Source organism: Engraulis encrasicolus, chromosome 3 (genome assembly GCF_034702125.1).
Source record: "Engraulis encrasicolus isolate BLACKSEA-1 chromosome 3, IST_EnEncr_1.0, whole genome shotgun sequence".
Taxonomy (NCBI): domain Eukaryota; kingdom Metazoa; phylum Chordata; class Actinopteri; order Clupeiformes; family Engraulidae; genus Engraulis; species Engraulis encrasicolus.
In genome coordinates this window covers 47516684-47586457 of record NC_085859.1, presented here as the reverse complement: position 1 = coordinate 47586457, position 69774 = coordinate 47516684, and the positions used below count along the sequence as shown (strand labels likewise).

The 69774-nt window shown below is 41.4% G+C and overlaps 6 protein-coding genes and 2 long non-coding RNA genes across 10 annotated transcripts; 7 read left to right on the top strand and 1 right to left on the bottom strand.

Moving 5' to 3' along the window:
• Positions 1–16318: 16318 nt before the first annotated feature.
• LOC134445118 (C-X-C motif chemokine 11-6-like) lies at positions 16319–17418 on the top strand. Its single transcript, XM_063194203.1, has 4 exons — positions 16319–16442; positions 16652–16775; positions 16891–16980; positions 17118–17418. Exons 1-4 carry the CDS (start codon positions 16382–16384, stop codon positions 17137–17139), a joined length of 297 nt encoding a protein of 98 aa, XP_063050273.1. The 5' UTR covers positions 16319–16381; the 3' UTR covers positions 17140–17418.
• Positions 17419–19199: 1781 nt separating this feature from the next.
• Positions 19200–20293, bottom strand: LOC134445482 (C-X-C motif chemokine 11-6-like). The gene is made up of 4 exons (XM_063194544.1): positions 20163–20293; positions 19823–19946; positions 19618–19707; positions 19200–19480 (listed from the first exon to the last, which is right to left on the bottom strand). Exons 1-4 carry the CDS (start codon positions 20221–20223, stop codon positions 19459–19461), a joined length of 297 nt encoding a protein of 98 aa, XP_063050614.1. The 5' UTR covers positions 20224–20293; the 3' UTR covers positions 19200–19458.
• Positions 20294–26590: 6297 nt separating this feature from the next.
• LOC134445478 (C-X-C motif chemokine 11-6-like) lies at positions 26591–27682 on the top strand. The gene is made up of 4 exons (XM_063194542.1): positions 26591–26719; positions 26938–27061; positions 27177–27266; positions 27399–27682. The coding sequence occupies exons 1-4, from the start codon at positions 26659–26661 to the stop codon at positions 27418–27420; spliced, it is 297 nt and encodes a 98-aa protein (XP_063050612.1). The 5' UTR covers positions 26591–26658; the 3' UTR covers positions 27421–27682.
• A 6512-nt stretch (positions 27683–34194) lies between these two features.
• On the top strand, positions 34195–35072 carry LOC134445479 (C-X-C motif chemokine 11-6-like). The gene is made up of 4 exons (XM_063194543.1): positions 34195–34310; positions 34537–34660; positions 34766–34849; positions 34982–35072. Exons 1-4 carry the CDS (start codon positions 34250–34252, stop codon positions 35001–35003), a joined length of 291 nt encoding a protein of 96 aa, XP_063050613.1. The 5' UTR covers positions 34195–34249; the 3' UTR covers positions 35004–35072.
• A 14191-nt stretch (positions 35073–49263) lies between these two features.
• LOC134445477 (uncharacterized) lies at positions 49264–51933 on the top strand. Its single transcript, XR_010034275.1, has 3 exons — positions 49264–49597; positions 50900–50989; positions 51097–51933. It is a non-coding gene; the product is annotated as an uncharacterized LOC134445477 (long non-coding RNA).
• Positions 51934–52120: 187 nt separating this feature from the next.
• On the top strand, positions 52121–54521 carry LOC134445476 (uncharacterized). Of its 3 annotated transcripts, none has more exons than XR_010034272.1 (4): positions 52121–52235; positions 52608–52679; positions 53140–53275; positions 53649–54521. It is a non-coding gene; the product is annotated as an uncharacterized LOC134445476 (long non-coding RNA). The 3 variants fall into 3 exon arrangements; XR_010034273.1 differs by having other exon boundaries at positions 52605–52679; XR_010034274.1 differs by having other exon boundaries at positions 52587–52679.
• Positions 54522–61938: 7417 nt separating this feature from the next.
• Positions 61939–63757, top strand: LOC134445475 (C-X-C motif chemokine 11-1-like). Its single transcript, XM_063194541.1, has 4 exons — positions 61939–62117; positions 62423–62543; positions 62938–63026; positions 63295–63757. Exons 1-4 carry the CDS (start codon positions 62060–62062, stop codon positions 63507–63509), a joined length of 483 nt encoding a protein of 160 aa, XP_063050611.1. The 5' UTR covers positions 61939–62059; the 3' UTR covers positions 63510–63757.
• A 3004-nt stretch (positions 63758–66761) lies between these two features.
• On the top strand, positions 66762–68046 carry LOC134445474 (growth-regulated protein homolog gamma-like). Its single transcript, XM_063194540.1, has 3 exons — positions 66762–66854; positions 67182–67305; positions 67688–68046. Exons 1-3 carry the CDS (start codon positions 66797–66799, stop codon positions 67803–67805), a joined length of 300 nt encoding a protein of 99 aa, XP_063050610.1. The 5' UTR covers positions 66762–66796; the 3' UTR covers positions 67806–68046.
• The last annotated feature ends 1728 nt before the right edge of the window (positions 68047–69774 follow it).

The window sequence follows — 69774 nt, the reverse complement described above, 5'->3', positions numbered from 1 at the left end:
AGTTATTTGGTTTAAACACTGTTCTGCCCCATCCTCCTCCATGACTGAGGTACCCTGAGCATGGTACAACTGTCCCACCGCACTGCTCCCTTGGGGCGGCATTTGGGGCTGCCCCCTTGCACAGGTGAGGCATAAATACAATTTCATTGTGTGCAGTGTAGTGAAGACTTGTGTGCTGTGGAGTGTTGTGTCACAATGACAATGGGAGTTGGAGTTTCGCACATGTTTTTGGCTAATAAATTGTTTTCTCAAGACATGTATTATCGGGTTACTGACATTCTAGAGTGATAAGTAGCCAATCACAAGCCTTGAATTCCAGTTTCAAGTCACACACTTGAGTGGGACGCATGCAACCGACAGACTGCATGTAAACAACAATAAACAGTTTACTCCAACAACGTGTTTATTCTATTAACCTGATTATTGTGTTGATTTGAATCATGAATATTCCATATGTTTGATTATTCTCTTGTTACATAATGTAACCGAAACGTCATAAAAATTTTAAATGACATCATCAGAGCATGCTGTGTGTGCCCTGAAAGTTCAGTGCCCTGAATTGTTATTGTCTCAGCCGATTTCCACTCACACTACGCATTTCTCAGAAACACTTTCAAAAGCAGATGTGAAACTGCGGCGTCACGTCTTAGTCGCCACTTAGTAGTCCAGAAAGTCGGTGATGAAATCCAAAGAGTGATATTGATATCCATTGGAAAGTGCATGACGAAAACCAAACCAAGGGTATTATTGATAACAGCAAAAGAATACACCAATACACACATTTGCCAAAAGTCAAAGTCCCCTGTCCACTGACTGAAGCATGTGTAAGATATCTAGCTGTGAATTATGATCAAATACATTTTTTCAATATTATGTAGGCAAATTTTTATAATCAGAGTTATTTATTACATCTAAACACAAATATTACCTTTATTTTCGTTTTTTTATGTTGACCTTCTCTTTTCTAGAGTCCGTTACTGATTGGTAAAGGTAACACTATTCAAACTTTTGTCCTATTTGTATGATTTGCCAACACTGTATCATAACAGTCATGCTAATAAAGGAACAACTTGAATATTAATTTTAATTTTAATTCGGAACGCCAATGAATTTAAATTGCTGAGTAAGGTCAGACGGAGCATCTCTGAACCCTCCATGGAAACGGATTCCTCTTAGCTTGGTCCAGACTGTTTGACGGGGTCAACGATCATCTTTCGCCCAGGCTAACTCTTCTCTACTGTGGAATTATGAATTGGTACCCTGTTGGAACTTTCCTCATTGCCATTATTTTACAGAAGTGGAACCAACATGGTAATGTGGTGGCATCAGAACAGGTCCTGAATGACCTTCTGCAGCATTGGGAGTGGGATATGAAACTTTTCCTTTCACACGTGTTGCCATTTAATTATAACTGTTTCCTCGGAACGGTCATTTCCCTTTCTACAGAAATGAACCAATTCTGCTACATCTACAGTCTCTGGCTGTTGGCCATTTCCAGGTCAATTGTCATTGTCAGATGCTGCATCTTTTGGCTCTGTCCTTTCCGAGATCTGAGCTATTCTAATGGGGGTAGACTTTGTTTACATTAAAAACCTTCTTAAAATAGGCCTACTCCAAATATTTTCCCAAAGGGTATGGCTGGTAGGTGTCTGCTGATGTTGCATAACCTTTTGGATGTTATTGGGAATAAATCAGGATGTTTTTTTGTAGGATGTAAATTCACTCTGCCCCTGAAGGAAAAAAAACATCTCAGGTACTGACAAGTCCAGGGTAGTGTGGGAATTTCAAGTGAATCAGTTCAATAGACGCTTTTGCACACCTCTGTAGTTGGGCAGGTGCGTAGGATGTTATCCCAGCCGGGTTGTCAATGAAGTGAAAAGAAATCCCGCACACTGTCCGTTCCACCAACAAACTTTAATACAACGTTTCGGTCATCCGACCTTCTTCAGGTAAAGTTACCTTTACCTGAAGAAGGTCGGATGACCGAAACGTTGTATTAAAGTTTGTTGGTGGAATGGACAGTGTGCGGGATTTCTTTTCACTTCAATTTCAAGTGCATGTCAGAATTGGCAGGAGTTATCCTTTAAGTACAGGGTATTTGTTACAGTCCCAGGAGCAGTATGGGCTTAGGGCTCAAGGGCACCTCAGCTATGGAGTGAAATAGGAAGTGAAATGGGATGGGATTCGAACCTGCAACCCTCTGATCTGAAGCCCATCTCTTTAACCACTGGGCCATGGCTACCCAAACTCAGAATTCACATGACACGCTCCATCGGATTTCGAGTTCTCAGACATCAACTCTCATCACCGCTGCCAAGAAGGTTGTTCTAGGTCGCGTTGGTTTGTCTGTCTGTCTGTCTGTTTGTTTGTTTGTTTGTTTGTCTGTCAGCAGGATATCTCAAAAAGTTGTGAACGGATTTTGATGAAATTTAGTTGCTGGAGTTGTTGGAAATGACAAAAGGAACAAGTGATTAAATTCTGGTGGCATTTTTTTTTAAAGAGATTCTTCACCGTATGGGATTGCGTGAATTTTGACATTCCAGTTTCTAAGTCTATAAAACAGCTGCCTTGGTGGAGGTCTGTACTCTCTGAGTGCGTTTCTAGTTTTTTCTACTCCAGTCACTGACCTTGCAGTAAGCAGTTGATTCCTTTTACCATGTCTAGTAGGCCTCTTGCTGCATGGGGTTGCCGGCGGGCCTATTCACTATTTGCTTAAAATATTCAACTACATTACATAACAACATTGCTATGACTGTACTGAGAGCCTTAAGTAAACGATTAAGACATATCCATTGCAATGTTGGTGACAGTAAGGTTATAACATGGAGTAGGCTCTGCGCTAAGGGGTCAATCTATGAAAGTCAAGAAGTCACATCTCCTGAGACCTGGTAACACTTTCTATGAAGCTCATATCTATAGCGCATTATGAGTGTATTCATAACAAATTATAATGTGCATTATTACAACGTATTATGACTACACCCATGATGTTTCATGCTTTAAATTAACAGTTACGAATAACCATGAATAGTGTATAATGCTTTATAAATCCAAATGTAACCGGCAGCCTGTTGGCTGCTCGTGGCCACCGTAGTTGCCCCTCTGGTTGACACACCCCCTAGGTAGCAGGTTTGTTGCTTTCCAGTAATTAGCAGTTCATTCATAAAAAGGGCGCTAGCCCGCAGGTTAGACACAAGCCCTGCTGTCACACTGCTGTAGCCTGGTCCTGACCATCCCATAATACTACCATTTCATTTCGTATTTATGGTCTGGCATTTCCTTTCTCTGAAGCGATTGTAGGAAGCAGGAAGTTTGCATTCAGTTATGGTTTAAAATTATTGGACACCTTTCACCCAATCGCTGGCAGTTACTCAACAACAACATAGCGCAGACCAATGGCTCTGGCGCAGATGTGTACGTCATTGTCACGAGCGTCCTCCACCTTTCGCCCCCACGTGGGGGGCGTATTCGATTATTGGCTGTTTTCTGGGGGGGCGTTGCGATCAAAAATCTACTGCTCCAGGCACTCCACAGAGAAGCACGGCCAGACTACAGTAGTGGAGCCAATCTTTTGGCGGAAGTACGTAGGATGGCTCGCGAGGCTAACACTGCTGCCCCGGCCCTCGCTGCTTTAATTTAGAGGCGCTCTGCTTCTGCAGTCACTAAACGCTTTCGGGTAGGAAACTACTAAAGGTTTAGTCTTGAGGTTGCTTTCTGAGGGCATGCAGGTTCAGGGTTGTCATTCTGCTTGGTCCCCGCTGCAATCATTGGAGGGTAGCCTCTGCAGCGCAGCCAAACGCTTCCATGTAGGCTACGGAAGGTTTGGCCCAGAGGACCTGAGAGCACTGCCATTGAGGTTTTAAACGTGCAAGGCATCCACTATGATGGCTAGAGATGCCAGATGTCGTTGTGTGTGCCAGCCTGAATCACACTAAGGGCAACGCCACTGCTGCTTTGCCTAGCATGATTTTTATGTCTGTTTATGAAACCAGTTATTGCCCTATTTCTTTTTGTTTGCTGTTTTTGATGCTGCTGCTGCTGCTGCTGTACACCCCCCCCCCCCTGTTGGCCTTGGGTGGGTATTTGCTGCCACCTGTATCTAAATTGACTAGGCCTATGTAACAGAGTTGGAAATGCTGTTGAGAAATATATAGTTTTTATGAGTTTTGCCATTATTGAGCAGAATATTGTTCGTTGGAGACACCTTGTGGCACTTCGGAGAACTGCAGGTCTGTTGCGTTTTGACCCTCTGGGTCCCCGTAGCCGAGTCAGAAAAGCGATTCCCTGGCTCGGGTAAGTTTACTATTTAATGCGCTCTGTTTTCAATTATTGTTTCCTCTTCGTAAAATGCAATGTAAACTATGTACTTGATGTATCTTATTAATGATGTAATTGTGTACACGCTGTGGGGATATGCAGGAAATGTACTAAGTTGTAAAGAAAGTTATTTACATTTTCTATTAACCACGAGGATCTTTTGGGAGATTAGCATCTTCCTACACCTGCAGTAGATGTGTTAGCATAGTGTTCGTTTTGTGGATGAATTATGCAAGTATGCATGAGAATTCACATCATATTTACCTCTACTATGTATCACTGTTATATGGGACTGTATATGCATGTATTCCGGTGGCATGGTACTTTAGAATTCCGAATGTTTGATCGGTTTTCCGAACCGCAATGATTCCATGCCTGAGCCTTCTGCTTGCCTCTCTCCCTCTCTGGAACTATGACGCTGCATACGGTCCTTCGTGAAACTGAATGTTACTTTTATTTTTATTGTACAGATGCTGCAGTAATGCCCTTTTGCTCTGTCAAGGTATGTCTCCAGTTGTGAATTGTATTTTGTTTCATTGCTGTGTTAAAATGTTTGGAGTCAGAAAAGCGATTCCCTGGCTCGGATGCTGCAGTAATGCCCTTTTGCTCTGTCAAGGAAATAAACTGCCGTCCAAAGAAAGTCCGCCTCCTGTGCCTGCTTGAGTCCGTTTCACTGGTGCCGTGACCTGTCGATCATCTGGATCAGCCTGACGCCGATCACCGTGGATGCTGCCTGGAGTTTCCAGCTCAAGTGTGCGAGATCAAGTTTGGTCAGAGTTGTTTTCATATATCATATTACTGTTTTTTTCCCTCTTTGTTCTTTCTATTTTTTTCTTTCCTCTTCTTCTCTTTTGATTTAAACACAACGCAGATATCAGTATGGCAGAGGGAGCGGATCATAGTGATGAGCCAAATATGTTCAATACTCCTGTTTTGCAAATGGGTAGGGGTGGTTTGGGTCTGTGGCAGCGGAGTGTTAGTGGTGTTGTGGGACATGGGTTGGATAGGAAAGAGGTGGGTTTTTCTCCATTAGTAGCTGACAGCGGTAGGGGAACAGGGTTAAGTTGTAACCTGGGTGGTTCTCCTGTTGGGCAGTTTATGGAGGGGGAGCATCTCACATCCACACCCAACAGCGTTGACACTGCTGCTATAAGCCACCTCACTGACATGGTAGGACAGTTAGGGGCCCAGATAGGTGAATCCATTGTGGCCAAATTACTGTCTGCTGGTGCAGTCACCTTAAACAGTGGAGTCCAGAGCACCACATCGCCCAACACATCAGTCACACACACACAAGCTCTGATTCTCACACTGCTACGCAGACAGACTCACAAGTCACAGTACATGTAAAATCAGACAAAGAGCCTGAGTTCTTCAGAGGTGCCGCTTCTGACAAGTACCCTGTCCAGGACTGGATTGACATAATGAAAGCTTATCTCAGAAAACAAAGATGTCCTGTGGAAGAGCAGGCTGAAGAGATATTGGGGAAGTTAATGGGCAAAGCAAAAGATGTTGTGAGAGTTGCCCTGCGTAGTGATTCGAGCCTAAATGTGAGACAGAAACCTGACCTCATCTATGATATGCTCATGCAGTATTTCAGTGACTCTTCATCATGCCTCCCGCTGGCAGACTTTTACTCCACCTTACCTAAACCCGGGGAGAGTCCAGTCGACTATTGGCTGAGAGTGAACAAGGCCGCTGAGCTGGCTGCTGATGGTCTCCGCAGACAAGGCAGAGGTATGGAGAACCAAAGTGAGGAGGTGGCACGCATGTTTGTCAAGCACTGTTCAGACCCCGAGCTCTCCTCAATCTTTAAGTGTAAGCCTATTCAGGAGTGGAATACAAAAGACATCCAGTTGAGAATTGATGACTATCAGAGAGAGCAGCGATCCTCTGGCAAGATACGTAGTGATGCGCAGGTAAAGAGTCACACCGCCACTCTTGTTGACATGCAGCACGATGCAGCATTATACAGTCAGCCCTTGCCTGGTCAGAGTCATGCTCAGTACTCCACCCCCCACAGTCTCTCTCCCCCACCAGCTGCCGCTGTTGCTAGCCCTACTTATCACATGCCGTGCCCCCCTCCCATCACTGCTCAGAGTCAGATATATCCCCCCAGTCAGACGCACTGCCCACCCATGTGTTCTCCCACATCAGCTGTGTTTCAGAACAGTCAGGCGTCAGAGGATAGTATTCTGAATCGCATGGTGGCCATGATGGAGCAGATGATGAATACAGTACAGAGACGTGGTGGTCCCCCCCGTGGTCGTGGATTCCAAGGTGGCCGTCGTGAGAAGGCCTGCCGTGTCTGCAATGACAGTAAGCACTCAACTGTCACCCACTGCAAGTCAGAAAGACTGTGCTTTAACTGCTTCGCTCCTGGTCATACGAAGGCAGCATGCAACATGCCTGCCCCAGAGCCCCGGCCTGCGGGAAACTAGATGGCCCGTATTCGATGGGAGGCAGTATGGGTCGTAATTCAAACTCCCGCTCTGATGATTACTCTGATGCAGAAAACATTTATGCAGCTTGCAAGCTCTCATGCACTGACTCTAAGAATGTCATCTTTCAGAACACTCAAGTTGTAAATGGCAGTGACAGTCTTTTCTACACTCCTGTGATTGTTAGCAAAACAGTGACGCTGAATGCTATGCTTGACAGTGGCTCCATGGCCTGTACCATCAGCGAAGATGCTGTGACGAGACTTAGAGAAGCAGGGGTGGTAACGTCGAAAGACCATTTCAGCACAGATGTCGTACTGATTGGCTGTGGGGGTCGTCGTGTCAAACCTGAGTCAGCTGTGCATGTGCAGATGGAAGTGTATGGCTGCAAAATTGAGGTACCCACTCTTGTTGTACAAGGCCAGCATGATGACTTGATTCTGGGCACTAATGTCATAAAACACATTCTCCAAAAATACAAGAACTGTGATGCCTACTGGAAGGCTGTGTCGGCACCCTGCCCTGCCGGAGACACAGAGTCTGAGCGCTACCTGTCCATGCTAGCGGGTCTGGACCGTTGGAGAGGTGAGGATGTCCCCTACAGAATAGGCACTGTCAGGAGCAACTCAGCTGTGTGCCTGGAGCCTGGCCGTGAGTACCTGCTATGGGGAAGACTACCCAGGTCTACCGCAGTGTCCCCTGGAAGCACAGTTATGACGGAGTTAACGACATGCCGCTCAGCTCCAAGAGGTGTTCTCGTTGCGAGAATGATCACGTCGCTATGGCAAGACAGATGGGTCCCAATAAAAGTCATCAACACCTCTGACAAGTCCGTCCTAGTCAGACGAAATGCCAAATTGGCTGATGTTTTCCCTTGCATTGCACTGGAGGACATGGACGACACCACCACTGACGTTCCCCTGGCCAGTTGTTCCCTCAGAACTGCCACTGCAAACGTTGAGTGCTCTGCTGACAATAAATTACGATCAGTTGGATTGACTGACATTGACTTAGCCCCCTGTGATGTAACTGAGCAGTGCAAGGACAAGCTGACGGACTTAGTTGTCCGCTATAATGATATCTTCTCACGCCACCATCTCGACTGTGGAGAGGCAACAGGCTTCGTTCATCGCATTCACCTGTCAGATCACCGGCCATTTCGACTCCCATTCAGGCGGGTTCCGCCAAGCCAGTATCAGAAGCTTCGTCAGGTGCTGAATGAAATGGAGGAGAAGGAGATAATTAGGAAATCCACCAGTGAGTACGCATCTCCTCTAGTGCTGGTGTGGAAAAAGAACGGAGATCTCCGTGTCTGCACAGATTTTCGCTGGTTGAACAAGCGCACTTTTAAAGATGCGCACCCCTTGCCTCATCAGGCCGACTGCCTGGGTGCTCTCGGTGGCAATGCACTTTTTAGCACCATGGACCTTACGTCCGGGTTTTACAATATGCCACTTCATGAAGACGACAAGAAATACTCTGCCTTTACCACTCCAATGGGCTTATACGAGTACAATCGCTTACCACAAGGCCTATGCAATAGCCCTGGCAGCTTTATGCGTATGATGACATGCATTTTTGGGGACCAGAATTATTTAAGCTTGCTTTGCTACTTAGATGACCTGCTGGTCTTTGCCCCTGATGAAGCAAGTGCTCTGGAACGCTTGGAGATGGTGTTCAGCAGGCTGCGTAGTCACAATCTCAAGTTAGCCCCCAAAAAGTGCTTTTTCCTGCGAAAATCTGTGAGGTTCCTTGGGCATGTTGTAGATGAGACTGGTGTATCCACTGACCCCAGTAAGATTGAGGGTATCATGAAGATGTCACGTGGGGACCTGATGGAAGCAGATGGAGTGACTCCCTCAGCAAAACGGATCAGATCCTTCCTGGGGATGGTCAATTACTACCAGCACTTCGTGCCAAATTACTCTGCCATTGCCAAGCCCCTCTTCTCTCTCTTGTCTGGGCAGAAGTACAAAAGAGGCAGGAAAACAACGGCAAAAGCCCGAACCCAGAGCAGGAGGTTGAGTGCTGTGGACTGGACTGGGGAAATGGAAGAAGCGTTCCATAGTTTGAAACTGTCACTCGCCGAATCAGTTGTCCTGGCCCACCCTGATTTCAGTCGCCCCCTTATGCTGTCTGTCGATGCTTCCCTGGATGGCATAGGAGCTGTGCTGTCTCAGATAAAGGAGGGAGAGACCAGGGCGAGACCCATTGCCTTTGCCAGTAAATCACTGTCACAGTCACAGAAGAATTACCCAGCACACCGCTTAGAGTTCCTGGCCATGAAGTGGGCTGTCACTGATAAGTTCAGTCATTGGCTAAAAGGTCACAGGTTCACAGTGTGGACAGATAACAATCCGTTGACTCACATCATGACGAAGCCGAAACTGGACTGCTGTGAGCAACGCTGGGTTGCCAAGTTAGCCGGCTACAACTTTGACATTAAATACGTTCCTGGCCCAAAGAATGTGGTGGCTGATGCCTGTAGCCGTCCGCCTTTCGTGAAGGAGAGAATCAGTCGCAGACTACTCCAGGAGCCATACAACAGTCTGCTGTCTGAAGTCCAGGGAGTGACATGCGGCTCTGTTCAAGACACGTTCCGCAGCTACAGTCATGACGATTCACATCAAGGTGTTGGCCAGGTTGATACATCCCCTTTTACAGCCCCTTTGCATGTCCAGACCATGTCCGTTGGCACAGACGAAATGTCTGCCTTTCTGCAGTCGCACAACCAATGGGAGACTGGGGCTAGAACACGTGCTATTGAGGCCCTCCATCATGTGCCGCAACTGATCCCTGATGGGCAAGATTCATTACCTGCTTTCACGGAGGCGGAGCTGCGTGATGCGCAACTTGGGGACCGAACTCTCTCGCGTGTCCTGCACTATGTGGAACGACGTCGCAGACCCTCCAGGAGAGAGCGAGCATATGAATCAACTACAGTCATACGGTATTTAAAGCACTGGGAGAAACTCGTCTTAAGTAATGGAATACTTTACAGACTGTCAAGGGACCAAGTCACAAAGTTCAAGCGTCACCAATATGTTGTCCCAGGCTCTCTTAAAGCTGACGTCCTGAGGGGTGTCCATGAGGATGCTGGTCATCAGGGCCAGTTCAGAAGTCTTGGGCTTGCCAGGCAGCGGTTCTTTTGGCTCAGTCTCGATAGGGATGTGAGAGACCATGTCCGCAATTGCAAACGTTGCATTGTCAGCAAGACAGCTGAACCTGTTGACAGGGCCCCCCTGGAAAGCATTACTTCTACCAGGCCACTCCAACTGGTCTGTATCGACTTCTGGTCAGCTGAAGATTCTCACAACAAATCTGTTGACGTTTTGGTCATAACTGACCATTTTACCAGATTAGCCCAAGCTTTTGCCTGCCGAGACCAATCAGCCAAGCAGGTAGCGAAAGTCCTCTGGGAGAAATATTTCTGTGTGTATGGACTCCCAGAGAGGATCCACAGCGACCAAGGACCAAGCTTTGAGAGCGAGCTGGTCGCGGAGCTTTTACAGCTGTCTGGGGTGCGCAAGTCTCACACCACCCCATACCACCCCATGGGAAATGGCAGTGTGGAACGTTTTAATAGAACTCTTGGCAACATGATCCGCGCCCTTACCCCGGACAACAAAGTCACTTGGCCAAGACGACTTCAGACACTGACATTCATATACAACAGCACAGTTCATGAGACGACAGGGTATGCCCCTTTTTATTTAATGTTCGGACGTACTCCACGCTTGCCTGTTGATGTGCTGTTTCGTACAGTCTTGAACGATCCTGATGTAGTCAGTTACGACAAGTATGTTGCGTCCCTAGAGAAAGATCTGAAGGACGCCATGTTGATAGCACAGGAACATGCCAAAAAGGAACAACAACGTCACACAGTGCTCTACAACAGACGGGTGAAAGGCCCAACCATTGCTGTAGGTGACCGTGTACTTGTTGCAAACAAGAGAGAAAGAGGGAAGAGAAAGGTGGCGGATCGATGGGAATCAACCATCTACACTGTTGTAAACATAAATAGTGACACTCACACTTACAAAATTCAGGACACGATCACTGGACAGGAGAGGGTCGTCCACCGTAACCTGTTGATGCTGGTGAATTTCCTGCCCGTGGGTGGCACAAGCACTCCTGATTCCTCACCCTCTCCTCAGTTCTCAGATTCACATGGGGCCTCATCTGCTGTAGAGAACAGCTCCTTGCATAGCGAACATGCTGAATATCCTGGCCATGACTCTACTCTGGAACTTCAGGTGCACAGCGACAGTGCGCAGCAGTCGACTGTCCCAGAACCGACAAACAGTGCGAGAAGAACTGTCGAATGGATTGCTCAGTCGCCCTTCCCGGAGAGCTCGCATGGGAGATCAGAGAGTGAAGGAGTCTCTAGTGACATGGAGTTGAGTGTGGACTGCACAGAAGATCAGTCTGTTGCCCCCATCTATACACCGGCACCTGACACTGGCAACACTGTTGCTAACGGTGACTCAAGAAAAATGTCCATTAGTTGTGGCTCAGATGCAGAGACGTTCACGCACACACACAATGACAGGGAGTCAGTAACAACGCACAGGTCCGATGTTAGTCACACACAGAGTGACACAGTAGCTTCAGGTCCGTTGTCTAACAATCCCAGTTTCCCCACACGGCTGAGATCTAGGTTTGGTCGTATTATCAAACCAGTTAACAGACTGATACAGACAATGTCACGACAGGCCATTTCTCACACACACCCCTTAGTGCAGACCATTTCTAGGTCCTCCGTAGCTTAGTTTTCCCTACTGTGGATTATGAACCCTATGTCTTATTCCACTTCTTTTTTTTTTTTTTTTTTTTGTTGTTTTGTAGTGGCCTTGGAGAAACAGAGGGGGTGGGTCTTGTGGGGTGTAGAAGGCACCCTGCTGCCAGTTGATTGGTGGGATTCTTTAATCTTCCTCCATATCATCCTCCTTGGATACCTTGTGGTTGGCTGCCCTAGTTTTTGGCGACCCTCCTTACGGTGTGTAGATTTCCCTCTGCATGTAGTTTATGGCTGCTGCTCTAATTTGGCAAAATTCAGGGGAGGTGGGTGTAACAGAGTTGGAAATGCTGTTGAGAAATATATAGTTTTTATGAGTTTTGCCATTATTGAGCAGAATATTGTTCGTTGGAGACACCTTGTGGCACTTCGGAGAACTGCAGGTCTGTTGCGTTTTGACCCTCTGGGTCCCCGTAGCCGAGTCAGAAAAGCGATTCCCTGGCTCGGGTAAGTTTACTATTTAATGCGCTCTGTTTTCAATTATTGTTTCCTCTTCGTAAAATGCAATGTAAACTACCGTATTTTCCGGACCATAAGACGCATATAAAATCATAAAATATTGTCAAAAACTGCCAGAGCGTCTAATAAGCCAGTGCGTCCAATGTGTGAAAAAAATCATGGCCGCGAGACTCTGTCGATATTTTAGAACGACTTTGGGGGGAATCGGGTCTGCACGTTATGAAAAAATAGGCTTCTTCTGGGTAGCCTATACCAGTAGGCCTAATCAAGAGCGTCGCGGGGCAGGCTGTGTACAGTAGCCAGGTTACAATGGCACCTGTTCAGAATGACGCCTCTCTCTCTCTCTCTCTCTCTCTCTCTCTCTCTCTCTCTCGTGCGCGCATTGCAAGCTGTTGCATATTATTTGCTCGATGCAGAGTTATGATGGCGTACGCGCTCTCGTTGACATAGTTGTGTGCATGGTTGCATGCATTCGCAAGACGTTATTGCAGTAAAGCATGTGAAAAGCGCGGAAGGGCCGTTGACTGGTAGGCTATTTCAGTGTCCTTGACTGAAACAAGTTGCAAGACTCTACACTTCAACATCCTTTGCGATCGGCACACCAGTGATTCTTATCAGAAAGCTACTGTGCCTACGCACAGACCCTATAGTTAAATTTCAAACATTAGCGAACATTGAAAAAAGATCAGACAACAACCGTCGGGTAGGTTTATGAAAGCGGAGTTCAGAAGTTCCGCGAAAATGCATCGTCACGTCAGAGAAAGATGTTTGCTATTGTGCGACAACACTACCACTATTTCATGACTGCCTAAGTGTCTTCGTCATGGATGAATGGGCAACAATGTTTTTTTCCAGCCAGGATTGCACTGAAAAGTAGGCTACTCCTGTTAAAAAAGGGCACGGGTGGCCGACGCTGTGCCTGCGCGTGTGTGTGTGGGAGGGAGGGAGGGGAGGGAGAGACACGGAGCAGATCTCGAGGAGAGATGAGGGTCGCGACTCCTGAAATACCAGGCGATTCTTTTTCAATGTTCTATGAATCTTTTGCTGAATAGCCTACATTAAATGTGTTTAAACATTTGTTTTCTTTCAAAGAACATGCGTACAATTTAATGTTGGCTTCATGTCATACTTTAAGAAACTGCTCGAAAACGCTAGTGATATTCGGCAACGTTTGATATTGCGTGTATTCGGCCACGCATGTTATTTTTTGTGCATTCCTAACAACAACAGCATTAGTTATGAAATTATGACATTAGTTATGAAGTGCGTCCTATGACGCAGTGCGTCTTGTCTGTGAAAAAAGTCATGGTCCTTGGTGGTGCGTCTTTTAACCCAGTGCGTCTTTTGGTCCCGAAAATACGGTATGTACTTGATGTATCTTATTAATGATGTAATTGTGTACACGCTGTGGGGATATGCAGGAAATGTACTAAGTTGTAAAGAAAGTTATTTACATTTTCTATTAACCACGAGGATCTTTTGGGAGATTAGCATCTTCCTACACCTGCAGTAGATGTGTTAGCATAGTGTTCGTTTTGTGGATGAATTATGCAAGTATGCATGAGAATTCACATCATATTTACCTCTACTATGTATCACTGTTATATGGGACTGTATATGCATGTATTCCGGTGGCATGGTACTTTAGAATTCCGAATGTTTGATCGGTTTTCCGAACCGCAATGATTCCATGCCTGAGCCTTCTGCTTGCCTCTCTCCCTCTCTGGAACTATGACGCTGCATACGGTCCTTCGTGAAACTGAATGTTACTTTTATTTTTATTGTACAGATGCTGCAGTAATGCCCTTTTGCTCTGTCAAGGTATGTCTCCAGTTGTGAATTGTATTTTGTTTCATTGCTGTGTTAAAATGTTTGGAGTCAGAAAAGCGATTCCCTGGCTCGGATGCTGCAGTAATGCCCTTTTGCTCTGTCAAGGAAATAAACTGCCGTCCAAAGAAAGTCCGCCTCCTGTGCCTGCTTGAGTCCGTTTCACCTACTTGTATCCTAGGTCTCACTTAGCCTATTTGATCTTTCTATAGCCCGGGCAGTTTCACAGGGCGCATGTCCTAGATTTGTAGTGGTAAATGAGCACCCTATAGTGTTTGCTGTGATCACGTGTGTAGTGCTCTGAGTGCATCAGCCCCGCTCTCCTAGTGTACTGTGTAGTGGGCCTATGTTAACTTGGGTGGCAGCCTGTGCTTAACCCCTTGTGTGCCCTACCCAGGTCATGTAGCAGCAGCATATTCATGTTATTTTATGTTTGTTATATGTTTCAATAAATATTGTATTTGTTTTGGACTGAAACCTCACGTCTCTGCCTTTTCACTCGCTTACCTGTGTGCGGGAACCCTGTGTGCAAAACCTGGTCTAAGAACCATTGTCCAACAAGTATATCTGGTGGTGAAAGGCCACCAGTGGCGTAGTCGTTAAAAACACACACTTTGCCAAGACCCTTTAAGACCCCCGGTTACACAAGGGTGTTATGCGTGCTCATGATTGGTTGTAAACTACAGGCTGACTAGTCCACCCTTTTTTGATTTTCACATATTTGCAGTATTTCCAAGCATTATTCATGAATGTGCATATCATTTTCTTATCAGTTTTTTTCAGTACTTAGATTTATTGGATCAGAATTATTAGCATAGCTTATCATAATCACTGGAAGTGAATGGAGGCATTAGCATCAAGCACAACTGATCACATGACAGGATTAAATAGCTGTTTTGCACTCTGGTGAATTTTACATTAATTTTAAAGTACTTTATAAGTACATTTGATGATGTTTTGTTTGCCTCCATAGACTTGCATTGCTACGCTTAATTTGGCTAAACCGTTAAACTTTGAAACACAGACGAAAAGGATATGCACATTCATGAGTAATGCTGGGAAATACTGCAAATATGTGAAAATCAAAAAAGGGTGGACTGCTCCTTTAAGTGAAGTGTTACCAGATTTCTTTTAGCATGCCTAGCCTCTTGCTGCAGATGGGGTTGCCGGCGGACCTATTCACTAACATACTGAAAACAACATTGCTATGACAGTACTGAGAGGCTTAAGTAACAGATTAAGACATATCCATTACAATTTTGGTGACAGTAAGGTTATAACACACAGTAGGCTCTGCGCTAAGGGGTCAATCTATGAAAGTCAAGAAGTCACATCTCCTGAGACCTGTAGGCCAAACAGATGGCTTGACTATTGTTTTCTGAAGCCTACGTTTTCCATCTCTACTTTCACTAGGCTGAGGTATAAAAAGTCAAATTTGTCATGTCAGCATTGTGACACCCTTTCATGTTCATACTTTTACAGAAGTAAATTTGATGCCGTGTTGTGCTGCATTGGAACACATCATTGTCTTGGATGAGCTTCTACAGAATTAGGAGCAGGATCTGAAACTGTTCCTGAATCCTCAAGCTGTTTCACTTTCATTGCCATTGCCATACGCTTTTCCTTTAAAACCGACATTTCCTACCCAAAGAAATGAAGAAGTTACTTTACTGGCCAATTTCAGGTGGACTTGCTTGTAGAGGAGCAATACTGAAAGGACAGCCATTGAAATAAAATAAATTAACAACATATACCTATACTATTTCAGAATCAGTTTCAAGTTTCACAAGCAGTGTCAAATCATGTTCAAAAGCATGTGTTCACAAGAGTTGTTCTATCACAATTCACATCCTTCACAAAATAGATTATGAAAGTGTTTAAAGTAAACACAGAATCAACATCTAAAATCTATTCGGATGTGGTGAAATATTTTGGTCTTTTGCAGGGCCATTGACAGCTCTGGCCGGGCCCAGGACAAAGTCGTATGAAGGGCCCACCAACCCAATACATACAATGTAATGAGGAACCAATTCTGGACCCCCTCTCTCCCTAGGCCCGGGACAACTATCCCCTTTGTCCCCCTCTGTCGGCACCCCTGGTCTTTTGCAAGCACCATATGCCGTACTTAATTTCAATCGTAGTGACATGATAACCTCCGTGTGTGTGCACAGTCATGTAGACCTACATAACTAGGTGAATGATGGGTTGTAATTTGGGTTGTGAACATTTGGTTGCAGGCATCACTTCCCAAATCCACTCAACAACATTTGATGAGACAAAGATGTCACACGAGGAAGTGAAATTCATCAGGAAATTTAGTTTAAAAAAATTGGTCAAAAAAAGTGAAAGTTGAAGTGCCATTGATGCTGTGATGCAGGAGGAGAAGGAAGTAAGTGTGGCAATCGAAGGGGAAGGCCCTGCTGGACTGAATAAATACAGGCACGTTGGCCACAGTCTGACAGCATCACAGCATCACCTCCACAGCTGAAGCAGCAGGCAGCTAGACATAACAGCAGGCAGATCTTCATCCATCTCCACCATGAAGTCAGCAGCAGCTCTCATCGCTCTTCTGGTCGTCCTGCTGGTCGGAGAAACAATAGGTGAGGAGCTCTCTCTCTCTCTCTCTCTCTCTCTCTCTCTCTCTCTCTCTCTCTCTCTCTCTCTCTCTCTCTCTCTCTCTCTCTCTCTCTCTCTCCCTCTCTCTCTCTCTCTGGTGTGTGTGTGATCATTTCAATGCTGCAGAAGAACTTTTATTAGCTAAAGTCCTGTTGTCTTGTCCTTCACCAACAAGATTGTTGTTTGTTTCCAGGTCAAAGGGGCAGTCTGGGAAGGTGCAAGTGTCAGGATGAGGGGGTCCAGTTCATTCGCCCAAAACTCATCGAGAGCCTGGAGGTGATTCCCTCCTCCTCGTCATGTGACAAAGTGGAGATCATGTAAGTAGCTCACAGCACTCTTCTCTGTGTTGATAATTACATTTATTTGTGTAGTGAGTTTTATGATGGTGCGTGTGTCTCATGTTCACACCTGTCTCTTCACACACGCCTTCAGTGTCACTTTGAAGAATGGGGATGGAAAGAAGTGCCTGAACCCAGAAAGCCCATTTGCTCAGAATTACGTCAAGAGATCCATTAAAAAGAGGTACGCTGAACACTCTGGTATTTGCAGAAGATTTACACAATGTTTCTGCTTGGAAGTTGATTTCATACACTAATATGAACGTGTTTTAATTTGTGATGTGAAGTGATTATAATTATTCTTCATTATTACCATTTCAGGAGTGTGGAGACCAAGCCCTGAGATGGTCAACTCAGAACTCACCTCATGTTGTCATGGCATCATCAGAGCAACAAACTATGTCTGAAATGGAAAAGGCAGCTATGAATTAAATTATTTTAGTAGTAAATACTATTAACAGTACTACTGTATAGGCCAATTTGTAAGCTATTTTTAAAGTTAAATTTGTCTGAAATTGGTATACCATTTATGAATTGTAATATACTGTAGGCTATGTGTATGTCCAATGCCTTTATTACTGTTGGGATTGTTATTGAAAGTTTGGGAAAAAAAAGTTTTTGTATGGTTTGGTATATCTTGATTATTTGTATCATATTAAACTTTTAACGTGAATCTGTCCTCCTGTTATGTCTTTGATGGTTTATATTCACATTCTTGCGGTCTCACACAGAAACTCTGAAGGTGCTTGTCAAGGTGCCTGTCTAAAAATCTCACCGTCTTTTAAAAAGTTTTCTTATAGGCTATTGCGCACAGCTTTCACATAATGCAGTGGAGGGGCTGGACATCATGTGCCAACTGCACGTTTTGCCATTTAGGTTCTGTAGTTGGAGTGAACATGTGACTTTCAAATAGTCTATGAAAACGAAATCTAAGTCCTGTAGGTTAGCCTCATAATAGCCCTTGTTATTGTATTCGTTGTTACCAGAATGGCAATGACAAAATTGTAATGTCGTAGTAGCGTACTATGGTAGTGAAGTATTTTCAGTGACTATTACAGAGTTACACTGGTGGAAGGACGGGCATTATGAGGCTACGTGATTTTAAAGTATGTTGTAGGCTACATCCCATCAGTACAGGGGCAGTTCTAATTTCAACAGGAAGCTGGTTACAGCATTTGACAGAATAATGGCTAAATGCCATTTCACCCTCTCTGGATTGTAGGCCTACCCTGGGCCTGGGCAACAGAATAGAGTTGAGGACCTGGCATCTTTTAGGATGATTTTGCTCTAGCATAGGCCTATATCTGCAAAATAAATTATAGACAATAAGAAGAGTTTTCAACTCACTTCTAAACCTCACAGGGGGCTAGTGCAATGACCTAAGCACTGGGGTGGTATGATTTTCTTTGTTTGGTTAGAATTCTACCTGCAGCATTTTGAATTAGTTGCACCTTGTCTGAATGACTTTTGGGGAAGGCCTATAAGTAAAGTATTGCAATACTTCGCAATTGAGTGTGGATTCGTTTATCAAGATCTTGTTTAGATACAAAACATTTAATTGAAACTGAGATCACTATCATCACACCAAGGTTTTTGACACTTAACTTAATTGTGAGATTTGGAATTCTATAGTTCTGCAGTATTGGGAGTGGGATATTAAACTTTTGCTTTCATGTGTTGCTCTTTAAATCATAACTTTTTCCTTCGAACAGTCATTTCAGTCATATTTGTACATCAGTAAAATATTGTAAGTAGGGGCATTTAAGTGACAATCATCTTACTTTAACATATGCTTTATTACCATCATCATCATCATCATCATCATCATCATCATCATCATCATCATCATCATCATCATCATCATCATCCATAGCAAAAGCAATGACTAAAACAGCATCAGCAGCACGCAGACAACCTCATCAACACATTACAACTGGGTAAAATAACATTCAAACGTCACGTTGCATTACACTTCCCTGACGCCTTAAGTAACATTACAACTTTGTCATTGCCATTTTGCTAACAATGAATACATAACGAGGGCCATGTGTTATCAGGTTAACCTAAAGGATTTAAGAGGTTTATATTTAGTTTTCTTATACTATTTGAAAGTCTCATGTTCACTCCAACTACAGAACTTAAATGGCAAAAAGTGCAGTTGGCACATGATGCCCAGCCCCTCCACTGCATGTGAAAGCTGTATGTGATAGGCCTACCTATTGTTGCATGACTGACTATAAGAAAACATTTTTAAGACAGTGTAGATTTTCAGACAGGCACCTTGACAGACACATTCAGAGCAGCTGTGTGAGACAAGAATGTGAATATAAACCATGAAAGACACAACAGGGCAGATTCACATTAAAAGTTTAATAGAAAAATAATCAAAATATTCCAAACCATACAAAAACCTTTTTTTCCACAAACTTTCAAAAACAATCTCAACAGTAACAAGGGCATTGGATACATAGTACATTACAATTCACAAATGGTATACCATTTTGAGACAACTTTAACTTAATAAATAGAATATACTGTAGTACTGTTAATAGCCTATTTACTACTAAAATAATTTAATTCATAGCTGCCTTTTCCATTTCAGACATAGTTTGTTGCTCTGATGATGCCATGACAACATGAGGTGAGTTCTGAGTTGACCATCTCAGGGCTTGGTCTCCACACTCCTGAAATGGTAATAATGAAGAATAATTATAATCACTTCACATCACAAATTAAAACACATTCATATTAGTGTATGAAATCAACTTCCGAGCAGAAACATTGTGTAAATCTTCTGCAAATACCAGAGTGTTCAGCGTACCTCTTTTTAATGGATCTCTTGACGTAATTCTGAGCAAATGGGCTTTCTGGGTTCAGGCACTTCTTTCCATCCCCATTCTTCAAAGTGACACTGAAGGCGTGTGTGAAGAGACAGGTGTGAACATGAGACATAAGCACCATCATAAAACTCAGTACACAAATAAATGTAATTATCAACACAGAGAAGAGTGCTGTGAGCTACTTACATGATCTCCACTTTGTCACATGACGAGGAGGAGGGAATCACCTCCAGGCTCTCGATGAGTTTTGGGCGAATGAACTGGACCCCCCCATCCTGACACTTGCACCTTCCCCGACTGATCCCTTGACCTGGAAACAAACAACACTCTTGTTGGTGGAGGACAAGACAACATGACTTTAAGAAAAGCTCTTTAGCATTGAAATGATCACACACACACACACACCAGAGAGAGAGAGAGAGAGAGAGAGAGAGAGAGAGAGAGAGAGAGAGAGAGAGAGAGAGAGAGAGAGAGAGAGAGAGAGAGAGAGAGAGAGAGAGAGAGAGAGAGAGAGAGAGCTCCTCACCTATTGCGTCTCCGACCAGCAGGACGACCAGAAGAGCAATGAGAGCTGCTGCTGCCTTCATGGTGGAGATGGATGAAGATCTGCCTGCTGCTATGTCTAGCTGCCTGCTGCTTCAGCTGTGGAGGTGATGCTGTGATGCTGTGATGTTGTCAGACTGTGGCCAATGTGCCTGTATTTATTCAGTCCAGCAGGGGCTTCCCCCTTCGATTGACACACTTACTTCCTTCTCCTCCTGCATCACTGCATCACTGGCACTTCAACTTTCACATGTCATTTCCTGATAAATTTCACTTTCCTGTGTGATTTATTTGCTAAATCACATCTCATCAAATGTTGTTGAGTGGATCCGGGAATCACAGCAATTCGCTTCCAAATGAACAGGTCTACTGTGCACACATAACAAGTTTAACATATCACTATCAAGTACGGCATATGGTGCTTGCAAAAGACAAATATTTCACCACAACTGAATAGATTTTAGGTGTTGATTGTGTGTTTAGACACTTTCATAATCTATTTTGTGAAGGATTTGAACTGTGATAGAACAACTCTCGTGAACACTTTAAGGGGCTCCAGGATTAAAAGTTTAATTACTCCCGGTCCCGACTCAGCCGATGCTTATAGGCCTACGAGTCATTAGTAAGCGAACGATGGCTCTCGAGGCCATTTCCACGGTCTGCTTTCAGAAAACCCCACATGCAACTTTTGACAGCGCAGTCCAAAGGAGTGATGTTGGAAAAATGTTTCATCTGAAAAATCGCTTTGAAAAAACGTATTCAGATTTCTATCAACTACTGGCATTCTGTGATGAAAAACAGTCTCACAGTGAGTTTATTTCAACAGAACTATTTTCATTAGCCTACTGTGTAGATTTTGAGACAGGCATGTCACGGGCACCGCGCACACGATGTCATACCTTGTGCCCCTTTAATGCTTTTTAACATGTTTTGAAACTGATATGTGAAACTTGAAACTGATTCTGAAAGATAAATGTTGTTAACTTCTATTTCCATGGCTGTCCTTTCAGTATTGCTCCTTCACAAAGAGGTTCATCTGAAATTGACCTGTTAAGTAACTTCTTCATTTCTTTGGAAATGTCGGTTTTAAAGGAAATGTGTACTGTAGGTCAGTGGCAATGAAAGTAAAACTGATAGAGGATTTCGGAAGTTTCAGATCCTGCTCCTAATTCTGTGGAGGTTCATCCAGGACCATGATGTTTTCCAATGCAGCACAACATAGTGCCAATTTTGTAAAAGTATGAACACGAAAGGACGTCACAATGCTGACATGACAAATGTGACTTTTCATACAGCAAAGGAGTAATTCCATGTGCTTCTGTTTTATATCTGGTGCATCAAAGACAGATCATTTTAACTGGAGAGAAGACACCAGACTATCGTTGATGGACTCTGATGAAGATGGTATAGCCATCAAAACATTAGTCCATATCCTGTGCACTTGACTACAAGAGGAAAAGAATCTCATCTGTGCTGCCCCGGTGTCTTTTCTCCAGTGACTTTTTATACCTCAGCCATAGTGAATGGATGGAAAATAGGTTTCAGAAAAAAATAGCCCTGCCAACTTGGGCCTATACAGGTCTCAAGAGATCTGACTTTTTGACTTTCATAGTCTACTAGACATGGTAAAAGGAATCAACTGCTTACTGCGAGGTCAGTGACAGGAGCAGAAAGAATGAGTGTTGATGTGGAGCGGAACTGTTATGAGCATGGGTGTAGCAGACAGGTTGGGGAAGATACAAATAGGAGTGCCTTACTTACTAAGAAAGTCTAGGTGGCGTTAAAGCAAAATAACTCCTTTAGGAGCCAAAATATATGTTGTATTACATGTTTCTTTGAAAATCAATGTTATTATACAACAGGAATGGAAGATAGAAACTCACTGCTTACTAAAAATCCAAATCAGATGGAGGATGAGAACTCTTTTGTAGTTTGGGGAGATGGGCTTTAGATCAGAGGGTTGCAGGTTCGAATCCCACCTTTCTGCTTCCTGTTTCACTCAATAGCTGAGGTGGCATTGAGCAAGGCTCTCACACGGCTCCTGGGACTGTAACAAATACCCTGCACTTAAAATAATGGTAAATTACTTTGGATTAAGGTCCTGTGTCATGTCGTAGTAGTTTACTATGGTAGTGAAGTACAAAGCGGATTCCAAAAAAGTTGGGACACTTTGTAATTTGTGAATAAAATCAAAATGCTGGCATTTTCAAAACATTCAATATGTTAACAAGGTAGAACATTATGCACAGACAACATATCAGTTGTTAAAGTCAAGCAGAATTATTGTTTTGAGGTAATTATGTGATCATTTAAAATTTCACCCTTGCAACAAATCCCAAAAAAGTTGGGACAGGGCCAATAAAATGCTTTTTATGTTGGATAAGACTAAACACAACACAAGCGATGAGACTGAACAGTTAGATACTTTGACTGATGGCATAATTTTATTCAAAAAATTGATATTTTGATGTGCGAGACATGATTTCAGCAGCTCAACTGATAGGTGTGTTTTTCAACTTGTTTACCTTTTTGTTATGCTTAATATGTGGCATATCCTGACTGCAAGAAAACAATTTTGTGACCTGATTACTCTAATGATGGACCACACTGTTGGAACATAGTAGAGATTGAAATTTGCCACCTTTATGGGGCAATATCTAAAGGCGGTGCTCCAAAATATAATGCCTTGGTAGCTATGTTTGCTGTTTGTAGTCTGTATGTATCAGTCAACATTCATTTTAATGCTCTACATGAGTAAGAAGACCCTAACCAAGTCACCTCTGCACCCCCTTACCATCATATATGCTGTCTTTCAGACTGACCACTAAATCAAGCTGAAGTATTAATTTTCTATATAACCTGGAGGGTGCAAACTTTTCAAAATGGATTAAATATTTACCATTCTGTAATCAGAGGACAGTTTCACATGTCTCCTAGGTACATAGAATGAGCTTTTCCGCAGGCAACACTGTTTAATGTCTGCATCATGTGCATTAATCAAGTGTTGTGTTTATGGTCATTTTTTCGAGAGCTGTCATTGTTGGAGTCTCATAGTTTGCTTATTGACCACGAGTATGTCATGATCTCATAACTCGTGCAATGATTACACAGAACTCTATATTACGGAAGTAGGCCTTATATGCCTGCAATTTTGATAATTCAATCTTTCTGTGTAATAGATAAGTAATTAGTCCCTCAAAATCTTCGCCGCTGAGTGCCATAGCCTCTATGTGATGGTATTTTATTTGTGCATTCATGTTGGCAGTCAATATAGTTCCTTTTAAAATATTCTTCCATGTGTAATTTTTAGAATTATCCAACTATTACAACATGTTTTGGCCCTGTCCCAACTTTTTTGAGATTTGTTGCATGGGCCAAATTTCAAATGATCACATAATTACCTCAAAACAATAATTCTGCTCAACTTTAACAACTGATATGTTGTCTGTACATAATACTCCACCTTATTAACATATTAGATGTTTTAAAAGTGCCAGCATTTTGATTTTATTCACAAAATACAAAGTGTCCCAACTTTTTTGGAATCCGCTTTGTATTTCAGTGACTACAGAGTTCCACTGGTGGAACGGCGGACATCATGAGGCTACATCCCATCAGTACAGTATTATCATCATTTTGACTGGTGTTGGCCAAATGGGTCCAAATAACAATCTCTTTATTGTAATTGCAATAAAAAAAACTTCACCTGTGAAAGTATACATGAAACATCTGTTTTTCATTCATTCTTCAACATGCCACTGTTGGGGCAGTTCTAATGTCAATGGGAAGCTGGTTACAGCATTTGACAGCATAATGGCTGAATGTCATTTCACCTTCTCTGGATTGTAGGCCTACATGGGCAAAAGCAACAGAGTAGATTTGAGGACCTAAGGCGTCTTTTAGGATGATATTGTTCTGACTATATATCTGCCGAATGTTTATAGACAAGAAGAAACTCGACTCATTCCTAAACCTCACAGGGAGCTAGTGCAATGACCTAAGCACTGGGGTGGTATGATTTTCTTTGGTTAGAATTCTATCTGCAGCATTTTGAATTAGTTGCACCTGTCTGAGTGACTTTGGGGAAGACCTATGAGTGAAGTATTGCAATTGTCAACTGTACAAGAAATAAGAGTGTGGATTAGTTCATCAAGATCTTGTTTAGATACAAAACATTTCATCGAAACTGAGATCACTATGATCACAACAAGGTTTTGACACGTAACTTAATTTTGAGATTTGGAGATCTAGTAGTTCTGCAGTTTTGGGAGTGGGATATGAACCTTTTCCTTTCATGTGTTGCTATTTAAATCATGACTTTTCCTCCGACATGTGATTTCCACAGAAATGAACTAATTCTGCTGCATCTACTCTGGCTTTTGGCCATTTCCAGGTCAATTGTCATTGTCAGACTCCTCATGCCCGACTCCTCATAAAGGTGAACATACTGGAACTTAGAAACACATTGCCAAAGGAAAAGAATGCAAAGAGTAGGCCTAGAGCATATTGAACATTGATAAGCACTAAATAGGTAAAATCGGTAAAATATTGTGAGTGAGTGGCGTTGAAGTGACAATCATCTTACTTTAACATATGCTTCATCATCATCATCATCATCATCATCATCATCATCATCATCATCATCATCATCATCATCATCATCATCATCATCATCATCATCATCATCCATAGCAAAAGCAATGACTAAAACAGCATCAGCAGCATGCAGACAACCTCATCAACACATTACAACTGGGTAAAATCACATTCAAACATCATGTTGCATTACACTTAACTGACGCCTTTATCCAATTACTTAATTATTTTAAGTACAGGGTATTTCTAACAGTCCTAGGAGCCATGTGAGAACCTTGCTCAATGCCACCTCAGCTATTGAGTGAAACAGGAAGCAGAAAGGTGGGATTCAAACCTGCAACCCTCTGATCTAAAGCCCATCTCCCCAAACTACAAAAGAGTTCTCATCCTCCATCTGATTTGGAGTTTTAGTAAGCAGTGAGTTTCTATCTTCCATTCCTGTTGTATAATAACATTGATTTTCAAAGAAACGTGTAATACAACATTCATTTTGGCTCCTAAAGGAGTTACTGTATTTTGCTGCAATGCCACCTACACTTTCTTAGTAAGTAAGGCACTCCTATTTGTATCTACCCCAACCTGTCTGCTACACCCATGCTCATAACAATTCCTCTCCACATCAACACTCATTCTTTCTGCTCCTGTCACTGACCATGCAGTAAGCATGTTGATGCCTTTTACCATGTCTAGTAGTCTATGAAAGTCAAAGTCAGATCTCTTGAGACCTGTATAGGCCCAAGTTGGCAGGGCTATTATTTTCTGAAACCTATTTTCCATCCATTCACTATGGCTGAGGTACAAAAAAGTCACTGGAGAAAAGACACCAGGGCAGCCCAGATGAGATTCTTTTCCTCTTGTAGTCAAGTGCACAGGATATGGACTAATGTTTTGATGGCTATACCATCTTCATCAGAGTCCATCAACGATAGTCTGGTGTCTTCTCTCCAGTTAAAATTATCTGTCTTTGATGCACCAGATATAAAACAGAAGCACATGGAATTACTCCTTTGCTGTATGAAAAGTCACATTTGTCATGTCAGCATTGTGACATCCTTTCGTGTTCATACTTTTACAAAATTGGCACTATGTTGTGCTGCATTGGAAAACATCATGGTCCTGGATGAGCTTCCACAGAATTAGGAGCAGGCTCTGAAACTGTTCCAGAATCCTCTATCAGTTTTACGTTCATTGCCACTGACCTACAGTACACGTTTCCTTTAAAACCGACATTTCCAAAGAAATGAAAAAGTTACTTAACAGGTCAATTTCAGATGAACCTCTTTGTGAAGGAGCAATACTGAAAGGACAGCCATGGAAATAGAAATTAACAACATTTATCTTCCGGGAGTAATTAAACTTTTAATCCTACCTGGAGCCCCTTAAAGTGTTCACAAAAGTTGTTCTATCACAGTTCAAATCCCCCACTAAATAGATTATGAAAGCGTCTAAACACACAATCAACACCTAAAATCTATTCAGTTGTGGTGAAATATTTGTCTTTTGCAAGCACCATATGCCGTACTTGATAGCGATATGTTAAACTTGTTATGTGTGCACAGTAGACCTGTTCAATTTGAAGCGAATTGCTGTGATTCCCGGATCCACTCAACAACATTTGATGAGATGTGATTCAGCAAATAAATCACACAAGAAAGTTAGATTTATCAGAAAATGACTTGTGAAAGTTGAAGTGAAATTGATGCTGTGATGCAGGAGGAGAAGGAAGTAAGTGTGTCAATCGAAGGGGAAGCCCCTGCTGGACTGAATAAATACAGGCACATTGGCCACAGTCTGACAACATCACAGCATCACAGCATCACCTCCACAGCTGAAGCAGCAGGCAGCTAGACATAGCAGCAGGCAGATCTTCATCCATCTCCACCATGAAGGCAGCAGCAGCTCTCATTGCTCTTCTGGTCGTCCTGCTGGTCGGAGACGCAATAGGTGAGGAGCACTCTCTCTCTCTCTCTCTCTCTCTCTCTCTCTCTCTCTCTCTCTCTCTCTCTCTCTCTCTCTCTCTCTCTCTCTCTCTCTCTCTCTCTCTCTCTCTCTCTCTCTCTCTCTCTCTCTGATGTGTGTGTGTGATAATTTCAATGCTGAAGAACTTTTCTTAAAGTCATGTTGTCTTGTCCTCCACCAACAAGAGTGTTGTTTGTCTCCAGGTCAAGGGATCAGTCGGGGCAGGTGCAAGTGTCAGGATGGGGGGGTAAAGTTAATTCGCCCAAAACTCATCGAGAGCCTGGAGGTGATTCCCTCCTCCTCGTCATGTGACAAAGTGGAGATCATGTAAGTAGCTCACAGCACTCTTCTCTGTGTTGATAATTACATTTATTTGTGTAGTGAGTTTTATGATGGTGCGTGTGTCTCATGTTCACACCTGTCTCTTCACACACGCCTTCAGTGTCACTTTGAAGAATGGGGATGGAAAGAAGTGCCTGAACCCAGAAAGCCCATTTGCTCAGAATTACATCAAGAGATCCATTAAAAAGAGGTACGCTGAACACTCTAGTATTTGCAGAAGATTTACACAATGTTTCTGCTCGGAAGTTGATTTCATACACTAATATGAACGCGTTTTAAGTTGTGATATGAGGATAATTATTCTTCATTATTACCATTTCAGGAGTGTGGAGACCAAGCCCTGAGATGGTCAACTCAGAACTCACCTCATGTTGTCATGGCATCATCAGAGCAACAAATTATGTCTGAAATGGAAAAGGCAGCTATGAATTAAATTATTTTAGTTGTAAATAGCCTATTAACAGTACTATATTCTATTTATTACGTTAAAGTTGTCTCAAAATGGTATACCATTTGTGAATTGTAATATACTGTAGGCCTATGTGCATGTCCAATGCCCTTGTTACTGTTGAGATTTTTATTGAAAGTTTATGGGAAAAAAGTGTTTGTATGGTTTGGAATATTTTGATTATTTTTATATTAAACTTTTAATGTGAATCTGTCCTGTTGTGTCTTTCATGGTGTACATTCACATTCTTGTCTCACACAGCAGCTCTGACGGTGCCTGTCAAGGTGCCTGTCTGAAAATCTACACTGTCTTAAAAATGTTTTCTTATAGCTAGTCATATATTTCTTTCTCATGTTCCACTTACTACCATAATGGTAATAGGAGCCATTATATATCGGGAGATACCTCAATGACGGTGGGTACAACGTCATTTTTCATGTAGGCCTGCCAATACCTACAATAAGTGCAGAATATAAAGAATCAATCTTTCTTGATAAATGGCTTTCTGTATCAGTGCATGATGGCTACACAATCTACAGACAGCCTACCTATGTCCTTAGATCCTACCCCTCACTCGTGCAAGTAAATGAAGCTTGTGAAGCATCTAATGCTGAGTCGGTGGTGGTGTGGGAGGGCCCCAGATGAAATTTTGCTTAGGGCCCCATAAAGGCTTGTGCCGACCGACCCTACCTATTACATACAGCTTTCACATAGTGCAGTGGAGGGGCTGGGCATCATGTGCCAAGTGCACTTTTTGCCATTTAGGTTCTGTAGTTTGAGTGAACATGAGACTTTCAAATAGTATAAGAAAACAAAATCTAAAACTCTTAAATCCTTTAGGTTAACCTGATAATACATGGCCCTTGTTATGTATTCATTGTTTGCAAAATGGCAATGACAAAGTTGTAATGTCTTCCTTAAGGTCCTGTGTCATGTCGTAGTAGTGTACTATGGTAGTGAAGTATTTCAGTGACTACAGAGTTCCACTGGTGGAACGGCGGGCGTTATGAGGCTACATGATTTTAAACTAGAGGCTACATCCCATCAGTACAGTATTATCATCATTTTGACTGGTGTAGGCCAAATGGGTCCAAATAACAATCTCTTTATTGTAATTGCAATAACTTCACTTGTGAAAGTATACATGAAACATCTGTTTTTCATTTATTCTTCAACATGCCACTGTTGGGGCAGTTCTAATGTCAACGGGAAGCTGGGTCCAGCATTTGACAGCACAATGGCTAAATAAATGTCATTTCACCCTCTCTGGATTGTAGGCCTACATGGGCACAAGCAACATATATTTGAGGACCTAAGGTGTCTTTTAGGTATTGTTGATATTGTTCTGACTAGACATTATATCTAGGATCAAAAAATGAGAATAAATTCTCTGACTAAGGCACTCCAAATTAAAATGTCTTTATTAATATGACAGGTCCTACATGGACATATTAAAAACAAGGCCCACGCGTAGCGGCATGAGTGCTAGAGGGCACTCATGCCGCTACGCGTGGGCCTTGTTTTTAATATGTCCATGTAGGACCTGTATGCCGGTATATTAATAAAGACATTTTAATTTGGAGTGCCTTAGTCAGAGAATTTATTCTCATTTTTTGATCCTGGAAGTACTATACCTTGGACTAAAGAGCACCCAAACCCAAGAAGCCAACAAACTATCTGGATAAGAGCATGCCATACTCCACAAACTATACAGTATATCTGCCAAATGTTTGACAAGAAGAAGACTCGACTCATTCATAAACCTTACAGGGAGCTAGTGCAATGACCTAAGCACTGGGGTGGTATGATTTTCTTTGGTTAGAATTCTACCTGCAGCATTTTGAATTAGTTGCACCTGTCTGAGTGACTTTTGGGGAAGGTATATAGGCTAAGTCAAGTAATGCAATTGTCAACTCTACAGGAAATCAGAGCGGGGATTAGTTTATCAAGATCTTATTTAGATACAAGACATTTCATTAACTATGTGATATGCCAAAAAAGTTTATGTATTATTATGTTTTTGACGTGAACATTGAAACTGAGATCATTATTATCACACCAAGGTCTTTGACACGTGATTTAATTTTGTGATTTGGAATTAGTTCTTCAGTATTGGGAGTGGGACACGAAATTTTTCCTTTCATGTGTTGCTCTGTAAATGAACTTTTTCCGCTGAGTGCTCATTTCCCTTTCTACAGAACAAACCTATTCTGCTGTATCTAATACCTCTGCCTTTTGGCCATGTCCAGGTCAATTGTCATTGTCAGACTCCTCATGCCCAACTAAATGTGAACATGCTGGAACTTAGGAACACATTGCCACAGGAAAAGAAAGCAAGAGTAGGCCTACAGCTTATTGCTGAACAGTGATAAGCACTAAATAATGCTCTCAAACACACACACACACACACACACACACAGACACACACACACGCACGCACGCACGCACGCACGCACGCACGCACGCACACACACACACACACAAACACACACACACACACACACAGACAGACAGACACACACACTTCTTCACCACTAAGGCCAGCTGCACATTGGCTCCGACAGCACTGCGGCGCACTTTCGCTTCCGACATAATTTGGACCCCCAAACCCAATTTCACACGAACATAGCATTGAAAGTCAATGGGCGGCGCCGACAAAATAGAACTTGTCTCTAATTGCTATCCGACATCGGCAAATGTCCGCGGACATCGGCGCCAGTGTGCGGGGTTCTATTGAAAACAATGGAATCAAACTTTTGCGGAGCAGTGCGCAGCACTTTGTCTGAGCCTATGTGCGGAAGCCCTAACTTTGTACATCGGTAAAATATTGTGAGTAAGGGCATTGAAGTGACAATCCTCTTATTTTAAGCTTCATCGTCATCATCATCATCATCATAATCATCATCATCATCATCATCATCGTCATCATCATCATCCATAGCAAAAGCAATGACTAAAACAGCATCAGCAGCATGCAGACAACCTCATTAACACGTGAGCGATTAGCACATTAGCAACTGCTAAATAACATTCAAACATCACGTTGCATTACACTTAGCTGACGCCTTAATCCAAAGTAACTTATTAATTAATTATTTTAAGAGCAGGGTAGGCCTATTTGTTACAGTCCCAGGAGCAGTGTGAGATTAGGCGCCTTGCTCAAGGCCACCTCAGCTACTCAGTGAAACAGGAAGTGGAAAGGTGGGATTCGAACCTGCAACACTCTGATCTAAAGCCCATCTCCTTAACCACTGGGCCATACCCAAACTACAGAAGAGTTCTCATCCTCCATCTGATTTGGATATCTAGTAAGCACAGAGTTTCTATCTTCCATTCCATGTTGTTAATTGTTGTATAATAACATTGATTTTCAAAGAAACTTGTAATGCAACATTTATTTTGGGTCCAAAAGGAGTTATTTTGCTTTAACGCCACCTGGACTCCTATTTGTATCTACCCCAACCTGTCTGCTACACCCATGCTCATAACAGTTCCTCTCCACATCAACACTCATTCTTTCTGCTCCTGTCACTGACCATGCAGTAAGCATGTTGATGCCTTTTACCATGTCTAGTAGTCTATGAAAGTCAAAAAGTCAGATGTCCTGAGACCTGTATAGGCCCAACACATAACAGGACTATTATTTTCTGAAGCCCAAGTTTTCCATCTCTACCTTCACCAGGCAGAGGTATAAAAAGTCACTGGAGAGAAGACGCCTGAGCAGCACAGATGAGATTCTTTTCCTCTTTTAATCAAGTGCACAGCATATAGGGACTAACGTTTGGATGGATACCATCTTCATCAGAGTCCATCAAAGATAGTTTGGTGCTTCTCTGTCTTTGATGCACCATGCAGATGAAAAAACAGAATCACATGGAACTACCCCTTTGCTGTATAAAAAGTCACATTTGTCATGTCAGCATTGTGACGTCTTTTCACGTTTGTACTTTTACAGAACTACATGCACAGTGTTGTGATGCACTGGAAAACCTGGTCCTGGATGAGCTTCTACAGAATAAGGAGCAGGATCTGAAACTGTTCCTGAATCCTCAAGCTGTTCCACTTTCATTGCCATTGACATACACTTTTCCTTTAAAACCGACATTTCCTACCCAAAGAAATGAAGAAGTTACTTTACAGATCAATTTCAGGCGAACCTCTTTGTAGGGGAGCAATACTGAAAGGACAGCCATGGAAATAGAATAAATTAACAACATATAGGGCCTACTGTATCTTTCAGAATCCATTTCAAGTTTCACATAAAAAGTATGAAGTGTTCACAATAATTGTTCTATCACTATTCACATCATTCACAAAATAGATTATGAAAGTGTCTAAACACACAATCAACACCTAAAATCTATTCGGATGTGGTGAAATTTTGCAAGCACCATATGCCTACTTAATTATATCCCCGAAACGCGGAGCGTCGGGGACGTAATGGTTCTGCGTGCGCCGCGTCCGCCGCCGCGTCCGCCGCCGCGTCCGCCGCCGCGTCCGCCGCCGCGTCCGCGTCCGCCTCCGCCTCCGCCACCGCTGCCGCGTAAGGTCTTTCGTGTTAACGCGATAACTTTTGAACGGATGTTTGGATTTGTCCCAGATTTTTTGGGTGAATGCTCTAGGGCAGGTTCATGAACTGATTCAAGATGGCTGAATTCAAGATGGCCGAATTTTTGTTTGGCCCATAACTTCTGACCGGGTGGATGGATTTGTCCCAGATTTGGTGTGTTAATGCTCTAGGGTAGGTTCATGAACTGATTAGATTTTGGAGGCCAACACTTTCAAGATGGCTGAATTCAAGATGGCCGAATTTTTGTTTGGCCCATAACTTCTGACTGGGTGGATGGATTTCTCCCAGATTTGGTGTGCTAATGCTCTAGGGTAGGTTCATGAACTTATTCGAGTTTGGAGGCCAACACTTTCAAGATGGCTGAATTCAAGATGGCCGAATTTTTGTTTGGCTCATAACTTCTGACCAGTCTGATGGATTTGTCCCAGATTTGGTGTGTTAATGCTCTAGGGTAGGTTCATGAACTGATTTGAGTTTGGAGGTCAACACTTTCAGAATGGCAGAATTTTTATTTGGCACATACTTTCTGACTGGGTGGATTGATTTCCCCGGTAACACCTTATTTTAATGGTTCACCATTTCAGTGAATCTACCATATTAGGTACAGTGTAACAATATTTAATACCATGTAATACTAGTGTAATACCAGTGTAACAATATGCAATACCAGGTACAGTGTAATAACCAGTGTACAATATTTAATACCATGTAATACTAGTGTAATACCAGTGTAACAATATGCAATACCATGTAATACCACTTACACAAAAATACATGATGTAGTACAAAATTGGTACATGGTGTTACACTGGTATTACATGGTATTAAATATTGTTACAATGGTTATTACACTGTACCTAATGTGGTATATTCACTGTAATAGTGAACCATTAAAACAGTGTTACCATTTGCCCCATTTTTTGCTTCATTTTCACAATAGTCATTTGGTTTTAAGCCTATGCACTTCATTGATCTATGTATAGATATTAAATATATTTCTTTAATATTTTGTATTTATCATATATGTTTATGAAAAGGTGGACGGGAGTGGTAGGAATGATGGGGGACTGGAAGCGTTGCGTTTCGGGGATATACCTTAAGCAGTCGAAGGCGACTGCACAGGCAGTCTAGTTTCAATTGTAGTGACATGTTAACCTTCTTCTGTGTGCATAGTAGACCTGTTCAAAAAAACCTTTTTTTGTAATTTGGAAGCGAATTGCTGTGATTCTTGCTGTGAAATGACCAGATATAAAATTATTTTGATGATAGGAAGGCCTAGCCTGGTCCTGACCATCCCATAATACTACCATTTCATTTCGTATTTATGGTCTGGCATTTGTTTGCTCTGAAGCGATTGTAGGGAGCAGGAAGTTTGCACTCAGTTATGGTTTGAAATTATTGGACACCTCTCACCCAATCGCTGGCAGTTACTCAACAACAACATAGCGCAGACCAATGGCTCTGGCGCAGATATGTACGTCATTGTCACGAGCGTCCTCCCCCTTTCGCCCCCACGTGGGGGGCGTATTCGATTATTGGCTGTTTTCTGGGGGGGGCGTTGCGATCAAAATTCTACTGCTCCAGGCACTCCACAGAGAAGCACGGCCAGACTACAGTAGTGGAGCCAATCCTTTGGCGGAAGTACGTAGGATGGCTCGCGAGGCTAAGGAAGGCCTGCCTCATGAGCCATGAAAATGTAATGTTTATTTTTAGCAAAAACACTTGACATTTGGCTCCATTTTGCCTCAATGGGAATGGGGATCACCACAATTCACATCAAATGTTTTTTGGACAGGTCTAGTACACAGTCGTATACATAAGGGTGAGTGATGGGTTGCAATTTGGTTTATGAGCATTTGGTTGCAGGTGTCACTTCCCAAATCCCCTCAACAACATTTGATGAAACTTGATTTAGCCAAGTCATAGCACAAGAAAGTGAAATTTATCAGGAAATGACTTGTAATGTGAAAGTGCCGGTGATGCAGTGATGGAGGAGGAGAAGGAAGTAAGTGTGTCAATCGAAGGGGAAGCCCCTGCTGGACTGAATAAATACAGGCACGTTGGCCACAGTCTGACAGCATCACAGCATCACCTCCACAGCTGAAGCAGCAGGCAGCTAGACATAACAGCAGGCAGATCTTCATCCATCTCCACCATGAAGTCAGCAGCAGCTCTCATCGCTCTTCTGGTCGTCCTGCTGGTCGGAGACGCAATAGGTGAGGAGGCTTTGGATACAGGACCCTTTGAAGGTCTCTCTCTCTCTCTCTCTCTCTCTCTCTCTCTCTCTCTCTCTCTCTCTCTCTCTCTCTCTCTCTCTCTCTCTCTCTCTCTCTCTCTGTGTCTCTCTCTCTGGTGTGTGTGATAATTTCAATGCTGTAGAATAGCTTTTATTAAAGTCATGTTGTCTTGTCCTTCACCAACAAGAGTGTTGTTTGTTTCCAGGTCAAAGGGGCAGTCGGGGAAGGTGCAAGTGTCAGGATGAGGGGGTCCAGTTCATTCGCCCAAAACTCATCGAGAGCCTGGAGGTGATTCCCTCCTCCTCGTCTTGTGACAAAGTGGAGATAATGTAAGAAGCTCACAGCACTCTTCTCTGTGTTAATAATAACATTTATTTGTGTAGTGAGTTTGATAATGGTGCATGTGTCATGTTCACACCTGTCTATGTCCTCAGTGTCACTATGAAGAACGGCAATAAGAAGTGTCTGAACCCAGAGAGCCCATTTGCTCAGAATTACATCAAATCCATCGAAAAGAGGTACATTAAACGCTGAACACTTTCGCAGAAGATATACATAATGTTTATACTCTGCAGTTGACTTCATACACTAATATGAATGTGTTTAAAATCGCGATGTGATGATCGTTGTTTTCTTCTTTTCCATTTCAGGAGTGTGGAGATCAAGCCCTGAGATGGTCATCTCACCACAAAGTCATGACATCGTCAAAGCAACTATTTGAAAATGGCAGCTATTAAATTATCTAAGTACTATTAAATAGTAATATGATATATTATTAATAATATATTATTGTTGTTACCAGTATTATATTAATATGTTCAGTGAAAAATGTTTGTAATGTCTGTGTAATGTCCATGTACGTATGTCCAATGACCATGGTATGGCCGGCCCGAGATTGTTAAAAATAACTTGTGTACTACTTTTTTGTATAATTTCTTATATTTCTTCATATTGCATGTCAATTCATGTCCTGTCATGTCATTTATGGCATACAGGCTACACACATTATTAAATAAAATCTTCATAACTGTTTAGCCGTGGGGTTGATCTCCTTTCCTCAAGAGTCAATTGTGCTGCACTTTATTAATATTTTTTTTAATCTATAGATAGGCCTACCTCATTTCAGTATGACGTAGTAAGATGTCAAAATGATGGCTCACAATCTTCTTTCTCCAAATAGTGAACTTCACAGATCTTCGACTGTAGCTCGGGATATATGACAAGTACTTTCTAACAATTCTCAACAATCACCCACACTCATAAGACTAATTTGTTATATAATCTCAGCACCCTGGGGGGATAAAATCAGTACTGTGCATTTGCAAAATGAATTGCAAGTAGGCTATCTTCTGTGGCATTTCAGTGTCCATGTCGTTGATAATTAAATTATCAGCGGATTAACATGAGGATCAGTTGTGGCGTAGCTTGGGCAAAATCCCTGGTGCTGAACAAAAAAGTAAATCTGAGGAAGGCGGCAAGGTTGGAACATCAACATGCCTTTGAATGAATAGAAAGAAAGAATAAAAATAAAAAGGACTATGCAAACCTTTTAACATGTCAGACCTACCCAGGCGCCGTCTTCATAATGAGCAACACCTTCTAGAGGTGTGTCGTTCACGAACGAGCCGGTTCTTTTGAACGGCTCCCTGAAGTGAACGATGGGAACCGGATCACAGCTGGGGGAGCCACTCGACTGTTATTTCGTTCATTTTTCATTCATTTTAAGCACGTGACCTCGACCAAAGTAATCCAATTTGGGGAAAAAACACAATTGTTGGCCTTAAAGAGTGGCAAAAACGGTCTTTAGGAGCAGGAGAATAATCAGTTGTTGTTTGAACAAAATCACCTTGAGGTGGAGTCAAAATATTACACTCTAAACACTGAATAAATAATTTAAAAAGAGCCAAAAGAGCCAGTTTTTTGAACGGCTCTTTGAAAGGAACGAGCCACTAAGATCCGGATCCCGTCAAAGAGCCATAAATCCCATCTTTAACCCTCCTGTTATCCTTGGGGTCTATTTGACCCCTTTCAATGTTTAACACCTGAAAAATACATGAAGTACATATTTCTTCTGCCTCATCTTTGATGACTTTTCCTAAATAGATGGGATGAATGTGAAAAAAGTGAAATTTCAGCAAAAATGTTTTCCCCAAGTGCTGTACACATTTAGGTTACATCCGTGTTCCTTGGGGTCAATTTGACCCCAATTGTTTCAAGTGTATAAAACATAAATGGAACATTCATATTTTGCAAATAAATATTAAAAATCTGCTTAGATAATGTGAAATACATGAAAATAAGCTATTCAGGCATGTTTCTTCTGAACATTTCGCTTTTGTTTGGCCCCTGATAACTAAAAATGCTAATGATATGGGGGAGGCCTAAAAGTAATTCACTGCAAAATTTTGGACATTGGTGGCTAATACAGCATTGACATTTTGACAAAATACACCAACTGAACCTTGTTGTACCAAAAGCACCATCATGGCACCCACCACAGCAACACCCCCCCCCCCATTCCTGTACCCTGGGAGCTACTTTTGCACCCTCTCACCACACACAAACACTACAGTATAAGAAGGGTCACATATAGTCAGCATTGCTGTGCATGCTGTTCTGTGCCCAGTATACATAATTATAAGTGATGGTATATTTGAAGAGAAGCTTTATGATTATGATCCAAATATTGAAATGGGCTGTTCTGATGGTGACAAGCCATTGTACTTGGAGACGATCTCAAGGTTGTTTGCTATGTTGAGAGACATAATAGTGCTATTCTTCTCCTCATTTCAGTATTGTGTTCCAAATTGACATCTTTGTCTGCAACATTGGTTATAAACTGGTGCTACCTGACATAGAGAAGGCAGGAACAGCAACAGCCGTAACTTTTGTGAAGGACATACACATTGAGATCCATACCACAAGTTCTCCAGTGGGCATACATAGTGAATAGAAGTAAACATACAAGTTGCTGTTCCTTCAAACATTACCCCACAACCATGAACATGTAATATGTCTACAAGGAGCACATGGCAACCTTTTTTCCCTTATGTGCACACTAATTCAAGTGTAGAAACAATGTAGAAAACAATGATTTTCTATGTTGTTCCCGAAACTCTTGGTTGGCAATGTATCCATGTTCTTACCTAACTATTATACTTGTGCTATAAATACACATTCAAACATTCAAAAAAATGAATGTTGGACTTAAAAAACCTTCTGAGTGTTTGGAAATATGTCTATTTCTTTTAGGATCAAATTGACCGATATGGTAATAGATAGATAATATCCTTGATAATTAAATTTGTTTTTTCTTTTCAAATGTTATAAGTTATAGAAATTCATATTTAGGGAGTATATGGAGCCAATAAAATTGAAATAATATGTGTCCATCTGTTTTTAGACCAATTAATGACATTTTATTGCTATTTTTTCAAATTTTCGCCTAGTCATGGATTAAGTTTTTTTGGTGTGTGGGCTATGTGTGGGGGTGCTAGGATATATTGAAAGGACTTTTTATGTTACCAATAGAGCAATAATACATATCTGAGACATAAACATGTGCCAAAGTGTTGTTTCATACTGATTTTGTAGACATTTAAGTGGTTGGGGTCAAATTGACCCCAAGGATCACGGATGTTCCAAAATTTGAGGGTAACAGGAGGGCTAACACCTTCGTCTCTGCTACTACTCAGGCAAAGAGCTTGTTCAGGTACAATCTGAGCGCCGCCGGGCTGGGGAACTCACTCGGAGCATCTCCAATGGTCCTGGGTAGAGGCATGGTCAAGGCGTGGTTTAAGCAGAGAGGTTCTATTGGGGATAAAGAAAATGTTTGGTTTAAACTTTGGCTCCACCTTTTCTGCCCTTGACCAGTAACAAACCAAGGGAGGTGGGTCAACCATGCCGTTTGAGAACATTAGTTTTTAATTTAGTTTTTAATTTAATTAGAAGAGATTTGAAAGTCACTATAATCTAGGTCAGACCTTAGAGACTTGGAACACAAATATATGCATGTGTAACGGATGCCAATTAAATTTGTAGAGTTCGGCGGCAGAATATTCAAATGAAACTCAATCAAATTTGTATTTATACCACAATGTCGCTAACCTGGTTCTCACGCAGATGGATATTCATCCCCGTGCGAGCTCACGGAGTGTAATGAAGATGCACGAAGCACTAAGGGTCTAAGTGCTTTCAAATACAAGGCAGTACACATACAGTACTGTACACACACACACACAGACACAGACACACACACACAGACACACACACACACACACACACACACACACACACACACACACACACACAGTAACAATAGTCCTAAATTAGATTTGTTCGTAAGTGATTGTATACATGGTACAATGTTGTAGCCTGGGCGAAGGCGACTGTTGACTCTGTCAAGACTCCGTCAAACAGTCTGGCGAAAGCCAAGAGGTATCCGTCTCCGTGGAGGGTGGGATATGGTCTGATCTTCTGCCATTTAAATTCATTGGAGTTTCGAATTTAAATTGAAAACTATATTGTGCTTTATTAGCATGACTATTACGATATAGCTTTGCAAAAGCATACAAATAACAAAGCAAATGTGTGAATATAGTGTAGTTACCATAACCAATCAGTAACAGACCATCTCCTACAAATCCTCTTCATTCTGCACCTGTGCACTCGCGGCCACAACCCCACTGTCTGTCCCAACCTGAGATCGAGCTGTCTGGCAGTGGTTCCCCATCTCCGGGCCGAAACATGAGCGCGAGCTTAGGCTATGCTGTTAGTTTTAAATAAGTCAGTGATTTTAGCACATTTTGTTGCTTCCTCTAAGTTTCTGCTTTCTCTTTTTCTTGCGCTTGTCATAGCCACTCTTTTCTTTCTCCATTTTGCGTCCTCTCTGTCGTCTAGTTTTAACAGCATAGCCAGTCAACTACATTTGAGGTGAAGATGAGTTTTATCAAAAGAGAGTCTGAAGGGAGGGGCGGGCCTTCGAGAACCAAAGCATTTCATTGGACTAGCACAATGTGCATCGAGAGAAGCATCCAATGGGCTCCGATGTGTCTTTTTTTTTACCGTCGAAGACAAGAAAAGAAAATATATATTTTATTATTATTATTTCTGGCCCTCGAGCGTCTCGGGCCCACCGGGATTTGCCCGGTACGCCAGATGGCCAGTCCAGCCCTGCTGGGAGGCTTTTGCCAGACTAGGTGCGGAGCCAAATTCTTTAGGTGGAGTACATAGGATGGCGTCGCCTGGCTAACAATGTAAACAACGTAACAATGCAACCTCCCTTGACCTAGACCTTTATCTCAGTGGCGTTGTACCTGTGAATGTGTACCATGAACTGGAGCTGACTGGAGGGTTGCTTGTTCAAACCCTGCGTGGCAGACTGCACAGGATGATCAATTACGACATGTTAGTACAATCCTGGGCCGGATGGGAGTGAGGTTTATAGGGGTGAGTGTAATGGATGCCAACTAGCAGAGTTTGACAGAATTTTATAGTAAACCTCCTGAAGCATCATATAGATGTGGTAGCACTGAGCTATTGACCTGCCCTTTAGCTCAATGGTATTGTGGTGGACTCTGCAGAATGTCTTCGATTATACAGTACATGTTGTTACAGACCTGGCCAAGGCCAAAATAAAAAAAAGGATTGTGAAAGGATGGACTGTAAGACAAAACAGTAGGCTATATGCATTACAGTTTTTCTTGATTGCTTTGACACAGTTGTCACTCCAAAAAGCACATTTTCATACCAGTTCACGCAACGGGCTAACCAGTTAAACCGATTCTCCAAACACAACATCTTTGTTTGCAAAAGGCTATACGTTTCCAAAATATTTAACACGTGCAATAAAAACAAACTCTGTCTTCAGTCCAATACACAATGCATGGCAGTGTATAAACACTCCCAGTCAGTCATTACACAATGGTCGTAAAAATCCAAAACACGGCTATCATGTTGACACAATTTGCCATTATTTAACACTGTTTTCAATTACATAACTTTCAAGCCAGTTCCATTGTTGTTTCTTTTACTTAGCCACTGACTCTACTTGATCAGGATCTACTGACTGAGAGATAGCTAGCCCAGTAAATGCTTTGCATAAAGATTTGAGTTGTGTGTCTTTTCTCATGTAAAATTGTCAGTAGGCTAGGTAGTGGGTCCGTGTAACAATAATGTCTTATTGCAAAGAATTGGATTGAAAATGTAGTAGATGTAGTTTTTGTTTTGTTTTTGTTTGTTTGTTTGTTGTCTTTTTTTTACAACTGTAATCGAAAATGTACTAATGGCTGATAACGGTATTACAGAAAATATGTGAAGTAAAATATGATGTTGCAGTACGAGAATGCACTTACAACAAATTTGCAAAAGAACTCCATGCCAAGAACAAACAAGAAGACACTGTGTATAAAGACTGATTGCTAAATTAAGATTTTTGAGAAGGAGTGTCAAATAGGTGCTCTGGTGTGTTCACACAACTGACGGTAGTTTCTAAAAGTCAGGAGTAGATTTTTCTGTATGGTTATCAGAGCTTAAACAATGAAATGTGCACTACTTACAGTATTTGCCTACTGCTTGAACACTATAGGCTGATGCTTAGACCAAAATAGCATATTGTTAAGTTGTTGGTAACATAACTTAAACACAGTGGGTCCGTACCTTAAACAAAAGTTCTGCTTAACACTGTAGCAGCAATTCAGCAACACACATTTTGCTTTATGCTACACACTTGCTCATGTCACTGCACACTTTTTCCTTCATAAGACACTCCATTAAAAAATGAACACTCATCATATAATTGGGAAACCACATCTGTTAAAAAACAAAACACACTGGATGTATGACAAGATTTAGGCACCGACAATAAAACACATGCTTTCAAAATTAACCACTATTCTGCCAGTTACAAAGTTGCATTCTTTATATTACATTGCACTTATTTTGCATTAATTTGTTTTACTTTGATTGCTTCTTTGCTAAATTCACACCTTCCTACACTCAAAAAAAAAAAATAGCACAATGTTACTAAAGAGTAGAATATGGAGTATGGCATTGACTGACTCACGTAGCCTACTGTAAAACCTAGCCTGATGCCAGGAGTAGCCTGTTGTCTTCATCATCACAGGTATGAACATGATAGTTTGTAGAAATACACGTAATAGTTTAATTCTCAGAACACAACCAAGCAAGCACTTGAGCAAACTGACTGAGCATGATATAATTTTGATGACGTCATGTAGATGTCAGCTGCACATTGTGTCTGGAAATGTATTGTACTTCATTACTGTAAGAATACCTCATACCCAAACAAACAAAGTATATTGACTATGTTTTTCATTACAGTATGTTGATGTCAACCACATATTTATATCATACACTGTAAAACCTGATAAGTTAGTAGAACTCAAAAGTTTTGAGGTAACTGATTACCTAATAAGTTTTGAGTACATCAACTGTATCTTTTAATTAAACTTTACTTTAAAATTGTGAGTGCATGAACTGTATTCTTTAAGTAATGTTAACCTTAAAAGTCTGAGTACATGAACTGTATTCTTTAAGTAATGCTAACCTTAAAAGTCTGAGTACATGAACTGTATTCTTTAAGTAAAGTTAGCTCTAAAACTGTGAGTACAATAACTGAATCCTTTAAGTAAAGTTAGCTTTAAAACTGTGAGTACATGAACTGCATTCTTTAAGTAAAGTTAGCTTTAAAAATGTGAGTAAACGAACTATGTACTCAACTCAAATGTTTTGAGGTAACTGATTACCTAATAAGTTTTGAGTACATGAACTGTAATTTTTACTTAAAGTGAACTTTAAAAGTGTGAGTACATAAACACGCTATGCTATACCATTTACAGACAACAATAATGCATAAAATCATTTACAATGAATAACATTTATTTTTTCTGGAAAGTACACAGAACATTACAAGTGTGAGAGAGAGAGAGAGAGAGAGAGAGAGAGAGAGAGAGAGAGACAGAGAGACAGAGAGAGAGAGAGACAGAGAGACACAGAGAGAGAGAGAGACAGAGAGACACAGAGAGAGAGAGACAGAGAGAGAGAGAGACACAGAGACACAGAGAGAGAGAGAGACACAGAGAGAGAGAGAGAGACACACAGAGACACAGACACAGAGACAGAGACAGAGAGAGAGAGAGAATGCTACAAATGCACACTACTCCAGTATCAAATCTTCCACACACACAAAAAAAAAGTCATTATAGGCACGGTTTGAGTGGTTTGTCATTCTCCAGACAAACGATCATTGTGAATGCATAAATAATGCAAAAAAGCATTCTGGTATGCCATTAGGCTACCGCACAGTTAACACTGCTGTAAACATTTTCTGGATTTTTAGATCGCATTTCACATTTTAACTATGTGAACAATCATTGTGAATGTGTTAAAGAGACTCTTTGCTAACGAAAGACAAAATAACAAAAACAAAAAAGCATTCTGGTATGCCATTAGGCTAACACTGCTGTAACTATGTCAACCAGACAAAGACATTTCTTTTTTTAATAACATTTCACATTTTAACTATGTGAGTGAACAATCAAATACAGACAGAAGCTCTTTTGTGTGCGTGTGTATGCGTTGCACGTTTGTTTGTGTCTACATCAAGAGGTACTGGGACTAGCAAACCCCTTGCGTGCGTGGGCATGTTTTTGTGCTAGTGTTTATTAATAGCAGTTTGGTTAAGAGGCAAATAACTATAGAAAATAGACATAAATCCAACGACCACCTTGACACTATGGAGAAGTGTGTGTGTGTGTGTGTGTGTGTGCACGCACTTGTGTGCTTGAGTGTGTGGTCATGAATGCGGGGAATAAGATGGACTTAGGTGTGTGTGAGTGTCTAGGTGTCTGCTTGTCATCTGAGTGTCCCATCTTTCTTTAAGCCTTACCAGCAATCATGTTTCATGCATCTTATTGTCCAGAGATGCATCCCAATGCTACCCTTGATGTTCTGTAAACCATTTGGCTGTCCTTTTTCTGTCCTATGTATACCTTGGCAATATCAGGCAGTGCGAGTCGTCCATCTGTGTTGGTGTCTACAGTACTGGCTCAAGAAATCCCCTTGCATATGTATGCAAGTGTGTGCACGTGTGTGTGTGTGTGTGTGTGTGTGTGTGTGTGCATGCACGCATTTACTATAGTTATTCGCCTCCAAATCAACACAGCTAGAAAAAGACATACATCCAACTGCGCATGTTTGTTTGCGTGTGGGTGAGCCCGCGTGTGGTCATGTATGCGGGGAATAAGCCTAACTTATGTGTGAGTGTTTGTCTGTTTAAGTAATGGCCCTGAGGTCCTAAATGCGGGGAATAAGCTGAAGAGTGTGTGTGTGTGTGTGTGTGTGTGTGTGTGTGTGTGTGTGTGTGTGTGTGTGTGTGTGTGTGTGTGTGTGTGTGTGTGTGTGTGTGCGCGTGCGTGCATTGTCCCAAGAGTAATAAGCTGAATTTGGGCACGTGTGTGTGCGTGCAGGTGTATATGTGTATTGTACTATAGAGAGAGAAAAAAAGTTGAAGCATTCTGGTAAGTATGGCATTCGAATACTGTACAGTACAACTGGCAGGTAACAGGTCCCTGTTCCGCCGCTTCAGCTATATTTCAGCCGCTGTGTAGAGGGTGCCATGTGACATGAGCGCATGTGTGTGCGCGCGCAATGCTACTAACGCGCACTACTGCAGTAGCAAATCTAGAGGGTTCCGTGTGACATGAGCATATGCGCGCCCGCGTGTGTGTGTGTGTGTGTGTGTTTGTGTGTGAGAGAGAGTGTGCAAATGCTACTAACGTGCACTACTGCAGTAGCCAATCTAAAGGGCGTCGTGTGACATGAGCATACGTGTGTGTGTGTGTGTGAGAGAGAGTGTGTGCAAATGCTACTAAAGCGCACTACTGCAGTAGCAAATCTAGAGGGTGCTGTGTGACATGAGCGTGTGTGTGTGTGTGTGTGTGTGTGTGTGTGTGTGTGTGTGTGTGTGTGTGTGTGTGTGTGTGTGTGTGTGTGTGTGTGTGTGTGCGCGCGCGCGCGCGCAAATGTTACAAACACGCACTACTGCAGTAGCAAATCTTCTTTCAAAGTCATTAGGCAGGGTTTGAGTGGTTTGCCATCATCCAGACAAACAAACATTTTCTGGATCATTGTGAATGTGTTCAAGAGGCTCTTAGGGTATTCCAAATTGAACACATAAGTCAGCCCAAACAACAACATGAATGCATCTGGAATTGTGGGGACCTCGTTAAAAACAGCATTGCCTTCAATGACGACTGTAAACTTCTTGCAGCTGAAGGGGTCTGCGCCAGTTATGCCAAGAGCAAGAGGGACATCATGGTAATCAGGCTCCTCCTCCTCCTGCAAAACACAATCAACATAATTACCTGTTGGCTACACTAGGAAGATAGTCATTTGACAATCTGGATATGTTTACCAAGAGACCAACATGATCTCAGAATTCCGTGGAATGGATTTTGCCAAAATTCCGTGCCCCTAGACACGGAATTGTTTTCCGTGATGGACACACGGAAGTGCTTTCTCTATATTCCCACAGCTCTATGTTTCCACAGTCTTGTGTTTTCTCAGGATTTCTAATTTCCAATATTTTTTTTCTCAAAAAACTTTTCTTACTGACAGGTTAGGGTTAGGGATTGTTTTGGTCTGGGCATAGCTAGTATTCTTTCGTTGATTACATGAATTTTATATACCTTTTCCAGAGTTGGTTGATGGGCTTTCTCAAAAACATGTCTTTACTGACAAGTTAAGGTAAGGGATTGTTTTGGTCAGGGCACAACTTAAATTGCTCTAGCATTCTTTTATTATTATAATTTGGTATCTATTTTCTAATGATAGACTTAACACAGTGCTGTGGGAATATAGAAAGCACTTCCGTGAGTCAATCACGGAAAACAATTCCAAAATCTTTTTGGCAAAATCTGTGAAACTGACACGGATTTCGTGTCCCAAATCCGTGTCCATTCCACAGAATTCTGAGAGATCAGGCTGAAGAGACAGTCCTATGTTGGATAATGAGCATTATGGAGCTTATGGAGGGATTTGCTAGTTACAATAATCAAGATAAGCAGTGACAAGGATGGAGATTGTGTGGGAGCTGAGGGATGGGCAGAGATGAACATTGTTACGCAAATGAAAATGTGCAAACCATGTTATATTACAGTTTTTGCCGACTGCTTGCACACAATTAGCAAAATTTGGCTCATAGAGTCAAAACTCTACACACAAGCCAATTACTCTCAACACTTGGAGATAAACCCTTCACATATATGGCAACATGAAGCTCTGCTATAAAAGCATAAACATTGCCATAAAAACCTTACAGTCTTTTGTCAAAACCTCACTTTCATGTCAAAAGACACACAAAAGCACCAAATGAGAAAACAAATTAGATCAACTTTAAAACAGTTGTCTGTTTTATACAAAACACAGCTGTCTTTCTTTTTGGAGCAGTCTATTCAGTCTCACAGAATGTACATTTTCACAAGACCCCAAAATTCAATACTGTACATTACAAAACTGCACCTTACAGTACAGGACATTAAACCGAGGCAAAATATATCTCAAACAGTACATCACTCTAAATACAACAGTGTGTAGGTGAGCTTATGTTCCTTTTTTGTGTATTGGTTATATTCACAAATTTCAAACATCTAAATATGATATAAATATGGGGTTACGTCAACATGCTGTACTGACAATCATAGTCAATATAGGCTACTTTGTTTGGTTATGAGGTATGAGGTATTCACGAAATACAATACATTTCCACAGACACACTATGCAGCTGACATCTACATGACATCATCAATATTATATCATGTCCAGTCAGTTTGCTCAAGTGCTTGCTTGGTTGTGTTCTGAAAATGACACTATTTCTACAAACTATCATGTTCACATTACCTAACATGTGATGATGAAGACAAAAGGCTACTCTTGGCGGCATGTATCAGGCTAGGTTTTACAGTACGTGAGTCAGTCAATGCCATATCCATATTCTAAACTTTAGTACCATTGTGCTATTCGCATTGTTTAGCATACAAACAATCAAAGTAAAACAAATAAATGCAAAATAAAACAAATGCAATGTAATATAAAGCATGCAACTTTGTAAAATGGCAGAATAGTGTTACATTTTGAAAGCATGTGTTTTATTGTCTGTGTCTAAATCTTGTCATACATCAGTGTGTTTTGTTTTTTAATAGATGTGTTTTCACAATGATACTCTGAGATTTTACTTTTGAACAAAGTGTCTTGTGTATGAAATTGTGTGTAGTCAGCTGGAGTCTGTGTGTTGCGTAAAGGAGCAAGTGCCTTGCTAAACTGGTATGAAAGTGTATTGCTTGACTTTTGTTTAAAGTCAAGCAATAAGTGTTTAAGTTATGCACCAACAACTTAAAGATATGCTACTTTGGTTTAAGCATCTGCCTATAGTGTTTAAGCAGTAGGCAAAAACTGTATTAATATGAGTGAAGTGATAGAGCTACCAAGGTCACCCAGACCGTTGACCCAAAGGGAAGGGGAAACAAATGAACTCAGCTTTGGATGATGTAGGCCTATTGTACATTTATGGATGGTAACCAGTACTTACATTGAATGTCTGAAAGAAGGCAGATCCATCTTCTCGCAGGTACACCGGCAGGGCACACAGCGACAGGGTGCGTCTCGAGATGACATCATGTTCTTCCTTGATTGACAAAAATAAAAATTGCACAAATATATAGTACTGCCATGTAGACCCTCTCAAAAATACACTGCTCCAAAAAAATAAAGGGAGTACCAAAACCAAAGCAATGTAACTCCTCCCGTCATACAATCATACTTCTGTGAGATCAGTTGAGCAGCACTACCCAAGTCACTTCAGTGCCCTCATGGTACTTCCTGGGTTGGGACTGTAACAAAATCCACGTGACCAAAAAAAATTGGTCAGAAAGGATGAAAAATGGAGGACACCATCTGCAGAATTACTATTTTGGGCCGTTTTTTTGGTGATTACTTCTAATATACATCTACTCATTGCTTATTAAATTGGCACAACAGTAGGCAAAATGAATTGGCTTTGAATGTTGGTTCCTAACTGGACAGGCTGATAAAAGTATGATTGATGTGAAGTTCCATTGCTTGGTTTTGGTGTTCCATTTTTTTGAGTAGTGTATGACCACCATCACCTAACAGATTCTTAGGCATGTCTCTGTGTAATAACAGATGTAGAACACTAGATTTAATGTAAACTACCTTTGTCTATTGACATGAATCAGTCCATTGCTTGAATGTATGTCCAAGACAAATTTCCTTCGGGACCAATTAAAAGAATCTTGAATGACCAGCAATTGGTGACAAGGTAATCAGCAAATGATCCAGTAAGTGACAGTCTGAAACCATAGGAACCATAGGAACCTGTACCATGATGATGACGCCCAGCATCAACAACCAGCATTAAAGGAGAATTCCTGTCGATTTCAACACGCAGCTGTAATGCTCACGCTATTCTTGACATGCCATTACAAAAAGAAAGACTGCTGTGTTTTGTATAAAGCAGACAACTGTTTTAATGTTGAACTACTTTGTTTTCTCATTTGGTCCTAATGTGTGTCTGTTGACATGAAAGTGAGGTTTTGACAAAAGATTGTTAAGTTTTTATGGCAATGTTTAGGTTTTGATAGCAGGGTTTCATGTTGGCATATATGTGCAAGGTTTATCTCTAAGTGTTGAGAGTTATTGGCTTGTGTGTAGAGTTTTGACTCTATGAGCCAAATTTTGCAAATTGTGTGCAAGCAGTAGGCAAAAACTGTAAATGGCACATAGGTTAACTGTTTAGCAAAAACTGTGTTATATGAATGGGAAATATGTCAAGTCAACAAGAATGTGTTAACACATATGCACAACGTGTCTTTTGCTTTGCTGAAATAGTGATCATGACGACTTTGTGTGAGTCAGTTAAAAAAAATTGTGTTAAAGCGATCAAGAAAAACTGTAATGTCCATGAGGACCATGACTGAATTGGCCATTAGGCATACAGTGCATTGACCCGGTGGACTGTTGATGATTTTGTCCTGGTCCTCCCCTCAATGCAGTGGTATCAAACCTGTTGCTGCAACACCTGATCTCCTTGGGTCAGATTTATATAATCATGTGGCTCTTGTGGTCAAAATAGCTCATAATACATGACTAAAAATGCTGCCTGGCAGATCGCTCATGGCTGAAAATGCCTGGCCCTTTTTAGTCCCAGTCCAGCCCTGAAGCAACTAGCTGAAATTTGGTCAAATAATGTAAAAGGAAGACAGCTAGTTTCTTCTTTTAAGTATTTTTGTGTGGGCCTTTACTGGACAAGGAAGCAAGTGGGAGAGAGAGAGAGGAGAGGTAGGGTTGGGACATGGCCCAGGTCCGACTGGAATCTAGGTTCCCATCAGGGCTGGACTTGGACAAAGAATCAGATTGGGCATTTTTAGCCAAGACCGGTCAAACTCATGGAGAAGTTCATATAAGTTCTTTGTTTGTAATAAAGCACTACTAATCATGGCTTTCTTACCATGTTCATTTGTCAGATGCACTCCACGTCAATACTCCACAACAACAAACAGATGACAGGACATTTATTTTATACGTTTCCCAGATTCACTTCCCAGGCTGAGATGTTAGTTAGACATGCCACTTTTTTATTGTGGTGCAAACATAATGACGAGGCCTAATGTTTACTGTTTCTTCAGAGTCAAGGCTCTGATTCCCAGACTCGAGGTCTGGTCCCATTGGAAACAGCATGGATTTGGGCAAATAGGATAATCATGGAGCACAGGTCCCAGTTGGCTGTGGTCATCTCTAGCCTGGGAATGTTGTAATAAAACATAACTAAGACCCTGTTTACACGTATATGGATACTTTTTGCTGCATTCATTTGGGCCCACACTGAAAAAAACGATCCAAGGGGGTCTTTGGATATGCCCAAAAGAAGGACATTGATCTAACATGTTTTTTTCATATACCGTCACTAAACACATTTAAATCATGTTGGATTGAAATGTGTCATTTGTATTTGAGTTGTGCATATTTATATCAGGTTACTGGAACATGATTTTGATATGTAAAACGTTACTAATAGGCTACTCCTGACAAGCTGGTGGCAGTAGAGTGTTATGAATGCAACCATGAATGACATTCACACGAGACCATGCGAAGAAGACCAACATCAACGGACATTTTTGACTTTCGCGCCCTTGGCTGCTTGGTAGCAGGTCCACCACCCCCATTCAAAAGTAAGTTTTTTATTCAACTATTTATATTTATTATCCTTCCATTGGTGATAAACGTGTCGTTATTCGCACCACATTGAAATTGCCATGTTTGTGGATGATAGGGCTGTGAATACATTTTCGAAACTATTTTAGTTTAGCAATCAGTGGTGGTCTAAGTTAATCAATACCGAAGTGGAATACCTAGTTTTTCCTTCTCAATCTTCAGAGTGAAATACATCGGTACTTTAATAGAGGGTAGTAGTATTTTGTGACAGAGAAGTATTACTTCATAAACAGTCGTGTTGGTTCCTCTGGTTGCATGCCGAGGATCGAGTGAACGGCTCGAAACCCTCGAGGAGCTCTGTGTGACGTGAACCCGTGTAGAAAAGGCTGGTAGAACTGCGAAGCTCGCGTCTTCTCCTGTGGGTGAAGACGGTTACATTAGCTATCGACTGGGCTAGCTACAGGGTTCCCACCATGGTAAAATATCTTACCCACCGTTATAAATAATGTACTCCTGGTCAAACTAAGTGAATATGTGTCTGAACTGCAGAACCATGATTGTAACGCACGCGCACCTCAAAAGTATGGTGCCTCTAACAGAGACGGTTTAGGTAGGAGCTGTAAATATCTACGGGGAAATGGGCACATGTTTGTACGTGGCGTTATGGCACCCTGTATCATTCCGTGATATCACGGTGATAGAGATGACTGAATAATGCACTGTACTTAAACCACTGATGGAATGATACATGGTGCCTTCACGCTTCGCAGGCTATGCGATTTCCCCAGAACATATTGCTTGTAATATTATCCTATTGTTTAGTCGCTGGCTTCCTGCAGTTGTTAAGTTTCTGTTCAACCCCCCTTTCGTGTAATCAGCTCTAACTTGCCGTTTTAGTTACTCCCTCATATAATTTCTCCATAATGGTGGAAGTAAGCACTAGTATTCACGTAATCAGTTATTAGTCATGTTGTCTTAGTAGGTTTTATTGGGCCAGGCATACATGAAAGGCTTCAATATAACTTATTTTAAACGTGTACTTGTATCCTGTCTCGTGGCACTGCCGTCACTGCTTAGTAGAACGCGATTGCCACAACATAAAACCTCTTGACTCTTAAAGGGACAGCAGTGGTCCACGCAGTCTGGCTCTCCTGCTTTACTATTTAACTGTACTACTTCAGTTCTGTGTGTGTGTTGGGGGGGTGGGGGGTTAAAACACTGAATGTTATCAACCTGAACACTCCATTTTGCATTGATAGGAAAATACTGTAATTATGTAATGAATATGTTTTGCTTATCAAGATCATGTTCTATGACAGACATTGTTGCACCAGCAGGAGATTATCAGCGACATGCCCATGGCCACCGACTTCAAGTCCTGCTGGCCAGAAATGTTGGATATTGGAGAGGTAATGTTTTTACTCAGTAGGAAGTACTGGCTTGTATATTGTATGATACCCATGACATTAAGTGTTCCTTAACATACTGTCTTCTGGGCCTTTTTTTGTCATTTCAGATCCATGCAGAGTTAACTCGTTACCACTATGCCACTGCAGTTAAAGTTTCTTTCCCAGCTGGACCTCCACTGCGATGACCTGGTGAAAATCTTCCAGAAGAGGGGAGGGCACACCGCAAGAAAACTGCAGTCAGTGGTAAGTAAAGGTGCCCCACTTCCTGTCCTTGAGGTGAACTTGTTAGTTTTCTTCAATGCATTTATACCTGGTATGACTTGGCGTTTCAATCCCCAGCCCTTCTCAACACACGCGTGCCTAAGCCTACCGGTAGTTTGGTAATGTCACAATGTGATGTTAATGTCATATTTCTCAATTCATCTGACTGGGCGGTGGGCTGAGGGCATGTGGAAACAAAGAATGTTGTCAACCTGAACACTCCATTTTGCATTGATAGGAAAATGATTAAGTAATGAATATGTTTTGCTTATCAAGATCATGTTTTTTGACAGACATTTGTGTTCCACCAGCAGGAGATCATCAGCGACATGCCCATGGCCACCGACTTCAAGTCCTGCTGGCCAGAAATGTTGGATATTGGAGAGGTAATGTTTCTACTCAGTAGGAAGTACTGGCTTGTGTATTGTATGATACCCATGACATTATGATTAAGTGTTTCATGTGTAGAATGTGGCCAGAATTGGTACTGCAACTATGCTGCTAATTGAAATAGTGCTGCATTTTGCCAAATTTGATCTTTTCATGAATATTTACTAAATAATAAACCAATATTTATTAGTTTAGCCAAAGTACAGTACGTTTTGCAGCTGAAAATGTCTATATCGGGAAATTCAAAGTGGCAGACCACAGAGCAGATCCCCCTTTTCATGTATGAAAAGTGCAATTATCCCAGTCATAATGAATACGGTGGTGGTTAGTTCATGAAAAAGGTAACATTTGTGAATGGGCAGCATGAATTCTGTAAATAAACCACTAAAATATTACACAGTGCACCTTAAACATACTGTCTTCTGTTTTTGTTTTTGTTTTTTTGTTTTTTGTCATTTCAGATCCATGCAGAATTGACGCGTCACCACTGCCACTGCAGTTAAAGTTTCTTTCCCAGCTGGACCGCCATTGCGATGACCTGGTGAAAATTTTCCAGAAGAGGGGAGAGCAAACCGCAAGAAAACTGCAGTCATTGGTAAGTAAAGGTGCCCCACTTCCTGTCCTTGAGGTGAACTTGTGAGTTTTCATCAATGCATTTATACCTGGTATGACTTGGCATTTCGATCCCCAGCTCTTCTCAACACGCACGCACGCACGCACGCACGCACGCACGCACGCACGCACGCACGCACGCACGCCTACCAGTAGTTTGGTAATGTCATAATGTGATGTTAATGTCATATTTCTCCCTTCATCTGACTGGGGGGTGGGCTGGGGGCATGTGGAAACAAAGAATGTTATCAACCTGAACACCTCATTTTGCATTGATAGGAAAATGATTAAGTAATGAATGTGTTTTGCTTATCAAGATCATGTTGTTTGACAGACATTTGTGTTGCACCAGCAGGAGATCATCAGCGACATGCCCATGGCCACCGACTTCAGGTCCTGCTGGCCAGAAATGTTGGATATTGGAGAGGTAATGTTTCTACTCAGTAGGAAGTACTGACTTGTGAATTGTATGATACCCATGACATTATGATATTAAGTGTTTCCTGTGTAGGATGTGGCCAGAATGGGTACTGCAACTATGCTGCTCATTGAAATAGTGCTGCATGTTGCCAAATTTGATCTTTTCATGAATATTTACTAAATTACAAACCAATATTTATTAGTTTAGCCTACAGTAAGTTTTGCAGCTGAAATTCAAAATGGCGCAGATCCCCCTTTTCATGTATGAAAAGCGCAATTTTCCCAGTCATAATGAATACTTAGAATATGGTGGTGGCAAGTATTCATGAAAAATGTGGTGGCAAGTATTCATGAAAAAGGTAACATTTGTGAATGGGCAGCATGAATTCTGGAAATAAACCAAAATATTACACAGTGCACCTTTAACATGTTGTCTTCTGGGCTTTTTTTTTTTTTTGTCATTTCAGATCCATGCAGAGTTGACGCGTTACCACTATGCCACTGCAGTTAAAGTTTCTTTCCCAGCTGGACCTTCACTGTGATGACCTGGTGAAAATCTTCCAGAAGAGGGGAGGGCAAACCGCAAGAAAACTGCAGTCAGTGGTAAGTAAAGGTGCCCCACTTCCTGTCCTTGAGGTGAACTTGTGAGTTTTCATCAATGCATTTATACCTGGTATGACTTGGCATTTCAATCCCCAGCCCTTCTCAACACACACAAACACGCGCGTTACCTACCGGTAGTTTGTTTACATGCATATACATATTCAAATTATTGCCTTAGTCTGACTAGGAGAACTGAGTTTTAAATATCGGACTATGCTTGTGAAGTGCAGGTAAATTTTGTCACACTGTTTCATCCTAACTGGACAGGGTTATTTTAGAGAAACGTTTCTTTCACCTATGTCGACCTGTAACATTTCTCTCTCTCTCTCTCTCTCTCTCTCTCTCTCCCCCCCCCCACTTTTTTTTTACCTAGGATTTCACTGCAGCTCAGGTGCAGCTCAGCAAACGGCCATGGGGATAAAGCTCTATGACGATGGACAATATGGACGTTCACATTGTGTGAGAAGGTGTTGGAAGTTCTTGGTGATCTTGCCTGTGGCTCTGGCTGTAGTGAGGCTTTTTGTTTTGGAATTATCTTGCCCAGAAAAATCTGTGTTTGAAAGAAGTCTGTAGTGAGGCCTCACACACACTTTACTTTAGTGTGACCTTTACCATCTAGTAACTTGGCCTGCTTCTTGGAGATCTTGACTGTGTGGCTCTGGCTTTAGTGACTGTTTGGGCTTTTCTTTTCTTTTCTTTTCTTACATTTTCAGAATGGATGCTAGCCACTCATCAGTTTTTATCCATTTCCAAGTATTCATAATGACTGGGAATATTACAATTCATACAAGGTGGGAAGGTGGCTGTTCACCATTTTGGATTTGTTGTAATGGACCTCTTTGGCGGCAAAACTTACTGTACTTTGATCAGATCAGTAAATATTAGTTTATTACTAAGGAAACATTCATGAAAAGATATAATTTGTGAATGGGCGACTGAAATGATATGCTGTATTTTTAAGTTACCCCAGAAAATGATAATGGTGCTAGAGGTTACAGTATCTGCCCGAATTGTCACTGAAAATTTTGCGTAGTGTGTAGTTATGCAAGACACTGCATATTGCGGTCTTCAGATTCATTTCAAAGAGCAAATTGTGAATGTGTTGCCTCTATTTAATGTAATGCGTAAAATGGATTGTGATTATGATCTGTGAATTCAGTCTGTTCTACTCATGTGTCTGACCTGCACTAAAGGTATATCCGATGTCATGAATCATTTGTTTAAATAAAAGGAAATTTGCAGTACATATATTTGTAAATGTAGTCTTGTTGCTGAATACCATTGGACATTGATTCCTTTACTTTGTGCACAGAGGTAATGTCCTAAAATTAGTTTAAAGCGATAAAAGGTACAACTCAGTCAGTTTACTCAAGGGGATGTGTAAGATGAGCTTATTTCCAAAAATCACTAAGCATTAAGTTATGCATGCATTTTTGCCAAGCAGGTAATGCCTTTGTATTACCTGGAAATGTGTTGTAACATGATTTCTTCAAATAACACAATATTATAAAAGTACTGAAATGTCACTGTTCCATCAAAATTAAGTGTTGGTTCAACATGATTTTAGCATGTAATATAAACCACACAACATGATTACAGTGCCACTGCACTCCATCAAAGTAAAGTGTTGGTTCAACATGATTTTATCATGTAATATAAACCACTCAACATGAATACAATGCCACTGCACTCCATCAAAGTAAAGTGTTGGTTCAACATGATTTTATCATGTAATATTAGCCAGAATTCTATGTGTAGATGCTGCCTGAAAATAAGGCATTCATGATGCCTATAAAAATACTGTCAGGTTTACATATAAGATTTGCGTGGGATTTATGTACGACTCTAAATCATGTAGATCCAACAACTTTTTTCTTTCAGTGTATTGGACATACCGTGAATGGAGTTCTAACTGATTTCTTAAATCCACGCCATGTGAACGGGATCGAAATATCCAAACAGATGTGATAGGGCCAAGAGCATAGTCGTAACTACCCTTGAGGACACAGAGGTCATGTCCTCAGTATTTTTTTTTTCAGAAATGTAACATTTATCTATGATTAACATCGATATATGATCAACAATTATTAATTCAGTCTTTATACGGCACCCTTATGTCACGTGTGTTATTTTGCATTTGATTTATTTTGCTGTGTTGTGTTAATCCACTTCTTTTTATGTTGCTGTGTTTTGATTTTGCATTGATTCTCACTTTGTGTGCTTTAGTTAACTCCCTGTGCTTCCTAGTGTCAATCTGATAATGAGGGACAATGGACCAATTAACTTTCCACCAATCTGGTGAGTAGGCCAATTAGTGTGGTACAGGTGTGTTGTGTTACTGCACCTCTATTTAAATGCCAAGACAGGTGATGACGGGAGATGCCAGACACAGAGTTGCAGAGCGGGAGCAGGCAGGTTGACCGAGCTCAGCAGAGGGGGAAGCCACAGCGGCAGTGGATGGACGAAGACTGGACATTGCGGGTTGATTGACTTTGTCTGCGCCCATGAAGAGGCTACGGAGAAGCCTGTCCAGGACCCTGGCTGCTGTTATGGAGGTTAGGCGCTCACCACGACTCCAGGCCATGGACTCTGTCTGTGCCCGGCCGAAGTAAGTGGCTACGAGCCCATTGCACTAATTTCATGTTTGGCTGTGCTGCTTGGACCCCCCTCGCTGCCGAGTTCCTTTCATTGTTGCAGGTCCGGTGTGACTGAACTGGGTTCGCTCGCTACGCTTGCTGCCCTCCCACTGGTTGGACTGCAGTTTCACCATGGCGGTGATGTTCCTCAGCTGACCGCCTGTGCTCCTGCTCGCTGCATGCCCTGTGTCTACGCTGCTGTACCTGCTGCTGGCCCCGAGTGTACCTGACACTGGCTATCCGAACTACCGACTGTGACTGAGAGCCTGCAAACTCCTGGTTGAAGTATGATGGCTGAAGACGGGTTCCTGTGGTTGGGAGAAGTGGCTGCAGAAGATCATTCCTACCGGCTGGTGGTAGGCTATGGGACTGATCAAAGGACATTGAGACTCATGGGAAGGGGTAGGCTAGTGTGGACTTTGGACTTGGACTTTCAACGGTTTTAATATTGTTGTATTTATGGTGAATAAATGTGAAACCATATCCTTGTGTCTGTGATCATTCCTCTGCCTGCCACATTCTTGTCCATCAATGGTGTTGCCTGGTCACGGGCAATTGTTAACCCAAAATTAGCTAAAACAAATTACTTGACCCCTGTGACACTTATTCCTCAAGCCAGGGAAGAAACAAACTTAAGAGTTTGACTGAAGAGCTTGGAGCATTCTATGTATACAGTATGCAGTACAGCACACAGTATTTGACCTCTGTATTTGAAAATGTCTCGTTACGGCCCTGGCCAAGAGCAACCCTGGTGAAACCTAAACAGAATCTTCCCCATTATCATTAGACCTTGGTATAACCAAGAATAACCTCAGACTCAGCAGGTACTGTATGGCAGTCTGAGGAACAGGTCTCATCACATGCAGGGAGGTACAGTTGGTAGACAAATATTTTTTTCGTCTTTATCAAAGTTTGTCAATTTTGAAAACATTCACCACAACCGGAACAGATAAACATTCAGTGGGCCCGCGAATATTGTACAAGGGAATTGGACCAGTTCAGCACCTGTAACAGGCTCCAGTGGATAACCAGGCTGGAAGCCCTAACCTCTTTTTTTAATACTTTATTGCAAGTTTATTCAAGTCAACATTTTCATCTGATCATTCGTGGGTTCAACTTGCAGACATTTTCTTTTTTGTGTATATAAAGTGATAACATAAATGGTGACAAGTGCATTAACAAATATGCCTGTGTGTAGGGGGGAATTAGGTGCTAGGAGGAAAGAAAGGGGAAAAAAAAAAAAAAAAAAGACCATAGGTAGAGGGAAGTGTGTGCGTGTGTGTGCGTGTGTGTGCGTGTGTGTGCGCGTGCGTGCCTGTGTGTGTGTGCGCGGTTTTAGGTAGATGCTCTTTTTGTCTTATATTTTTATCAATCAGTTTCCCTAAAGTATCTTACTATTTTGTTTATTATAGTGTTTGGGTATAGTTTGTACCATTTATGTAGTTGATTTCTGGAGTTTAAGGTAAGTTTTTCCATATTTAAAATATTTTCTATTGTGTTATGCCATTTGTCCAGGTCTGGTGGTTTTGTTTGTTTCCATGCTTTTGTTATTTGTTTTATTGCGGCAATACGTATAATATTGAATAACTTGTGATTCGTTGTAGTGATTTCTCTTGGAAGATTTATGCCTAATAAGTTATCTACAGTCAAAACTTGTTTAATTCCACATACGTATTTTACCGCTCTTTCAAATCCCTCCCAAAATCCTTTCAGTACTGGGCACATGAAAAATATGTGACCATGGTTTGCATTCCCTTACATCTGTCTGGTGTAATGAAAAATCTGTGCTGCAGTTTCCATGCAAATTCGTTCCGGTATTTTGAGTGTGTAATTCTAATGTTTCTTTTTATTGAATCCATCCAGTCTTCCATTGTAATGTCGATATTTAATTCTTCTTGCCATTTATGTTTTACTTCAGATTTAACACATGTAAGTTTTTGTGCTAAATTGTATATTTTTGAAAGCTTATTTTTTTCTGTAAATCTGTTTTCCCTCAAATATTGTATCAATTCATTTTCCATTTCGTCTGGTGGGTGCTCCTTAATATAACTTCTTATTTGTAGGTACTTAAAGAAATATTTTTTATCCAAATTAAACTTAAAGGTAATATTTTCATATGATTCAACTACTTGTTGGTCAAAAAAATGTGCATATGTTATGAGGCCTTTAGCAGCCCAGTGATTCAAAATTTGATCCATTTTATTTGGTGGAAAGTCAGGATCATGTGCCATCTCTCTTAGATATACTAGGTTATCTCTTATTTTCAGTCTTCTGCAAGCTCCTTTCCAATTCCTCATTGTATTGAAAACACAAAAGCTATGTCCTGAATAGTTGTTTTGTGCTTTACTGGCAGCCCTAACCTCAAGGGAGTTATCACCCGTAACTTAACTCAAACTGAAGAAAAGGAAAAGAAAAGGTTCATTGCATCAACACATCATTGCATTCGATTACATCAAACACGTGCAAAATTATGGGGAAATCCCCAGTAATCAAAACATAATTCACATAGAAAATAAAAAACTGAAATTGAAAGGAACACAGCAAAACATGTATAATGAAACGAAGGGGAAACCGCTAAGAGGAGGGGAGTTGGCCCAGTTACCAGTCAGCTGAGTGCAGAGGTAGTAGGCAAAAGAAAACAAAATACAACAAATACAAACAAACAAAAGGACAAGTAAGCCAAGCAAGTAAGCAAGCAAGCCCATGCAAGACTGCAAACAAAACGAACCCAAAACAGAAGAGACACAGACAAACACCTCCCGACACACACAGCACACACACACACACGCACACGCACACGCACACGCACACACACACGCACACACACACGCACACGCACACGCACACGCACACACACACACACACACACACACGCACACGCACACGCACACGCACACGCACACGCACACACACACACACACACACACACACACACACACACACACACAGTCTCCATTTCTCACAGACTTCACCCCCCCCCCCACACACACACACACACCCTACACAAAAACACAGATGCAACACAGATGCCCGTTGCAAGCAGCCCGCTTAGCGTGAAGCTCCAACAGCGTCTTCAGCATTGAAAAAAAATCTACATGATCAAGGTAGGCCTCAAATCTGTTCCCACTTCCCACCATGTATATGTGCCAGATGCACTCCACTTCAACACCTCCACTTCCTCCTCCTTTCATTCATAAACAGCTCATTACTTAGTTTGAACACACCTGTTCTTAGCTACTTGACCTACCCAGGTGAAAAACCCATATACTTAAAGTGTACTTTTTTTGACCGTACTTAGTACAAAGTGTACTATTTTCGGCGATTTAAAGTGCGCTTCATTGCACTATTAGTGCGCTGAAGCACTACTAAAGCAGTACTTCAGCACACTTGCAGCACACTGAGGATGCTAAATTGGCACCGCTTTTGGACAACTTTAAGTGCACTACAAGCATACTTTTGAAAGTATGCTCCAAACACGCTTTTCATGCATTCGTATGGCATTAAGTGTGCTTGAGTACACTTCTATAACATTTTATTGTTACTAGAAGTACAATAAAAGTATATTAACTTCATGCTTCTTTGGACTACATTGGAACATTTTAAGTATGTAAAAAGTATATCATATTAATTATTTTAAATATATTACAGGTATGCTTGAAGTATATTTACAGTACACTCCCAAATACAACGAATAATATAAATGTAATACTACAATCCATGCTGGTTCTCTGAGCTTGTACATTACAGACAGCCACATGTCACAGTAGTGATACAGTATGCATGCCTAGCACGACTGACATTTACAATCATTGCATTGTTACAGAGATTTCAGATACACATTTCACTTTATTTCATTCTTGTTCCACCTTCCTGTAGTTGATCATTTGAATTGATCACAAATGGTGACCCTTGATTCTTTGTTTGAACAACTAGTTCCAACTCACCTCTCACCATGACATCATGGGAAGTGTGAGTCTATATATACCAGAACATATACGTGACCATCATAATGACGGTGGGAACATGGCCATTTTTTGTGTACCACTTTAAAATGTTAAAACTCCTACAATGAATGCAGAATATAACAATGAGTAATATTTTCATGCAAACCAAGGATATTCCTTAGAGGTTAATGGATTTCTGTTTGAGAAATTTAGCTCCAAGAAGTGCATTGCATGATGGTACATGCATGATGATGCATGATGGGTAAATGCACTTTGTGTAAGCACACTTTGAATATATTTGGATGAAGCACAATCATGGTGCACTTAGAAAAAGTATACTTCCAATATGTTAAAGTGATTTACTTTAAAGCGCACTATAGAAAATCACACTTCGAAGTCACTTGGGTGAAGTATAATCAAAGTGCACTTAAAAAAAGTGCAATTGCAATATGTTATTAAAAAATACACTTTTAGTAAGTTCACTATTAGAACACTATTAGTATATTCCTCTAAATACACTTTAGCCAAACATCTTCTAAGTGCACTTTATGTATGGTTCGCAAAGTGTACTTTCTTTGAGAGCAACTTAATTACATCTAATTTTAAGTACACTTTAAATAAGCATATTGTAAACATACTTTTTCTTAGCACAAAAAGTGTGAGTGCGCTTTTAACATGCTAAGTACACTTCAGTCGTGCTTTTATTGTACTAAATTGAACCACTTTTTCACCTGGGTACTTTGCAAAAGAAGTGTGCTCCAGTATAGTAGAGCACCCACACTCATGGCTAGAGTTCAGATGACCAGTGGCCTCTTGGCTAACAGGTTTTTGTAGATCCTCTTGGAAGGAAAATTCTCCAACAAAACTATGAAGACTGCATCATAATTATGAGCTTGGAATGGATATTTTCCAATAGTGGAGAGCGGTATTCACAAGATATCAACACAGCATTGCTGCAATACATGTTTTATTTTTCATTTGGCCAAGTAGGGGCCCCTGTGGCTGACGCCATGTCTAGCCTTTGCGTTAATCTGGCCCTGTCCATATCAAATACGACATGGAACTCTGACACCTAGGCCAAACAGATGACGGAACATTTAATGTCCTCTCTAAGTCTAAGGGTTTCCCATCTCTGCTTTCACTTCCTAGGCTGAAATGCCAGATATAAAGAGTCTTAACAATTTATCATGTCAGCATTGTGTGACTATCTTTCATGTTTGCGTTTTCACGGAAGTGCATTTGGCACAGTGTTGTGCTGCACTGGAAAAGATCCTTCAAGATAATCTTTATAAAACCACACAATTAGGAGTATCTGAAAGTGTTCCTGAATATTTGAAGGAGTTTCACTTTACACACATGTCCTATAAGGCTGCCATCTCCAACCCATAGAAAAGAAGTAGCTGCCTTCCAGGTCAGTACACAATGGGTGCCGCCAGCGGGGAAAAGGTGTTACAGATTCTAAGGGCCCAACAGCACTGACAGGGCCCCTTGAAGGATACTGATAACAACATTTGTTATTTTGGAGGCCCAAAATTTGAATCTTTCATGGGTGGCAACATTTTTAGAGGCGCCTCTGTCAGTACAGTAGGTCAGACTACGGTCAGTTTCACCGTTTTTCCAGCAGTCCCTTTACTTTTTCTGAAAAAGTACATGTATATCTCTTGTCAGTATGTACGGCTGGTTAACCCAGTAAGACATGCCCCAAATTAGCTGTTACCAGAATGCTCATCGGTGTGTGTGCAGTTCTTCCTTGTCTGACTCCGACATGAACTTTATGCATTGACCCTGCACCCAGCCAAAAAGGAATTGGATGTGTGTGGTAGGCCTATCTGACTGCGCCACAGAGAATGTGAACAACGGGTGTTTGTGACAATTATTTTCACACGCTCAGATTCACATAGCATTCAAATGGCACCAACTTGCAGTCAGAGGGTGCATTTCCAAGAAAACGGAAAAGGCAGACAAGAGGAATCAAAACAAGGACATGTGAAAGTGAAAGCAGCTCTTCCCGTGGATACGGAATTTAAATAAAAAAAAAATAAAAAGAAGAAGTGGTTGTGGAAATCGGCGTTGAAAGTTGAAAGCCTGTGGTTGGGAGGACTGAATATATACCGGGCACGTTTGTCAGTTTTGCATCAGTTCCAACACCTCCACTCTCAGAGCAACAACAGCCGCAGCCGCCGTCTCAGCTCCTCATCTCAGTCATGAAGTCAGCAGTTCTCCTCGCCCTCCTGGCCGTCCTCCTCTTTGGACTTGTGAAAGGTAGGCTGTGTTTGGGCATAGAGTTACTCAATATTTAAGCCTCTAACCATTCTTTTTCATTTAATGACAAAGTAATTGTCTCGATTTTTTCAAGAATGCCTTTGTATGGGGACACCATGTGGTTTTCCCCCTCCTTAGAAAATTGGTCCTGTTTAAAAAGTAGTATTTGAGGGAAATTAACTTCAGTTTCCTAGAGTCAAATCACTGAGCACTTGAAGGCCTGGGGTTAGTAGTAACAGTGTTGCTCACCTCAGGGGAAGTCTTGAGGCCCAAACCTACAGTGTCTTTGATCTTGATGTTTCCAGGACAACGTATTTCTCGAAGATGCCGGTGCCAGGGTCCACTCAGGAATGCTGTTCGGCCCAACCGCATCCAGAAGGTGGAAGCTATACCTGCCTCACCCTCGTGCCCCAACTTAGAAATCATGTAAGTCTTATTATCATACACAGGGACATGGGAGTACTGCTGCTGTGTATACCAAGGCTTGTCGCACCAGCAGTGCCTTTTTGCAGGATGTATACTATATGTAGGCCTACCTTCTAAAGTACAATATGATGTCATACCGTTTTAGGTACAAAAAAATGAAAAAAACCAGATACTTCTTGTAGGTATAATACTGTACACCACAGAATACCACATTACTCCTTGAAAAAAGCATTACGTATAACATTATAGGAGGTAAATCACTGACCTGCAAAACTACCGTTACAAAGTGTTACTCTGTGTGCACATACTGACAATGACCTGCATATGGCCTGCATGCCACAGTGAAGCTACAGGACTGTCTGTCTGATCTTTCGTATCTCTAATATGTTTTCAGTGTCAAGTTGGAGGATGGATCCAAAGCATGTCTGAATCCCCAGAGTAATTTTACCAAGCGTTACATGGAGTCACTACTCAAAGCACAAGGTACTGAGCTTTTTATTGTTTTACTTTCATATAGCAAAGACGATGCTTGGCCAAGATTTCAAATACACTAGTCCAATTTACGGTGTTGTGTTCGTGTTTCTCCCTATTGGCAGAGTGCTGTCACTTAAATGCCTCCTTGTCACTTAGTACTTACAATGTTGCGTGATATTGTGTGACACATGTGACATTGTAAAATAACCTGTTTCTGTAGTACAGTGTGTTTTTTGTATTCTGTAATGGTCATTCATCTTTTCATTATGTCTTTCAGCCAAGGCCAAAGAAACTACAACTGAGGCCGATGCAAGCAGTGAGTTCACAACCTCCTCGCCAGAGTCACCAACTATTACCATGGAAACAGCAGCTACTGATAATTTCACCTCCAGTCGTGCCGATGCAAGCAGTGAATTCACAAACTCCTCGCCAGAGTCACCTACTATTACCATAGAAACGACAGCTACTGATGATTTCACCACCAGACGTTAAGCTACAAATCTTATCTGCCAGTCAAAATAATTCAACATGAATGCAGTTTCTGAAATCTCTGATGCAAATTTCACCATAACTCAAATTCTTCCGTGGCACAGAACTATGTCTTGCTTTGTGGAAGTGGTATTTTTCTTTCTCCGTTTAAGGATTGTTGAAAAGTCTGTGACTCATGTAATTTAAAATGAGGTATTTTTGTAAAATGTTAAGTATGCCCTTATTTAAATGTACATAAAATACATAAATAAATAAACACATGTTCTAAAGGTACCTTTCAGTCTTGGTGACTTTAAATGTAAAATGTTGTGCAAAATGATTAGCCTATCAAATTATAATATACACACACAGGGGCATAGCAGCAAATTGTGGGCCCTATTTACAACCAGCTCAAATGGGCCCCCCCTCCTCCCCCCTGCCAAATATCGACATAAATTGGACTGTGTATCGGGCCCCTACATGGGGCCCTAGTGACTCAGTCACACTTTAGCCCCCTGAACGACACCCCTGTACACAAACATGTGACATTGCATTGTATTAAGATCTTCAACTAAGGAAAGCTTTGAATAATTTATCAACTCATCATCATTGTTATCACAGCTAACTACAGGGAGGCATAAATGCAATAGATACTTCGTTACTTTGCAGTTGACTGCTGTAGGGCTTAGGCCTGTAGTGTATGGGCCTGCCAGATGCTTCAATCCGGCACCAGACTTGTGAAAAAACTAAGCATGTCAAAAAAAAGGTGACGCTTTACTTTAAGGTTTGCCTACAGTTACCATACGTTATTACTGCGTACTTTCTGGGTAATAACAGGGTAACAGAGAGAAGTTACATGGTATCCAACTGGTAAAAATGGGGTAATTACAAAGTAAATGCAATGAATTGGGTAACAGCAGGGTAACAGAGAGAAGATTCTAAACAGAATTTTGTTGCTCGTCACTTACAGTCCATGCTCCTGATATACCTGCGGTCATCCAACTTGAGAGGAGCGACTGCAATGTGATTCTAATATGAAACAGACATTTGACATATTTTGCAATTATGTTACTGGTGCGGCCCACATAATATAAGATCAAATTGGTTGTATATGGCCTCTTGGCCGAAACTAGTTTGACTCCCCTGGTGTAGACAGAGTCAGATGACTTGGGTTGCATGTTGTTTAGATATTTTACTGAACTTGTACTGTAATATGTAGTATCCTCTCAACGCATCACTTTTCGGCTAAAGGTAGGCCCTTTTACCAATTTAGAGTATATCATGAACAGTGTTTTCACTTGATTCATGTTTACGGCTGTTGCCATCAGAGGCGGACTTTCAATTAGGCAAACCTAGGCAATTGCCTAGGGCCCCAGCCAACTCTGCCCTCCGTAGGGGCCCCAACTGTCACACCAGTCACAGGAAACACACAAAAAAGTAGGCTTGATCTTCATTTGTCACTTGTGTCAAGTAAACAAAGATGAAACACTAAAATATATAATGTTGATATAATGATATGCATATACTATAATGTCTATACTTTTGACTGCCCCATGTTTTATTTCGCCTTGGGCCCCAAAATGGCAAGATCCGCCCCTAGTTGCCATTAAGCGTTGATTTTGCCAATGTAGAGTTGGTAGACCTTCAGATGTAGTCACAGCAGAAATAATAATCGCGTGGAAGTGTCAATTATGGTCATATGATTTTATAAAAGGCACATGACACTTTTATGAAGAAACCTTCAAGTAAAGTGTTGTCTTAAGCAAAAACCAACCGGTCCCAGGCACTCAAGGGCAACTGAGGACGGGCATATGTTCTTTATTAATGGCTCTAATATGTTTGAAGGTGCACTGCCACTGTGTATGATGAGTAGATATTGCACTATGTTGAGATCATTGAAACTGTGCTGCTTATTGCCAAATGTAATCTTTTCATGAATAATTTACTGCATAATAAAATAATATTTACAAGTATGATAGTATAGTTAGTTTTGCAGATAACAATGTCTACTTTTGGAAATTCAAAATCGTATTTGTGGATGTGTAACATTTCTGAATGGGCAGCATGAATTAGATGTAGTCTTCATCAGGTTTTTTTTTAAAAGGTGCACAGTCTAAACTTTTTAGAAGGCTTAGTTTATTTCTATAATTCATGATGAAAACCTATTTTAGTAATGTTCAGACACTTTTAATGAATGTACTCCTTTCTTCTTTTGGATGAGTGCTAGGACCTACTGTTTTTTGTTTGTCAGACTTTTTTGCTACACCTGAGCACCAGGTTGAATATTCTCTCTATAAAGTGTTACCCTAGCTATGTTTCCCCATCACTGTTTTAGACACACATACAAAGAAATGAGCTTGTCCTTCCGGCACCTTTTTGCATAATAGTTATGTACACTCAACAGTACCTTTAGATAAAGTTTGGTGTTGTAAAGGATCTTTTTGGTTCCCTTTCGGATAAGGAACCGTTGTACCCAGAGCTATAACCCCACAGATGATCACATCACTATACCTTCAAAGGTACATTGGCTATCAGAAAGTGTAAGCTATAATTGTTCCGAAAAATACTGCCAGTGTAAAAAAAATAGATACATAGCCTAACAACAGGGAGAGGTAAATGCATCACTCTAGGTCCTTAGAGTTTCCTAAACATAACATTCTAGAGATGAATGCATCACTCTAGGTCCCTAACTTCGGATCGCTTCCACACATATCATGCTCCTGCCATGCCTCTCTACAGGGCTGTACAACCAAGTGGGTTATATAAAATGAATTAGGAGGAATGAGGCTTTCACAGATAGTGGCATCATGACATTTGACCAATCAGCAGTGGCCTGGAGCCTGTCAAAAAAAATCGCTTGGAAGTTGAGATTTGTGTGACCTCGGAAGGACTAACTTAGCATTCATATGAGCCTGATAGTAATAAAATCCTTAATTAGTGTATATAAATAAACTAAACTAGTGCAGTTTCACTGACAGAGCAGCCAGATACGATTGTGCTACTTTATGAAAACAACACAATATCTTCAGGAGTCAAAGACATACAAATGCCTCCTCAGTAGTTTCACTTTCATTTTCCAATGAAGCACTGCAGTCTTATGAGCTAATGGACATCCCCCTTAAAAAAAGCAGGGATTTCCCAGAGCTAACATCCGCCGTCCTACATCATAGCTGCCCCCACCCACCACGCAGACACACCTCCCCACCACTCTGACCATAGAGTATATAAAGGTGGCCTCATTGCCTTATTGGCATTAATTTACTTTCCACTGTGGGACAATAAGCTTGGAGTCTGCAGCATCACATCCAAAGATGAATACCATCACAGTGACTCTACTTCTGCTGTTAGTGGCTGCACTGACCATTAACGGTAAGATTCTTTTTTTTTTTTTTGGTTTGATGATGACAAAAAAATTTTGACCATGTTTTTAGAATACCTGTCATGTACAGACATGTAGGAATTCCTTGAGGGAAGGAATGCAGATAATGGACTTAAATGTCTCCATGTCATGTGTTACAGAATTTAGGATTAAGGCTTCTACCATATATTTGATCAATTAGTGTGTGAAACACAATATGCTAGATGACCCCTCCTCCTCAAAGTTAAACGTGTTGTCTAGTTTAATATGGGTTAGTCCTTTTTGTTATTATGAACACACTGGGTCTGTTGTAACTCTGCCCTTTCTGTCTCCGCCAGGTGCACCGATGAACACTCGTCAGCGCTGCCTGTGCAATCGGATCCAGAAGACTGTGAGATGCCCCAACATCTCAGAAGTGCGCCACTACCCCCCTAGCCCATACTGTCACAGGACCGAGATAGTGTAAGTTTTAGAAATAGTAGGCTAATTTTCGAGTGGGTGCATGCATCCAAAGTAACATTTTGCATGTGCCAGTTAGACAATAAGGTCAGACATAGGTCTGCACACTGCACTTATGTTCCTTTTATTTTGTCGAAAACAAAAGTTTCTGTCTCCCAGGATCAGACATATTCCAGGGAGATTGAAATGTTATTCTTAACCAAATAAAGTGCGGTCTTCTGGACCAGCTTGTCTGGACTAGTAAGTGCAGTGTGCACACCAAACTTTTTCCCATGGTTAAAAATGGCATCCTGTTAATGGATTTAAAAGCTGTAGTTAATTGACTAAATGTCTACATGTGTGATCATGAATAAGATCACTTATTTGTACCCATCCTTCTCCCCAGTGTGAGGCGGAGAAAAGGAGATCCGGTGTGCCTTGATCCTGCGTCAAGACTGGGCAAGAGGATCCTTTCCTCCAACTTATCCCCTCTACAATGGCACTCTGTGAAATGTGGACAATAGACAATAATGTTGACATATTCACAACATGTTTCAACCATTTGATAATTTATGACTCTTTTTAATTTAATTTGTTGTGTGCCTTGTTATTCATGTTTTTCTATGGGGGGAGGGGAGTCTCACATTGTGCTAGTTGCAAATGAAAGATGTGGGTATTTGATCATAGTATAAGCTGTCTATAAAGTAAAGCTGTCTGTAAAGTACACTGTGAACTGGGAAATATGTAGGGATTTTTTTAAATGTTGTTGTAAATAAAACTCTTTTGATGTAACTTTTACGTTTTTTTGTGATTTTTCTTTAATAATTGTGACCAAACCTTTCCATTGTAACATAGAGTGTACATAGTCTATCTATAATGCTCATCTTTATATGGAAGTAGATTATTATGTTTGCTGAGAGTAAACAGATATAGGATAATCATATCATTCTTACATCGTTGACACTGTAGGATTTTTTTGTTTCATTACGGCAAAGATTTTTTTAATCTTTCATTGTGAGTTTTACTGGTGGTAGGCTGTGGTATTTCTTTAGACTGAGTTCAACGTTTCACAATGGACAAATTAAATGGTCATTTTCAAACCAAATAAGTGAATGCAACCAATCATAATACAAACAAGGGCACAGCAAAAGATGAAGACATAGATGGTGAACACACCTGGATTCTGTAATACTCTGCTACAGCAATGACAAAATGATGTATGGCTTTAAATTATTTTAACTAGGCCTATTATGTTATCTGCATTTTGTCTTTCCTTTGTTTATGTTTTCCATTTCTTATCACTCCTAAGTGTCCAGATGAGGGAAATGTCCAACTTTCCCTTTCCACTTCCCCAAGGCCCTCATCCTACTGATTGTCCAAACATGCGTAAAAATAGACATTGAAAAAGGAAAAGCAAAAGGAATGCTGCCCTGACTTGTCAGTCTTGTCTGCCTCAGCATGACCTACTGTGTTTCAGTGTTGTGCTGTGCTGTGCTGTGCTGTGCTGTGCTGTGCTGTGCTGTGTTGGGTTGGGTTGGGTTGGGTTGGGTTGGGTTGGGTTGTGTTGTGTTGTGTTGTGTTGTGTTGGGTTGGGTTGGGTTGGGTTGGGCTGGGCTGGGCTGGGCTGGGCTGGGCGGTGCGGTGCGGTGCGGTGCGGTGCGGTGCTGTGCTGTGCTGTGCTGTGCTGTGCTGTGCTGTGCTGTGCTGTGCTGTGCTGTGTTGTGTTGTGTTGTGTTGTGTTATGTGGGGGAATGGTGCACAGTGGGGACAAGAGAAACAAATCTGAGACTGGCTGTGCTGGAGGCAGAAACCAGTGTGTATAAATCTGAAGGGTTATATTTCTCTGAAAGCTTACATTTCAAATCTGAAGGGTTGCATTTCAATGTCTTAACTCCGTAGTGTGGTTAAGTCGGTCCTTCATTTCAAAAACACAATTTTCACAGACAAGCTTCATTCACGGCACTGACTATAAATATGTCAATTTATGGAAATTATTCAGCTTCGATAAAAATGTGCTGATTTATGAAATAATCACATTGATTTTGTATCGCATTAACCCAAATGACATGTGAGTGGAACAGATGAGTTCCAATAAATTCAACCAGATACAGTAAACAGAATTCACATGTCTGTTCTGAGTTGTCTGTTGTGCAGTATGGCTATGTGGTGTGATGGCGCCCCCCAGTGAACAATGTGATATAAGCAAACCATCTCTCACGCACGCACGCACGCACGCACGCACGCACGCACGCACGCACGCACGCACGCACGCACGCACGCACGCACACACGCACACACACACACACACACACACAAGAGGGACTTGCATGTTAGACCTATTATGACAGTAAAATAAATGGCCTGTTGCCCTGCATTAACATATTCTTCAGATTTTGTGCTTGTCTTTCTCCGGTTTTGTTTTACTACTTAATGAACAGGTAATATGATCAGGGAATGTATGGATAGAGACATTCCATCCCATAACATCTTCAC

What these genes read in the sequence shown, in the direction of transcription:
- LOC134445118 (XM_063194203.1), top strand. Translation starts at nt 16,382, where the DNA reads ATGAAGTCAGCAGCAGCTCTCATCGCTCTTCTGGTCGTCCTGCTGGTC. An exon ending in GCTGGTCGGAGAAACAATAG is followed by an intron (nt 16,443 to 16,651) that starts GTGAGGAGCTCT and finishes GTTTGTTTCCAG; the next exon opens with GTCAAAGGGGCAGTCTGGGA. An exon ending in AAGAGATCCATTAAAAAGAG is followed by an intron (nt 16,981 to 17,117) that starts GTACGCTGAACA and finishes TTACCATTTCAG; the next exon opens with GAGTGTGGAGACCAAGCCCT.
- LOC134445482 (XM_063194544.1), bottom strand. Translation starts at nt 20,223, where the DNA reads ATGAAGGCAGCAGCAGCTCTCATTGCTCTTCTGGTCGTCCTGCTGGTC. An exon ending in GCTGGTCGGAGACGCAATAG is followed by an intron (nt 19,947 to 20,162) that starts GTGAGGAGCTCT and finishes GTTTGTTTCCAG; the next exon opens with GTCAAGGGATCAGTCGGGGA. An exon ending in TGTGACAAAGTGGAGATCAT is followed by an intron (nt 19,708 to 19,822) that starts GTAAGTAGCTCA and finishes ACACGCCTTCAG; the next exon opens with TGTCACTTTGAAGAATGGGG.
- LOC134445478 (XM_063194542.1), top strand. Translation starts at nt 26,659, where the DNA reads ATGAAGGCAGCAGCAGCTCTCATTGCTCTTCTGGTCGTCCTGCTGGTC. An exon ending in TGTGACAAAGTGGAGATCAT is followed by an intron (nt 27,062 to 27,176) that starts GTAAGTAGCTCA and finishes ACACGCCTTCAG; the next exon opens with TGTCACTTTGAAGAATGGGG. An exon ending in AAGAGATCCATTAAAAAGAG is followed by an intron (nt 27,267 to 27,398) that starts GTACGCTGAACA and finishes TTACCATTTCAG; the next exon opens with GAGTGTGGAGACCAAGCCCT.
- LOC134445479 (XM_063194543.1), top strand. Translation starts at nt 34,250, where the DNA reads ATGAAGTCAGCAGCAGCTCTCATCGCTCTTCTGGTCGTCCTGCTGGTC. An exon ending in GCTGGTCGGAGACGCAATAG is followed by an intron (nt 34,311 to 34,536) that starts GTGAGGAGGCTT and finishes GTTTGTTTCCAG; the next exon opens with GTCAAAGGGGCAGTCGGGGA. An exon ending in ATCAAATCCATCGAAAAGAG is followed by an intron (nt 34,850 to 34,981) that starts GTACATTAAACG and finishes TTTCCATTTCAG; the next exon opens with GAGTGTGGAGATCAAGCCCT.
- LOC134445475 (XM_063194541.1), top strand. Translation starts at nt 62,060, where the DNA reads ATGAAGTCAGCAGTTCTCCTCGCCCTCCTGGCCGTCCTCCTCTTTGGA. An exon ending in TGCCCCAACTTAGAAATCAT is followed by an intron (nt 62,544 to 62,937) that starts GTAAGTCTTATT and finishes ATATGTTTTCAG; the next exon opens with TGTCAAGTTGGAGGATGGAT. An exon ending in GTCACTACTCAAAGCACAAG is followed by an intron (nt 63,027 to 63,294) that starts GTACTGAGCTTT and finishes TATGTCTTTCAG; the next exon opens with CCAAGGCCAAAGAAACTACA.
- LOC134445474 (XM_063194540.1), top strand. Translation starts at nt 66,797, where the DNA reads ATGAATACCATCACAGTGACTCTACTTCTGCTGTTAGTGGCTGCACTG. An exon ending in GGCTGCACTGACCATTAACG is followed by an intron (nt 66,855 to 67,181) that starts GTAAGATTCTTT and finishes TGTCTCCGCCAG; the next exon opens with GTGCACCGATGAACACTCGT. An exon ending in TGTCACAGGACCGAGATAGT is followed by an intron (nt 67,306 to 67,687) that starts GTAAGTTTTAGA and finishes CCTTCTCCCCAG; the next exon opens with TGTGAGGCGGAGAAAAGGAG.